Source organism: Saccopteryx leptura, chromosome 3 (assembly GCF_036850995.1).
Source record: "Saccopteryx leptura isolate mSacLep1 chromosome 3, mSacLep1_pri_phased_curated, whole genome shotgun sequence".
In the NCBI taxonomy this organism is placed as follows: domain Eukaryota; kingdom Metazoa; phylum Chordata; class Mammalia; order Chiroptera; family Emballonuridae; genus Saccopteryx; species Saccopteryx leptura.
Window position 1 is genome coordinate 224,758,726 of NC_089505.1, and position 60,415 is coordinate 224,819,140.

At 45.6% G+C, this 60,415-nt stretch overlaps 1 protein-coding gene across 3 annotated transcripts; it reads right to left on the bottom strand.

Annotated features, from left to right (window-relative positions):
• Window positions 1-14,201: 14,201 nt before the first annotated feature.
• Window positions 14,202-30,851, bottom strand: IL1RN (interleukin 1 receptor antagonist). Of its 3 annotated transcripts, XM_066377719.1 has the most exons (6): window positions 30,626-30,851; window positions 19,563-19,657; window positions 19,065-19,116; window positions 17,182-17,270; window positions 16,137-16,249; window positions 14,202-15,069 (listed from the first exon to the last, which is right to left on the bottom strand). In XM_066377719.1, exons 2-6 carry the CDS (start codon window positions 19,654-19,656, stop codon window positions 14,857-14,859), a joined length of 561 nt encoding a protein of 186 aa, XP_066233816.1. In that variant the 5' UTR covers window position 19,657; window positions 30,626-30,851; the 3' UTR covers window positions 14,202-14,856. The 3 variants fall into 3 exon arrangements, with proteins under 3 accessions (XP_066233816.1, XP_066233817.1, XP_066233818.1); XM_066377720.1 differs by lacking the exon at window positions 19,563-19,657 and having other exon boundaries at window positions 30,626-30,785; XM_066377721.1 differs by lacking the exons at window positions 19,563-19,657; window positions 30,626-30,851 and adding an exon at window positions 19,256-19,398.
• Window positions 30,852-60,415: the final 29,564 nt, after the last annotated feature.

A 60,415-nucleotide genomic window follows, 5' to 3' on the forward strand; every position in this document is an offset into this window, starting at 1 on the left:
ACTGGGGAAAGAAGGTTGAGAAGTGCGAGGGGATGTGGGAGGTTAAACAGTTCCTCAGCCTGCATTGCTGGGGCAGAGGGAGACCTCCCTCTCACAGAGTGGCTGGAGGAGAAGCCTCCAGCTCCAAGGCTAGAAGTCAGAACTTGGACTAATCCTTCGTCCTAATCTCATTGTGAACTTGGTATGGGTGGTTGGATGGAAAATTCAAAGCAGCAATTAATCTTGAACACTTGGAAAGGCATTTGAGATAGGTGGACCTCTTGTTCTGGTGGACATTTGATTATGCATTTGCAAAACAAAAACTATCCTCCCAAAAGGAGAGTTGCTCTGTGGATGGTGTGCACAGGAGGTGAGGGGCCGAATCTCCACACACAGCTTCCTGTGCTTCTTCTCTATATCGGGTGGGACTTCACAGTGCCCGTACCCTGTTGCTTCTGCTTGGAAACCTGTGTCTCATTGAAACAAGTGATCCCAGGCCGTTTTTTCACTGGGGTCGGAGGGTGGCATGGAGTGCCACCTAGTGGTTACAGAGCTAGTCTGTTGCTTTTTTGGAATCCACTTGGGCACCTGGAGAACTGGAGGCTCTGGGATTAACTGGGAAATCACTCTTAGTGCAAACGCTGATCAGTAAGGAGAGGAGAAAAATGGTGGAAGGTTCAGACAGACACTAGTTAAGGCCTCTCACTGGGTCACCCCAGAAATCCCAGACAGGGGTGGGACCACATCAGGACCAGGACACACGGATAGTGTGAACTGCTTTGCTTCCACAGGCTGAGACATATGGAAACAGTAGGTTAGAACATCACTAAAGCAGTATTTATAGAGCTTTTGTAAAGAGAGTATTTTCACATGTCAGTTGTCAGAACCCAGAAGTATGATGACCTTGGTTTTCTAAATGAGCTTCAGGCAAGTTCAAGCAGCTCATTTAAAATTGTCTATTAATGGTGGAGATGGACCTTATTCCTGGGCCTTCTGGCTTCAAATCAGACTTCTGTTTTCATTCCATCTCTTCCACCTGAAAGTGGACCTTTGAGACACCAGCTATCTCTGCTGTCGGCCCTCCTTGTCCTTGCTCAGGGCAGCGCACACCTTCTGAGGGCCTCAGGTGGTGGTAAAATGTACTTTCTCCAGGGGGGTTGCTCTGGTTTGCAAGGGTCAGAAGTTCTGCCCGAGAATATGATGCTAAAGACAACCGTGAACTTGAGAGCTCCGCCTTCCTAGAGCCCCCAGGTGCTCTGTCCCTTGGGATACACAGAGGTGAGCCTGGACCTACCTGGGTGGGGAAGTTGGAGATGAGAGGTCAGTCACAGGAGACACAACAGAAATGTGGGTTTGGGGGCTGGCAGCTGGAGAGCCACGGGCATGGCCTTCAGGGAAGCAGAGGGGCCAGGAACACGGCACTGGGCCAGGCCTTGGGATGCTGCCTTGTGGGTGGCAAGGCCACCAATGTTTAGGACAGTGGCATCTTGTTCTCAGTTCTAATTGTAGTTTGTGGTGTTTTTGCCATGACCCTCCATTCACTGTCTAAACTTCCCTTTTCTTTTCATTTATTCCTCCATACCCCCTGTTGAGATTTTTGTGGCTTTCATGACAAAGATACAGATACACTCGGTTTATGTTCTTGGACCCCCATATCCAACCCAGTAGAAGGAATCACTGTTTTCCCCATCCAACCCACAACACACAAGAAAGAAGACAAAAACCAGAAACAAAAATCAACTACGTAAAAACACTACAAAGGACGCCGTGCATTTGAACCATTCCACTCCTGACTAAGCTGGTTAGGAGGCCCTCTGTGTAGTATCTCCACAGCTGGATCTGACACAGAACAGGTGCACCATGAAGAAAGTTGTTGAGTTTGTGATGGGGCACTGGTGTGGGGAAACGTTCCTGCCATGATGTGGTAGGAAAATAGACACCAATAAGAAAACACAATGTATTTATATAACATAGCAGAAGTAATATTGCTAGGAAGAACAATAAAGCAAGATGGAGAGACAGCAAGTAGAAGAGATGCAGGTGGCTTTAGGGGTAGATGCTATCTTAGATGGGGTGGTCAAAAAATACCTCTCTGATACAGCACCATGTGTGTAGCCTCCTCAATGAGAGAGCGGAGATGGGTCTCCTTAGAGAATTCCTGGCAAAGCGAAGAGAATGGGAAATGTGCATGAAGGTAACGTACTTCAGAATGTGCATGAATGAGTTTCAATCCGTTTCAGGTAAGTGGCCAGATGCTCTGGAGTTTGCAAAATGCAAAATGCTTAGTGCCTACCTTAAGGATTCAAACATACACCCCTGGAAAGGCCTTGTCTGTATAGTGTAAATCAGGGTCTGGGCTCAGTGCTGGTGGGGGTTTCGAGACTGGGTTACTGAGGGCTGGCACCAGAGGTTCTCAGCATCCTCATAGGAAAAGTTTCCCCAAGAGCCTGAGTTTGAAGTTTGGGTAGGAAAAGGGTGGTGCAGAGGAGAGCATGCACTCCGCAGTGGGGAAGGGGGCGGTAATGGCTGAGGCTGCAGCGTGTCCAAGGCCTGTCCATGCCTTGCACACAGGCTGTATCCCTGACCATCGCTAGCTGGGCCCAGCAGGGTTTACTGCTGCTGACCTCGCCCTTGTTCCTGGGCTCCAGCCACAGGCCAGCAAGGAAACTCTCATGGCTAACCAGGGATGCTGCCAAGGAGAAAGAAGGTGCCAGAGTGACCCTCATCGTGGCCCAGGGAAGGGTGCCTTGACATTTGATATGGATAGTCCTGTCCCCTGGTAGGGAGACTCTTCGAGGGGAGGTGAAGTAATAAGGGCCTGCGGTTTGAAGTCACTGCCACCCAGATCATCCTCTGCTCTCACTCTAGTTATTTTTTGATCATCTGACTCCATGGAAGAGGACAGGCATGGCTGTTCCCCCTGGATCCAGTCCTCACTGTATCGAGTGTCTTGGTCTTTTTGTTTATGTCTTTTGTGAGCTCCATCCACCACCCACCAGCAAGACAGGTGCAGGTTTTCAGTGCAGGCATGGTGCTGGGCTCCTCTGCTGAGTCTGGGGAAGATGGGTATGTGTTCTCCCTGTGGGGCGTGGGAGAAGGTGGTGTGATTCCACATGTCAACCACTACGGTCCCAGGAAGCAGAGAGGAAAAGTCAGCATAGGGATTATCACCAGGAAAAGACTGACCTCTGGTGGACATTTCTTTTTTTTCAAAATTTTTTTTTTATTTTTCAGATATATTTGATGTTTGTTTATTTATTGATGATAGCCATTCTGACAAGTGTAAAGTGACTTTTATTTATTTATTTATTTATTTGGTGAGAGTAGGGGAGATAGTGAGGCAGTCTCCCTCATGCCCCTGACCAGGATCCACCCTAGAGTACAGAGCTATTTTTAGTGCCTGAGGCTGATGCACTCCAATGGAGTCATCCTCAGCACCCGGGGCCATGCTCAAACCATTGAGCCACTCGCTGAGGGAGGGGAAGAGAGGGAGAAGGAGGGGGATGGGGGGTGGGAGGGAACAGATGGTCTCTTCTCCTGTGTGCCCTGATGGAGAATTGAACCCAGGACATCCATATGCCTGGCCAGTTGCTCTATCCACTGAGCAACCAACCAGGGCCATGAAGTGATATTTTGTTTTGTTTTTGACTTGCATTCTCTGATGATCAGTGATGTTGAGCAACTTTTCATATATCTATTGGCCATCTGTATGTCCTCCTTGAAGAAGTGTCTATTCAGGTCTTCTGCCTACTTTTTATTTGGGTTGTTTTTCTTGTGTTGAGTGGTTAGAGTTCTTTATAAATTTTGGATATTAATCTCTTATTAAATATATCATCGGTGAATATGTTCTCCTACTTAGCAGGCTGTCTTTTCATTTTGTTGATGGTTTCCTTTGCTGTGCAAAAATGTTTTCATTCGATGTCTATTTGTTTATTTTTTCTTTTGTCTCCTTTGACAGAAGAGATATGTTAGAAAAAAATATGCTATGAGGAATATCTGAGATTTTACTGCTTGTTTTCTTCTAGAAGTTTTATGGTTTCAGATCTTATTTTTAAATTTTTTTTAAGATTTTTTTAAATTGATTTTACAGAGAGAGGAGGGGCAGGTGGAGTGAGAAGTATCAACTCATAGTTGCTTCATTTTAGTTGTTCATTACTTGCTTGTTACTGTAGTTTGTGCCTTGAACAGGCAAGCCCCAGGTTTTCAAACCAATGACCTGACCATTTCAGGTCAATGCTCTATCCACGGCACCACCACAGGACAGGCTTATATTTAAATCTTTAATCCATTTAAAATTTATTCTTGTAAATGGTGTAAGAAGGTGGTCTAGTTTCACTTTTCTGCATGTATCTGCCCAATTTTCCCAACACCTTTTATTGACTAGCCTATTTTAACCCCATTGTATGTTCTTTTTTGCCATAGAGGTGTTGTTTTATTTCAAGGCTCTCTATTTTATTTCATTGACTTAGGTGTCTGTTTTTATGCCAGTACCAGTTTTGATTACTATAGCCTTATAGTATAGTTTGTTATCACATAGTGTGATACCTTCCACTTCACTCTTCTTTTCTTTGTTTATTATTTTTATTTAAAAGTTTTTTTAATTGATTGATTTGAGAGAGAGAAGAAGGGGAAAGAAAGAAAGAAAGAAAGAAAGAAAGAAAGAAAGAAAGAAAGAAAGAAAGAAAGAAAGAAAGAAAGAAATTGATTAGTTGTTTCACTTATTTATGCATTCATTGTTTCCTTTATGTGCCCTGATCAGGGATCAAATCTGCAAACTTGGTGTATCGGGACGATGGTCTAACCATCTGAGTCACCTGGCCAGAGCCTGTTCTTCTTTCTCAAGGTTGATGTTGCTATTCAGGATCTTTTGAGTTTCCATACAAATTTTTGGACTATTTGTTCTAGTTATATGAAAAATGCCTTTGGTATTTTGATAGGAATTGTGTTGAATTTATAGATTGCTTTGGGTAGTATGGACAGTTCAATGATGTTAATTCTTCCTATCCATGCACATAGTATATGTTCCAATTATTACTATATTCTTTCTTTTTTCAATGTCTTATAATTTTTTTTAGTACAGGGTCTTTTACCTACTTAAATTTATTCCTCGGTATTCTTAGATGTTGTTTTATTAGTTTCTCTTTATGATAGCTCATTATTGGTATATAAAAATGGCACTGATTTTTTTAGTATTTATTTTGTGTCCTGTTACTTGACTGAATTAATTTATCAGTTCTAGTAGTTTTGTTTTTGTTTTGTTTTGGTTTTTTGGTGTTTTTTTTTTTTTGGTGGAATCTTTAGGGTTCTCTCTAAGTAGCATCATTTCATCTCCAAATAATGACAGGTTTACCTCTTCCTTTACAATTTGGACATCTTTTATTTCTTCTTCTTGTCTGATGGTGTGGCTAGAATTTTCAGTACTATGTTGAATAAGAATGGTGAGCGTGGAATTCCTGTCTTGTTTCCGATCTTAAGGGAAATGCTTTTAGTTTTTCCCCATTGAGTATGATGTCAGCTATGGGTTTGTCATATATGGCCTTTCTAATGTTGAGATATTTGCCCTCAATTCACACTTTGCTGAGTTTTTAATCATAAATAGGTGCTGGATTTTTTGTCAAATACTTTTTCTACAGCTATTGATATGATCATATGATTTTTTCTTTCATTTTGTTAATTGATTTGCAGATGTTGAACCATCCTTATATCTCAGGAATAAATCCCACTTGCTCATGGTGTATGATCTTTCTAATGTATTGCAGAATTTGGTTTGCTAGTATTTTGTTGAGGGTTTTTGCATCTATGTTCATTAAAGATATTGGTCTATAATTTTTTTTCTTTGCCATGTCTTTATATGGTTTTGTAATTAAAATAATGTTGGCCTCAAAAATGAGCTTGGGAGTCTTCCCTACTCTTGTATTTTTGGAATACTTTGAGAAATACAGGTGTTAGTTCTTTGACTGTTTGGTAAAATTCACCTGTGATGCCATCATTTTTGTTTGTTGGGAGTTTTTTAATTATTGCTTCAACTTCATTGGTTACAATTGGTTTATTCATATTTTCTGTTTCCCTTTGATTCAGTCTTAGAAGCTTGTATATTTCTAGGAATTTATACTTTTCTTCCAGGTTGTCCAATTTGTTGGCATATAATTGTTTGTAGTATTTTCTTATAATCCTTTGTATGTCTGTGGTGCCAGTTGTGATTTTATTATTTGGGTTCTCTTTTTCTTGAGTAGTCTGAAGAAACTAACCAGCTCTTAGTTTCACAGAATATTGGGTGCATAAATGTTTACAAGGGTTATTTCCTCTTGTCATTATATAATGACCTTCTTTGTTTCTTTTAAAAAAATTAGAGAGAGAGAAACATTTATTTGCTGTTCCACTTATGTATACATTCATTGGTTGCTTTTGTATGTGCCCTTACTAGGAATCAAACTCACAACCTTGGCATATCTGGATGATGCTCTAACCAATTGAAATGCTGGCCAGATCTTTTTGTCTCGTTATAGCTTTTTAATTAATTAGTCTATTTTTAGTCTGTTTTGTCTATATAAGTATTTCTACCCCAGTTTTTTTTTCCATTTCCACTTTCATGAAATATCTCTTTTCATCCCTTTACTTTAAGTCTGTGTATATATTTCATTCTGAAGGGGGTCTCTTGTATACAACTTATATATGGATCTTGTTTTCTTATCCATTCAGCTACCCTATGTCTTTTGATTAGAGAATTTAAGCCATTACATTTAAAGTGATTGTTGATAGGTGAGTATTTATTGCCATTTTATTCTTTATAATTATGCTCCTTTTGTAAAAAAAGGAATTCTTTAAAAAGTTCCTTTAACATTTCTTGTAATACTAGTGTTTGTTGGTGATGAACTCCTTTAGCTTTTCTTGCCTGAGAAGCTCTTTATTTTTCTTTCAATTTTAAATGACAGCCTTGTGAGTAGAGTAGTCTTGATTGTCAGTCCTTTCTTTTCATCCCTGTGAATATTTTGTGCCAGTCCCTTCTAACCCGAAAAGTTTCTTTTGAGAAATCAACTGACAGTCTTATGGGAGCTCTCTTGTAGGTAACTAGCTGCTTTTCTCTTGCTGCTTTAAAGATTCTTTCTGTCTTTAATCTTTGCCATTTTAATCATAACATGTCTTGGTATGGCTGTCTTTGAGTTCACCTTGTTTGGGACTCTCTGCACTTTTGTGGATTTTCCTTCACCAGGTTAGAAAATTTTTCAGTCATTATTTTTTCAAATAAGTTCTCAATCCCTTGCTGCCTCTCTTCTCCTGCTGGTACCCCTATGATGTAGATACTGTTATGCTTTATGTTGTCCTAGAGGTTCCTGAGAGTGTCCTCATTTCTAAAATTCTATTTTCTTTTTGCTGTTCTGGTTGGGTGTTTTCTGTTACCTTGTCCTCTAAATTGCTGATTTGACCTTCTGCTTTATTTAACTTGCTTTGGATTCCTTCTAGCGCATTTCTCATTTCAGTTATTGTATTCTTCATTTATGATTGGTTATTTTTTTATGGTTTCCATTGTCATTTTTATGCTTAATATCTCTTTAAGTTCTCACTGAGTTCATCCATTTCCCCCCTAAGTTCCATCAACACCCTTCCAACCATTGTTTTGAACTCTGCATCTGGTAGATTGCTTGCCTTCATTTCTTTTGGTTCTTTTGCTATGGATTTCTCCTATTCTTTCATTTGGGGTATGTTTGTCTTCCAATTTTGGTTGTCTCTCTGTATTTGTTTCTGTGTATTGGGTATATCTGCTATGTCTCCCAGTCTTTGTATGGTGGCCTAATGTAGTAGGTGTTTTGTTGGGCTTGATGGCACCATCTCCCTGATCACTGGAGTTAGGTGCTTCAGAAAAGTCTCCTGTGTGGGTTTTGTGAGCTTTCCTGTTGTAGCTGAATCTTGATTGCTGTTGGCCTGTCTGTGGGTGGGCTTGATCCTCAGGCTGACTGCTATGAAGATTGACCACTGGGTATGAGCTGCTGTGTGAGGCCTGACTCTATGAACCAAAATTTGCCCCAGTAGGGTCTTGTGTCTGCTGAGATCTCCCTTAGGGTGTGCCACTTGTGGAACTAATTGGGTCATGCTCTGATGTGTCCTAACCTCACCATTGGGTGTGTTGGTTCTGGGGCTTCTTGGAAGAAACTCTAGTGCAGATCAATGTCAAGTACTGCCTATAACTGACCTTGGGCTACCTGTTTGGAGCTACCAAACAATCTGCAGTTTGTGGCTGCTCCTGCTGGGCTGGGTTGCATGGGAGGGATTAAGCCACATACCAAGGCTGACTTGCACCAGATCTGGGCCCAGGGGAAGGTCAACAAAATATTCAAGACACCCAGAGACCTGCCTTTGCTTGCCAGCTGCCTTTTAGGTTCAGGCACTGGAAGAACCTGATGGTGTGTGAGTTGCATGAGATAAGTTCTCAGTGAGTCACCAGGTAGGGGCAAGTTGTGTTCACCAGGTTGATACAGATTTAAACTCAGTGTCAGTTCTGGGTCTGTAGCCACTCAGCAAAAATCTCAGGGTATACCATGGCCAGCCACCACCTACCTGGGACTTATGGACCTTTGTGATGGGACAGGGTCTCAAGGAGTCATCAAGATAAAGCCAGCAGAGTTCACCAGGTTGAAACGGACCACGATTTGGCTGTATGGTGTGAGGGCTTCTTACAGGAATGGAGACACCTCCCAGGCACAGGGGGAAATATAACCCTCCTCTACAGCCCTATTACTCAGTCTTGTTCTGTCTGACTTGATACTGTTTGAACCTCCTCAAGGTCTCAAGAGCTCAAGAGCTCCTCAATAAGATTTGCATTGCAGGCTCAGGCTGTAGTCTTCCAAAGACCTCTCCATTGGGAGCGATCCTGGCAGGTTAGGTCCTCTAAGAGTGGCTATTGTCACTCTCCAGGCTAATGTTGTATGGAGAGGAATGCTTAACCCAGGAAAGATGGCTTCTGTGGGCAGTATGGGAGAGAGATTCAGCACAGGAACACTGGATGTTGTCCCTCCAGCCCTCTACCCACAGCTACACTCCTCGATTTTTCACTTTATGACTCTGATCCACTCTGAGCCACCTTCCCTCTGCTAGAGCCCAAGATGAGTACTTCAACTGAGAACCTGTACACTAGCTCTTCAACAGAGCCATCTCCCTTCTCACCAGGGCAGGTGGAATCCCCGCTGATTTTCACAGCCAGATATTGTGTAGGCTTCTCTTCCTGGCTCTTGTGCTCTGGGCTAAGGACCCTGGCATGGGGCTCAGGTCCCTTGCTCCTCCAGGGTATCTTCCTCAGCTGAGATAATCTTCTGGATTCTCACCTGCTACCTGTGTGTACAGGGCCAGTACCTTTTACATCTGTGCTTTTTCTACCAATCTCTACACAGGTTTCTCTGTAAATCCTTGCTTACAAGACTTCTGCTCAGCTAGTCTTCAGATGGTTATTCAGGTTGATTGTTCTATACTTTAGGTACTACTCTGATGTGGTCCTGGGAGGAGGAGGTGAATATAACTTCCACCTGCTCTACTGCCATCTCATCCTGCTCTTGGCATTTATTGAACTGCCTTCCCCTCCCCCCTTACACACCTGATGCTGCAGGAGGACCAGAAACCACAGTTCTTCTGGAAGCTGACCATCCTTCTCACAAAAATTAGGGGATATTTCAAAATGAGTATGAAGCTATAAAAATCCCCTAATTTTTGTGAGCAGTATACTTAAGTGTTTTTAGTTTGAGGCTGAGAACCCCACAAATGTGTTTCACTATCTCTCCAAACATTTATGAGCACTGAGCTAATAATCAAATATGTTGAGATTTGCCACTATGACTTAGAGATCTCATAGTTATATGAAAAGAAAACATAGAATTACTTGGCTTTCCCAAGATTTGCAAGAATTTTACCACAACTTAACACCTGCTATTATAGCACAATTTATGCCAAAAAAGAAAAAAGGAAACTTGAAGTACCTTAACCAGCCTTGTGACTGAGAAAGTGAAAAATCTTCTTCTACCTTCAACCCAAATTAAAGTACAGTCAGGCCTGACCTGTGGCAACACAGTGGATAAAGAATGCTGAGATTGCCAGTTCAAAACTCTGGGCTTGTCCAGTCAAGGCACATATAAGAAGCAAGTTGATGCTTCCCACTCCTCATCCCCTCCTGCCTTTTTCTCTCTCTCTCTTTCCTCTCTCTAAAATCAATAAATAAAATCTTTATAGAAATACAGTCAGAATACACCATGACTTGGTAGAGCCTTTATATGTGGTAAAGGACCATCTCTCTCCTTTGCATTTTCAGAAGCTCCAGGAGAGGCCCATGCTAGGGAGAAGCTCAGGGTCCCTAAGTCAGGAGCCATCTGGTCTAGGGGTCTGGGCCCTGGCATGGTGCTATCCTGGCTTTATCACCCAGCCACTCCTAATCCAGTCCTCCTAATCCTGGGGACTGGGCACTGACATTTTTTTTTTTTAACTCTGTAGATGAGCCCAATGAGCACACAGATCTTCTCTAATCACCTCCTTTGTAAGTGAGAGGTTGAGATCTGGAAGAGGGAGGCTGCCTGACCAAGGTCACCTAGTTTGTTAGTGGGGAAGCCCTGACTAGATTTGTAAGCCTTAAAGACTAGAGTGCTATGTATGTAGCTTCAAACTTTTGTTTGGGCTGTTCTGTGATTCTGTGGCCTTGTTGTGTAGTCAGGCCTAGAAGTGGCAGGAAGGCCACATTCCTCTGAGATGCTTATCTACCTTCCCTCTCTGCTTTCTCTCCCCCACCTGAGACCCTACGCCCCACCCAGCCCGTCACCCTTGCACAATCCCTGCTAATTGTAGAGAATACTCACTGTAGCATGCTGCCTAGGCCTAGATTCCCAAGTCATGTCCTCCCAGGCCTTGAGTTATGTCAACGAGCAAAAGGTGGCCTCTGTATACTGACCCTGGGTGGTTAATTTCTTCACAGTGGGCTCAGTAGCCTACCCAATCTCAAACTCAAAAGCATCCACATCCAACTGTTTTAAACATAGCTCAAACAAGTAGATTTTCAGCCATTTAGAGCCTGCCTGCCTGTTTTGCATTCCCAACCAAACTATACCCAACATCTGCTAGCCATGGATAAACCCAGGCCACAGGCTGTGCTTTGGCGCTCTCTCATCTCAAGATCCCCACTGTGCTGTTGAGTGTATCACCCAGATACAGGAGCCCCCTTTCCCAGTCCCCTCCCTCAGCCCAGTTCCCTCCTCTCCTCTAAGCAGCCGTTGCCACTGAGTGGCTTCTGGACAAATTCCTATTGTGAGGGCCTCCCCAAAGTGGTCTGTCAAAGCACCACTCAGGAAACCCTAAATGAGCTGCTATTACCTCTGCTCATATTCTGTTCCTTGAAAGCTCAAACCCTGGGAATCTCTTACATCTGGGTTTTCTCTTTTTCCAGTCTTCTTTCAAAACTCTGCTAGCCCAAGTTTCCTGTCTTCTCAAATTTTCTGACCCAGATACTACATTAATTCCTATTGCTATATCAGTGACAAATTCACTTATTCACCAAATATTTACTAAAACACCAAGGACATACTGAGCATTGATTTGGGTACTTGGGGTGCATCACAGAAGAAAACATGGAAATCCCTGCATGTATGGAGCAGACGTCCTAAGATGACAACGGCTCACAGCTTTTCCTGTCCTGAAGAACACAGAGCACCTAGGCGAGAAAACGTGGGTAGGTCTGGGTGTCATCAGCAAGCTGGTGGGAGGCGCTGCGCTTTAAAGCCGAGCTTCTCCAGCGGTAGAGCGTCGGCCTAGCGTGCGGAGGACCCAGGTTCGATTCCCGGCCAGGGCACACAGGAGAGGCGCCCATTTGCTTCTCCACCCCTCCGCCGCGCTTTCCTCTCTGTCTCTCTCTTCCCCTCCCACAGCCAAGGCTCCATTGGAGCAAAGATGGCCCGGGCGCTGGGGATGGCTCTGTGGCCTCTGCCTCAGGCGCTAGAGTGGCTCTGGTCGCAACATGGCAACACCCAGGAGGGACAGAGCATCACCCCCTGGTGGGCAGAGCGTCGCCCCATGGTGGGCGTGCCGGGTGGATCCCGGTCGGGCGCATGTGGGAGTCTGTCTGACTTCTCTCCCTGTTTCCAGCTTCAGAAAAAAGAAAAAAAAAAAAAAGAAAAAGCCGAGCTTCTCAAACTTGAACCCATGTAGAATCACCTGGAGGCTGGTTAGGATTAAATCTTAAGTCAGCGAGTCCAGTGTGAGGTCTGGGTGCTGCGTTTTAACTTACAAACACCGCTGCTGTTGGCCTGTGGACCACACTTTGAGTGACAAGGCTTTAAAGAAGATTGCTTTGAGCACTGACTCTTCCAGGATCAATACTAGTAAAATTAATGTCAGTACCTACCGTGACAGTTATTGAAGATTAAATGAGGCAACTCAGTCCTTTGCATTACCTATCATCTGCTTTTAGCAATGACGAAACTGAGGCTCCCAGACCTTATCTCACCCAGGAGCACACAGGCAAACAGGAAGTGCCTCCCGAGCCTGGGGCTCAAGTGCGGGGCTCCTGCCCCGCCTCCGCGGAACTAACCTCATCATTTGAAGCGTCTGAAAGGCAGGATGGCTGCAGAAAAGCGGTTTCTGCCTTGAACTTCCTCCTTTTATCAGGACTGAAAAGAAGTCAAGCTCCTGCCCCATTATCGCACCTAGCACTTCGCCGGTGGCATCTCGTTTCATCCTGTGCGGTCCCTGTGGAGCCACCGTAGCCACTGCTACTTTACGCACAAGGAAAGGAAGCCGAGGTGGGCAACCTCCTTGACCTCACTGTCACCACAGGATTGGAGATCTAGACAAGATCGTGAAGGTTTTCTCCAATCGGTTGCCTTTTAACCTGCCGGGCAGTTTGTTCTTAGCAACAACATCTCAGATAAAGCTGGGCAGGAAGTCCTGTTGGTGAGCAGGGAGCAGAGCAGGTGAGGGGTAGTGACTGGCTGCTCGGCCTCCCTTTGTGGGGCTCCTTCCCTGGCAGCTGGGAGAAGGGCACAAGGAGCCCCCTTTGGAAACCAGATCTAAGTCAGCACTCCCCTGGAACAAGCTAGTGGCTCGTGGCCCAGCTGGGGCCTGACTGCAGGACTCTCGGAAGGAGGGAGGACAGCACTCCCTGCTCACCTAACTATTACCTGAGGAGCATCTGAGAAGCAGTCACTCTAAGGGTCTAGTGTACCCACCTCGTGGGGCCAAATGCAGTGCCCCCCTTCAGATCCCATTGTTTCCCACATGCCCCCTTACTCACATCCTGAGGGTTTTTTTTGTTGGACATTTCAAACTTGAAATACAGCACACATGCAGAAAACTACCTGGTCATGTCTGTGCCAGCAGTAGCATGTCACCTGGATCCTCACAGCTCTCAGAGTCACCACCATCGGTTTTCAAGGATACCATGATTTTATTGCATTGCCCCTTGCTTGCCTATACATCCCTCCACACAACTGCTCGATTTTGCTTGTTCTGAATGCTATGTAAATTGTGCTCTCTACCTATGTGATGCCTGTACCCACAGGGTGGTAAGGTTTGCCTTGCATGCTGCTGGCTGTGCCTTATCCAGGTCTTTGTTGTCAAGCTGGATTGTATGAGCTCACAGGATCTACTCTTCCGTGATGGCGGTTGGAGCTGCTTCTGGTTCGGAACTGTTGTGGAAAATGCTGCCACACACCTTCCTGCAGGAAGACTTGCTCTTGTGTGTCCAGGGAGAGCAAGCCCCAAAGAAGTAAGGACTCAGAGGAGAGGCAGCCATGCCTGGCCTGGGATGAGGAAGACCTTGGCCTCTCTGATTCCCAGCACTCTCTGCCCCAACCCTGGGGCCATGGACACAGCCAGCTAAGTTGATATGTTTTCAAAGTTTTATTGTAAAATAGAGCTTAAGTCACAGGGATTAGGAAACTTTGCACTTGACATATACGACACGTAAGGGCGAAGCACATGCTTGGCCCTGTGAGGACCTGAGACACATGTGTGTCCCTGACCCTGCTCCAGTCTGGACAGCATCTGGACGCACAAGCAACTCAGACCAATCCTCAGTGTTAGAAGTGCTGAAATGGTCAAGGAGTGATTCACTGCTCGGAAAGCCGAGAGCACAGGGGGAGCTATGCTGGTGCCACCCTGCCAGCAGCCATGAGAGTGGACACGGTGCTTAGGGCCTGGACAGTAGGGTCCAGACTTACAGGAACATTTCAGAAAGAAAAATTTAGGGACCAACGTGGTACATTAACTTCTCATTTTTACTGTTTAGGCAGGGTATTACAAAAATAAGAAAGAAAAATATAAAGGAGACTTCGTTTCACCATAATTTTTCACAAACACAAGGATATTTTGGCCTTCCACTCCCCTTTCAGGAAAGACATAATCTCCAAATAAAGCACTTTTTAAAAAGTTGAATAAAGTGGACTTTTAAAAAAAATACCATGAATTCCTTATTTTTCATTTTGCCACAGAACCTAAAAATGTTGCCATCTCAAGGTTGGCAAAACAGCATTTGGGAGCCACTTGATGGGAGGTGAGTGGCTTCAGGGCCCAGGCCATGGAGAGTGGGGCAGGAGAGGAGCTGGGGGAGGGCACAGAGGCATCCAGGCTGGCCCATGCCCGGGTATCGTTCTGAAAGCACAGGTGACACTGAAGGAAGGGCTTTAGGCTAGGCTGTGAATCAAGTTGCACTTTAGAAAGACCACTGTGGGGGCAGCATGAAGGATGTGTTAGCAGAACGGGCTGGAGGCAGTCCTGATACCAGGGCTTCTGTGGTTCCTTCTGAGGGTCCACCTGCCAGGGCTGCTCCTTGGAGCCCATGACAGCTGGGTCCACAAGCAAGGGAGTCTGGAGTCAGGGACGAGCTGGCAGTGGGGTGGGGGTGTGGCAGCACCACTAGTCCTGCTGGAAGTAGAACTTGGTGACTCTGACATCCTCCTTGGGCATGTTGGTGAGGCTGACGGGCTGGTCCGCCTCCAGCGCTGTACAGAGGAACCAGCCTGGGCAGGCGGCGGACTCAAAGCTGGAGGTCGGGCCATTGTCTGAGCGGATGAAGGTGAAGCGCTTGTTCTGCTCTTTGGTCTCATTCAGGTCAGTGATGTTGACCTCCTGGAAGCCAAAAAATTAGCAGGTAAGAGCTCCTATGCCACCTACCCCCTTGCCCCACCATAATGGGGCCCTAAGGCCACAGTAAGTGCCAGAGAAATGCTGACTTGGAGACCCTTGCAGGAGACCACACATCCCATTGTCACACCTTGGCTTGGAGAAATCTGGCCACTCTCGCCAGGGGTCAAAAAATTTAGTGAACACATGGCACCATCAGCAGAGGCCTGAGCCTGTGGAGGCTGAGCTCTGTCGAGATCTGTGCCTCTGAGGAGGAGGCAGTGCAGAAGGTGGGCAGAGGATCACTGTCCATTTGACATTATCCCTACGCCACCCAGAGCAGGCAGTCACTTTCAGAGTAAGTGCCCTGCCCACTAGTGGAGTGACGTGACAGTACCACCTATGGCCACTGTGGGTTAAAGTTCACATTTGGGTTAAGATTTGTTCCAACAATCTCCTGAGACAGGAGACATGCCGTCTTGCCTGCAGGCAGCCCGTTAACACCACATGGGACCAGAGGGTGCAGGGCCCTGAATGGGATGCCAGCCACGGGTCTGAGGAGAGGATTCAGAGAGAGGGGGCCTGGATGGGGCTTTACTGGGAGAGGCCAAGTCTAAGTGTGTTGGGGGCCTTCAGACAAGAGAGTGGCACACAGAGATTGAGGTCCCCAAATGAGCCTCCTGCTGGTGCTGACCCTCGTGTAGTCCTCTCCCCCACTGAGGGACTCAGCCACATCAAGGGCTTTGGCCAGACATTGGCAGTATGATGCAAGCAGACATCTAACAAGCACTTGTGTTTTTGGAACAATCCCTCTTGGAAGCCAGCAGTCATGCTGTAAGAAGCTGACCCTGAACACCAACTGGGTGACCACAGGGCAAGAGCCTGGGGGAGGACAAACCTTCCTGCTGCCCAGCCGGCTCCCTGCTGATACACAGCAGGAGTGGCCCCAGCGCCCCTCCCCACCCCATGGCTCAGCGATCTAGACCACACACAGAATCACGAGAAAGAACGCATACTGTGGTTGTTTTAAGCCACTGGGCTTGGGGTGGTGGTTATCTGGGGCAGGCCCTTACCTCCAGCTGGAGCTTGATCTCATCACCAGACTTGACACAGGACAGGCACAGCTTCCCACCGTGGATCCCCAGGAGCACAGTGTGGGGGTCAATGGGTACCACGTCTAGCTTCTCTGGGGAAGAGAAGAGGAGGTAGAAATGGAGAAGAGCCAGGGCTCTCCCTGGGGCTTTTCTGTCCCCCTAACTCAATCCAAAGTCATAAGGACTGTGAGGTCCCATCTTTCTGTTCTGCATCCAAATAGAAGAGCAAACCAGGAACAACCACATAACTACTCCTCAGGGGCCAGGTCACCTAGGTCCTGCTCCACAAGATTTCTGTCTTCCCCAGGTCCCCGGGATACCTACCCTCCTGGTCAACAGGAGTGCTGCTCAGGGGCAGGGAAAAGTGCACAGGAGGTTTTAAATGAAGCCCCAGGTCTTGGTGACTTTAAACCTGCTTCTCCCTTCAGTGGTCCCTGGGCCTGACTTAGCAGTAAAAGCCAAGTATTTCTGCCTTGGTGTGTTTATTAGGAGCAATACAGGACTGGAAAGGCAGGTTTTGTCTTCCTGCAGGGTGCAGATGGGAGAGACCATAGGAGGGAGTGGGGCAGAGAGATGGAGATTATAAACTGACGCTCTCACTGAAGAATGGACTAGGGGCAGCTGCCCGAGTTCATCTGGCTTATTTAGAACCTGGCCCAGAACTTGCTAAAAGTATGTCCACAAATAATGGACAAAGCCCAGCTTGTGTGTTATGTGTTCATTGTGGGAGAGAGTTAGAGTTTAAACACACAGGGTCACCAGGGCTGACTGGGAACAAGAGAAAGAGAAGGCTCCATCTTGCCTTCTGCCTTCCACCCCAGAGATGTGGCCCTGGGACCACTGTGCCTACAGGTAGTGGCTCTCTACTGGGCTCTTCCCCTTCCTGCCCTCCTGAGGCTAACCTCAAATGTGCCTTCTAGGGACCAGGCCTCCTTAGAGGAATCAGAATGTCACACAGAGGCCACATGCTGCAAACCACAGGCAAAATGAGGCAGCGCCCACATAACACTTGGCATCCGCTCACCTTCTAATTTAGTATTTGGTCCTTGCAAATATCCAGCAACTAGTTGGTTATTCCTCATGTAGAAGGTCTTCTGGTTAATATCCCAGATTCTGAAACACGAAAGGACCCACTGTACTGAACAACGTTGTGCCCTTCCCCGTGATCCTGCCTGTGTCCCCTGGAATTCACTGAGTCTGCACCCATCCTTCTGCCTGGGGAGTGATGTTTCACACTCCCACAGCATGAGGAGGCAGCTGAGGCCAACCCTGCTCAGGAGACAGGCCCACTCCTCGCCCTGCTCCTCATCCTCGGGTTCCCAGGTGAACACCTGGACTTCAGCCATGGAGCAGCACCTGTCAGAGGGCTTGCTGGGCTGCAGCATGTTCTGGCTGCTGTCCACATGGTAGCCACACGACTATTGAGCTGTTGTGGTGTGGGCCCTGGTTGGTAGTCTAAGTGGATAGAACGATGGCCCAGTGTGTGGAAGTCCTGGTTTTGATCCCCGGTCAGGGCACACATAAGAAGCGACCATCTGCTTCTTTTCCCCTCCCTGCCACCTTTCTCTCTCTCCTCCCCTCTCGCAAGCAGTGGCTCAGTTGGTCTGAGCATCAGCCCCAGGCACTGAGGATAGCTTGGTTGATTTGAGCATCAGCCCCAGGCACTGAAGATAGCTTGGGTGATTTGAGCATCAGCCCCAGAAGGAGGTTGCCGGGTGGATCTTGGTCCAGCACACGCGGGAGTCTGTCTGTCTCACTATCTCCCCTCCTTTCACTTAAAAAAAAAAAAAAAAGGAAAAGAAAAAATGATGTGGTGTGATTGAAGATCTGAATTTTTAAATTTTATTTTATTTTTACTAATTTAATTTTATTAAGTATTCATTTAAATGTAAACTTAAAGAATCATCTGAGACTAGTGACCACCACAGAACACTGTTAGAAGTTTCAATAGTAGCTAGTAGTAACCATGGGCATCTGTCCCAGAGCCTGTCCTCCACCCATCAGGGGTCCACTCTGGGTCTGTCAAGGGCAGATATCCCTGGAAGGGCTGACCTCCTGTCTAGCTCACCCATTAGCTTGTTTCTGGCTCTCAGTCTTTCTTGGTGCAGGGTGCCTTCACTCCCTACTGCCCACCAGCCCAGCTGTGGGCCCGTGCCTCATTTCCTGTCTTGTGAAATGTGGCTGACAGCACCACCATCAGGTGGCTCTAAGGAGCCCACCAGCTTGGTGAGGTAGTCAGGCAAACTGTAAAGTTCTTTACTGCAGCTATTCTTAGAGACTCAGCAGCTATTCTTAGAGACTCAGCACTGGAGGCTGAAGTCACCCAGACATGCCCAATCTGGGGTAACAGGCAGAGGGCACAAGTAGGCACATCATAGTCTGTCATTTTCACAATGATGGTGACATTTCACAAAACTCCTGACCCAATTTTTTTTTAAATCACATTAGCCCTTCATAGTCCCCTGAGCACTGTCACACTGTTATCTTCATAAGCACTCTGTTAGGCAGGAAGGGGTCATTGTAAACCCCGTGTCACAGACAGGTAAACTGAGGCTTCAAGGGCATGATTTCCCTACCGTGTCAGCAACAGACAGACATGGCTAACCATCATCTAGAACTTGGGGGGCCCTGCCCCTGGCACCCTCTCTACTTCTTTGCCCAGCACACTGAGCCCAAACTCCGGCTGAGCTCCTGGGCACATGTCCATCACTCGCTGAGTTGCCAGGGTCTCTGGGAAAGTCAGCCAGGCCTCCAAAGCCAGCCAAGCTTGAGCATCTGGGATTTTTTAAAATACAAGCTCTGAAGGGCCCACACATGGCAGCCGCTTTTTATAATAATGAACACCCCTTTCCAGCCCAGACATAGAGAGCTGTGACATGTCTACCCCACCTCCCTGGTCAACCTTACCTGAAAGCTTGCATCTTGCAGGGTCTCTTCCCTGAGGGGCAGCAGGCTATCTCTGAAGGAAAGAGGAAGAGGAGGAGAGAGATCAGGTGACTGGGGGGGCACCTGTGGATTTCCATCTTTTGGCACCACAGGCAACGGGGGCTGCCATTTCGGGCCCAGGGGAGCTGCTTATAAAGAAGATAGGCACTCACCCAAACCAGCTGTTGCCACCCTGTCCCCCTCTGAGAAACGGAAATGCCCTCATATTTCCAAAAAGAGAAACCCTTGCTGTTGTCACTGTCAGTCCTGCTGGATGTCGCAATGCAGTGTTGTAACCATTCCTCCCTTTTTCCCCTGTGTAATTTCCCCAAAGTAGAGATTCCATTTCTCTCCACCAAGTTCCTGGGCAGAAAGACACAACGAAAACCAAACACCCTCATCTGCCTGACAGGTGTCCAGGGATTGTTTGTTAACATAAAAGCGAAGCTGAACAGAAATGTCCCCTTTCCCAATACTGACTGGCAGGGCCCCAGCGCAAGGACGGTCTCATGTCATATGTGTTCTTTGAAAGAGGAACAGCCTTCTTGGACTCTGGACCAGGGACTGTGAACATTCTGTAAAAAGGACCAAATAGTAAATGCTTTAGGATTTGTGGGTCACACAGTCTCATGATTACTCAACTCAGTGTCAAAGCTTAGAAGCAGTAAAAAATTCTGTAAATAAACAAGATGGCTGAGGTCCATTTGACTTTATTTACAGAAGCAGGTGGCAGGTGGCAGCAGCTTAGCCTGAAGTTTTCTAGCTCCTTCCAGCTTCCTGGGAAGGGCTTCGATACTAGCTCTGTTCCTGTCATCCACATCTCTGAAGATATGGTCTTGGGACACTGGGGTGAACTCAGCACTGGGACAGAAATAGATCCAAATCACCACTGCCACTCCCCCATAGCCACCTGTCTGGCCTTCTACCAGTCACTTCACTGATTTGGTCCTCTGCCTCCTCATGCTCAGAATGAGGTCATTCATGTCTTCCTCACAGTGTGAGGAGGGAGGGAGGAAGGAAGGAAGGTAGGGAGGAGGAGAGAGGAGAGGAGAGGAGAGGAGAGGAGAGGAGAGGAGAGGAGAGGAGAGGAGAGGAGAGGAGAGGAGAGGAGAGGAGAGGAAAGGAAAGGAAAGGAGGTTGGAAGAGGGAAATTTCTGGCCCAGAGTGGACACTAATAAATGTTAACTTTCTTCCTTACTACATTCTAGGAAAAGGAAAGCACACTTGTATTTATGGATAGAAAAAAGACAAGAAAGGTTTCTACATGACCTATGTGATGGGAGTACATGTCCATGCAGAAACGGATGGTAGCGTTTCAGGGCTGGGTGGAAACTCAGCCACTCTCCTTTCTCCCCTGTCACTGTTTGGAGAAGACCCAGAAAGACTCAGGAAGGAGAGGAACCTGCCCAAGTCACACAGCTTGTTAATGGCACAGCCAAGGGCCATCCTCTTATAGCCAACGACATGATGAGTCTGACTTGATTTTCAACCAACAAATCAGAGTCTATGTCCAAATGAGTGTAAACCCTTCAAATAAGGTCACACTGTATATTTGACAATTGCTAAGAGAGTAAATCTTATAACTTCTCATCACAAGAAAAAAATATATAACCATGTATGGTAATGGGAAAATTATTATGTAAGACACCTGAGACATTAAAATAATAATATATAATATAATGCAATATGATACACCCCAATAGAAAAATGAAGAGGAAGGTTACAAAAGAATTACCCAAATTGTTAAAGAGCTCCTTATGAGAGCAAATAGAATATTTCTGCAAAAATTGTATCACTTCCTTGAGTGTTTGCTTGGGGGGACAAGTGGCTTGTATGTGTCCCTGCTCTATTATCACAGCCCTGTGACTTGATGGGAGTTGTCTACTCTCTGAAACACATTCAAGAAATAATACCTACCTTTGAGGGCCAGGGGGCATTTTATTTGTCTCTGTTGGTGTTTTTCTGGGGGGGCTGCCTGAAGGACGTGAAGTGTATGAGCCCACACTCAAGGTCCTGCCCATGGTTTGACTCCTGACAATGTTCCTCAGTCCCCAACCCAAAATGAGACAGATTTCTCCTGTAGAGGAGAAGCCATGGGTCCCCACCTTTCCGAGGTGTGCACTCCTTGCCTCCTCTGCCTAAGAAGTGTTCCACTTGGCTTGAAGTCAGGCAGTCTGGGCTGTGTTCGTCCATGTCATCTACAAACTGGGCCACCCAGGACATGTGCCCAAGCTCTCTTGGTCCAAATTTCATTATTCATTTGCAGGGGCAAATAACAGAAGCATTGCAGTGGAATGCTATCAAGACTGAGATACTGCACGTGTTGTACTTAGCCCTCATCCTGGAACACAGGGCATACTCAAACAATAGACTGTTACTGAGTGTGCTTTTCATTCCAGGTAACAGGGGTGAGGTCAGTCCCAATGCCAATGCCCTGGCCCAGTCAAACCCTGCCCTGTACCCTGGCCCTCACTCCTTGGGGTGGGGGAACAGGAAGTAGGGGGAGGAGAACCTCCTGCCCTCTCCTCATGCTTCTGGCCAAATTTCTTCTCTTGGTTCCGTTTTAAAACAGTTAGTGTTCCTATAATTTCTGCCCACAATAAATCTCTGACTAAACTTACTCTCAGTTCTGGTGCTGAGCTCCTCACTCTGCTTCCTGAATTAAGTTTAATGCCCACATCATATAGTGACCCTCTCAGACCCCTTGCTTTTCCCTCCCAGCTCCAGGAATCACAATTGTGTTTAATGCCTTCCATGGGCTGAGCCCTGCCCGAGTAGGCACTGAGGACAACAGAAAGTCCCATTACAGGGAGATGGGAAAACCAGGCTGTCCGTGTCCCAAGAGTGATGCTAGGCAGGTCTATAGGGACTGTAGGGTGAGCCCTAATTGTTGATGCTTAAACAGTGTTCAGCATAGCGACATGCACACAAATGCCATCTCTTTCTCAACTTCAGGCAGTATTGTCTTTCAGTTCTAGACTTTACATTTGGTTCCTTTTTTGTTTAGTTTCTAGTTCTTTGCCATAAGTTTCAATCTTGTCTTTTAAATCCTTAAACATTGTATTTGTGGTTCATGCAAAGGCTGCCCTGATAACTCCCGCATTTGAACCCCGTCTGGGTCTCCTATTTCCTGTTTTTCTTCTGTGCACAGATTGCACCGTCTGTCCCTGAGTTCTCTGCTGACTGCTGGCACTGCACAGCAAACACTGCTGGGATCACTTGAGGCTCTGGACGCAGCTGTCTTTATCCAGAGACGATTCACTTTGTCTTCCACTGGGCTGTGTGGCCAGGGTGCTGCAGTCCTCTCTGGATGAAAGGCACCTGGGCTGCAGCACCCTGGTCCGTTTCATCCAGACAGGGTTGCAGACGACTCAATAACTGTGTGGGCTGCTCCACTTCTGTTCACTCCTGAACCTCCAGAGTCTCACACAAACCTGGGGTGTTTCAGGGCCCTTCCTCAGGGGGAGATAAAGGTAAATGTTCTCTTCCTCATCCTCAAGCCCCATGAGTCTGTCCAACTGCAAATGCTTCCAGGGTAAAGGCCCCAGTGCTGAGCTATAACTCCCTGGGCCTTTGCAGTTTCTCAAAGCTTTGGCCAAAAGACTTGCAGTTAATAGTACTCAAATCCCCCCACAACCACATCAAAATTACAACTAAACTACAGAGCAACCATCATTAAGAACTGACTGAAGTGAAGCTGAACAGAAATCTTACAACTAAGGATATAAAGAAGAAGCCACATCAAGACTGGTAGGAAGGACAGAGATGCAGAATGCACTGGTCCCACACCCATGTATAGCAATTTACAATCAAAATCAGGAGGGATTTCTCAGCTGTGTAAGTCCCCCCTGAGGAATGAGCGGTCCCAGCCCCACACCAGGTCTCCCATCCCAGGGTTCCAGAGACAGGAGGAGAAGTCCTCATAAGTCTTGCTGTAGAAACAAGCAGGGATTGTGGCTGAGTGAGATGGAGAGCTACTGGAATCCCAGGTAGCTCCTCTTAAAGGGCCCGTGCATGGACTTACTCACACTCCATCTGAGCTCTAGCACTGGGACAGCAGCTTGAAAGGAACCAGAGGCATAGAGGGAGGAACTGAATTATCTGGCATCAAATGAGAGCTGGGGTGGGGGGCAGGTTTCTTCCAGACAGAAGTGCTAGCACAGGCCATTGTTTCTTTTCTGAGACCCCCTCTCAACAAAGCCCCAAGAGTCCCACACCAAAGCACAAGACAGTTAAAATGCAAAAGAATTTTAAAAGAAACAAGAAAAAAGCTGTTAGTTTACCTACAAGGGAGCTCCCATAAGATTGTCAACTGATTTCTCAACAGAAACTTTGCAGGCCAGAAGGAAGTGGCAAGAAATAGTCAGTCATGAAAAGCAAGGACCTACAACCAAGATTACTCTACCCAGAAAAGCTATCATTCAAAATCGAAAGATGTATAAAGAGCTTCCCGGACAAGAAAAAGCTCAAGGAGTTAGTTCAGCACCACTAAACAGTATTAAATAAAATGTTAAAGAATATTTTTAAAAAGAAGAAGACAAAAACGATGAAAAATATGAATGATAAAATGGCAATAAATGTATACCTATCAACAATTGATTATTTAAAAAATGGAATAAATGAATAAGTAGAACAGAACCAGACTCATATAGAGAACATTTAGATCAGCGGTTCTCAACCTGTAGGTCGCGACCCCGGCGGAGGTCGAATGACCAAAACACAGGGGTTTGGTTGTTCGACCTCTGCCAGGGTCACGACCCACAGGTTGAGAACCGCTGATTTAGATGATTGCCAGGTGGGAGGGCGATTGGCGAATGAGTGAAAAAGATTATAAGATTAAGAAATACACATTGAGAATAGTCATGGAGATGTAAAGTACAGCATAGGTCATATAGTCAACAACATTCTAGCCTGACCAGGCAGTGGCGCAGTGGATAGAGCATCGGACTGGGACAGGGAGGACTCAGGCTCGAAACTCTGAGGTTGCTGGCTTGAGCAAGGGCTCATTCGGCTTGTGCGAGGGCTCACCAACTTGAGCGTGGGGTCACTGGCTTGAGCATGGGATCACTAGCTCTGCTGCAGCGCCCCCCCCCCCCCAGTCAAGGCACATATGAGAAAGCAAATCAATGAACAACTAAGGAGACTAAGGAGCCGCAACAAAGAACTGATGCTTCTCACCTCTCTCCCTTCCTGCCTGTCTGTCCCTATGTGTCCCTATCTTTGTCTTTCTCTCTGTTTTGGTCACCAAAAAAAAAAAAAAAAAAAAAACCCAAACCAGTAATATTTTAATAACTGTATAGTGTCAGATGGGTGTGAAAATTATTGAGATGATCACTTTGTAAGTTATGTAATGTCTAATCCCTGGGTGTACATCTGACACTAATATAATATTGTATGTTGACTTTAATTGAAAAATAAAAAAATATTTTTAAAAAAGCCTTGGCCATTCTTTGATAACCTCAGATATTTTTGAAATATGCTTTTTCTAGCTTTACTAGTTATCCCAGCAGGAAGCTTTTCCTAAACAACTCAGATCACAGGTGGGACCTAACACTGTCTCTTTTTTAAATCTTGTTATTCACAACGCTGAAGTGTAAGCAGCATTTGAGGCAGGTGAGTGTTTAAGGTTGGGCGAAAACCAGAAACGAAAGGGATTTTATCCCCACACCAAGGAGCAAGAAACTTATGTTAAAAAAAAAAAAAAAAAAAAAAAGGTTTACCAGAGGGTAACATTGTCAGGTTCATTTTAAGGTCATGTGGGCACAGTGGACAGGTTGATGTGACTTGGACTGTGGTTTGCGGGGACTGAGCCTGAAGGCAGGATGGTGGTATGCTGGCAAATGTTGGACAGCTAGACCTCAAAAACAAGAAGTGCTGCTTTGTCACAATTGCTGATTTCCCTGCTCTAAGTGCTTTCACAGTGGATGGTTTGAGGCCACCAATATGACAGCACTGAGTGCAGAGTGGCAAAGGGACATGCACAGTCAGACCTTGTGACTCCAGCCCCCCACGGAGACAGGGAGATTTGGCTGTTCTGCAATCTTTCTAAAGAGAAAACATCCCATTTCCCAACTCCAATCCTCCTCCTCCTCAGCCTAATGACTCCCTTGAAGGTCCTGTACCCTTGCAGAAAACAATTCCTGTTGATAAATCCAGTTTCTCAAGAAAACTTAATGAATCTCAGTGCAAATATTTGTAACTGTGCATCTATGTCCCCCAATCACTATTAGTACAAGTTTAAGCAGCTGACTTTGGGTGGATAGGTGTGCACGTTAAAGTACACTGGCTAGGTGTATCTCATACTTAGATTCTTCAGCCAACGCTCGAGTGCCTCTGAATTATATAGCACATGGCACCTAATACAGGAATATTATTGTCCAAACTGTCAATTTTTACTAAGATAATGGTGCAAAGATGCTAGTTACTCTTTCCAAGACATGGGTAAGTACATCAGTCCACAGAGGAGGAAGAGGGACAATACAATACAATCTGTCATCCTGTCTGGCAGGCTCTACCTACCCAGCCCAGCTGTGTAGCCAAGTCAGTGGTGGGAATGAGCCTACTCACACCATTTGGCAGAACCAATACCTACGTAATTTTTTGATGAAGTTTGGCAAACCGCTTGTTAAAATGGCACTTGTAATCAGGGTTCTCTCTAAGGTGGGTGCCTGGGCAGACACTCATTGTAGAAATCACAAATTTACATTCCTTATTCTTATTTAATGTTCATCTGTGCAACAGCATATTCTAAGTGTCCATAGTAATGTTCATTCCATTCATAAAGGAATGGGATCCTACTCCTACAGTGAAAAGATGGTTAAGGATAAATCATACAGCCAATGATGCTCGGATAAAAGAAAGAAAATTGCAAGTGAGGATGCCAACAAGAAGAAATATGGAAATATCTTAAATAACAGTTTTATTGTTTTTTGTCAGGTATTATTTAATATTTTTTCATTAATATTTAAAACTTCTTAAAACATAATCTAGTTTTTTATATCTCTTCTATCTTTCTTATTTATGTATTAAGTGCATGAAATGATAAACTACTTTTCGGTATATCTTTTTTTATACTTAAAACTGTCATTAGGGCAGAGAACTAACTGGTTGTTAAATTATTTGAATCCCACCACTGAGCCAAGTCCATTTTAACCAAATCAGCAGCTTCTTGGAAGCTCCCTACAGTAGCAGGTCAGCTTTGGAGACATTCTCCTAGGCATCTCTGCCTACCAAGCTGCAGCATTAGGGTGACAATATCTGCCATCCAGCGACGAAGAGCAGTCAGGAGAGCATGTATAAAGCTACCTGTTACAATCGCTGCTTTAAAAGAAGCCTGCTTTCCTTCCAAGACTAACTGGTCACCTGACAGTGAGTCTCTACTCTGCTTCCTTCAAAATGGTTTTGGTCCAGCAGTTTCTGGGTTTGATATGGATCTGCACTGTAAGCCATTTTCTTTTTATCTAATTATCTTGTGTTTCCAGAGGTACATGACTGCTCTTGCCAACTTGGCTCTGAAGATAAGCTTCACAAGGCAGCCTCTCCACGGGCAGAAGGAGAGGGACAGGAACTTGGGGAGGGGACAGCTGTGTGTCTTACCTGCTGTGCTCAGGCTGTGTGTTCTTCTCTCTCATATAGATCTCACATGGTCCTCATAACATAATAACAAGTTAGGCAAGGTGGGCACACTAACTCCCACTTTTGTGAGGGGTAAAGGGTAAATACATATAGTCACTCTCTAGACTAAGAAATCAAGGCTCAGAGAGATGAAGTCACTTGCCTAATACTGGCAGAGGCAGGATTTGAACCCAGGTCCTGTATCCTTTCCCCCTCTACATCCTGCGAGAGTGGCAACTGCTTTTCTTCTCTGCTTTCTGTCCTACTTCGCAGAAGCAAGGCTTACGTTTGTTTGTGTGTTGTTCCTTTAGGCTGCAACCTCATTTCTTACAAAGCAATAATTTACTCCATAATTGCTTTGAAATTTTAGTGGCTTTTTTTGTTTTGTTTTTGTTTTTGTGTTTGTTCTTTGAGGTAAGGAAAGAATAAAAAAGATGATTCTATACCTTGGCTGATTGGCTCAATGGTATAGTGTCAGCCCAGCATGTTAATGTCCTGGGTTCGATTTCCTATCAGGGCACATAGAAGGAGCACCATCTGCTTCTCAACCCCTCCCCCTCTCCTTTCTCTCTTCTCCTCCTGTAGCCATGGCTCGGTTGAAGCAACTTGGCCTCACCTCAGGCACTAAGATAGCTCAGTTGCCGAGCAACACAGCAATGACCCCAGAGAGGCAGAGCATTGTCCCATAGGGGTCTTGCCAGGTAGATCCTGGTCAAGGCACAGATGGGAGTCTGTCTCTCTGCCTCCTCGTTTCTCACTTAAGAAGACAAAAATTGAAAAAAGAAAGAAAAGGATGATTCTAAAACAAAGAGAAAGCTCTTTACCTGATTGCAGACTAGGGTGGCCAGTTGCCCTGGTCTTTCCAGGACTTTCCCAGTTTTAGTACTGAAAATCCCACACTTTGGGAACACCCCAGTCCCTGAAAAACTTATATGGTCACCATATTATATAAACCCTTAAAAAGTGTTGACCATCTGGTAGCTGGTGCCCCAAGAACAAGTATTGGACCTGGCCTGGTCAGCATGTTTTTAATAGCAGAGATGTGGTCCATTTTATTAGACAAGTAGGCAGATAGATAGAGGACACAAGACTGACCCCGAAATCTAAGTCTTCCCCTCAATAAAGGAAACCATAGTAGATACAATAGTGATAAATTAATTTTTAATTTAGCCATTTATATTTACCATAATTGCCTGCAACTGTATAATCACTTTATGGTCAACATCCAAAGCTTAAAGTTGTTCTCAAACTTGGATCCTAAAAAGGATTTATCCTGATGTCAGTGGTGTAGGGAGAACACAGAGATCCAGTGAGGCTGGTGACCTGCCCAAGGAATACACTGGGTGGCCCATCTTCATCCTGCTCCTCTGTCCTCGCTCTCTGGCTCTTCAGTCACACCGTGAGTTTCTGTGTCCTGTCCTCTCAGAGTCCTGCTCTCTGCTTGGCAGCAGTGGCATCACCCAGACCCCGTCCTTCAATGGAGAAGATGATCCCTCCTCCCAGGAAACATGGTGTCCTCCCTGGGTTCACACGCACTGTCTCCTGAATCTGATCCAATTCAAGTGTCTATACATTTATTTAGCCCCTATGTGCCAGTTTAAAATACCTTGGAAGGAACCATTTTTAAGTGTGGTGATTTTTTTCACCTTACCTCACTGATTCTGGGAGTGGTTCCGGCATCCTCCTTGACACATTTGAAAAATGAACAGGACCACAGGTAGACATATGAATATATTGCACTAGAGACTGCTGCACCCACTTGGGGATGGCAGAAGGCTTGCTGCTTTTGGTATAGCTGCCCACGGTTTGCAGAGTGCTTATTCCTCCATAATCTCATTCAGTCCCTGTGCCCCTGTGGTACAGTCCAGTGGGAGACAGGCTTTGTGACAGCAAGCCTGACTCCTTCCCTTAGAGCGACTGTCTGGCCTTGGGCAAATTACTTAAGCTCTCTATGCCCTAGTCTCCTCTTCTGAAAGTGGGAACAATTATAGTCCTTCCTCACACGGTTGTTGTGAGGATTAAATGAGAAAACTTGCTTGCGAAGAGTTTAGCAGAGCAGCCGGCTTGCTATGAGCAGGGTGGACGTGTTTGCTCTTACAGGCATACCTTGGAGGTTTCGTTCCAGATCACAGCAATGAAGTGAGCACCGCAATAACATTGAGTCACCCTCAATTTTTAGGCTTTCATTGCATGTAACAGTTATGTTTCTACTGTAGTCCATGTAGGGTGCAATAGCATTATGACTAAAAACAATAAACCTACTTTAATTTAAAATACTTCACTGCTGAAAATGCTAACCATCATCTGAGTCTTAAGGGAGTCAATCTTTTTTGCTGATGGAGAGTCTTGCTTCAGTGTTGATGGCTGCTGACTGACCAGTGTGGTGGTTCCTGAAGGCTGAACAGCTGTCCAGTTTCTTAAAATAGGACAGCAACGAGGTCTGCTACACCAACCAGCTCTTCCTTTCACAAACGATCTCCCTGTAGCATGTGATGCTGTTTGATAGCACTTCACCCACAGCAGAACTTTTTCCAGAGTTGGAGTCAGTCCTCTCACACCCTGCTGCTGATTTTTCAGCTAAGTTAATGTAATATTCTAAATCTTTTTTTATTAGTTTTAGTGGGGTGACATTAATAAATCAGGGTACATATGTTCAAAGAAAACATCTCCAGGTTATCTTGTCATTCAATTATGTTTCTTACCCGTCACCCAAAGTCAAATGAATATTCTAAATCTTTTCTTGAACAATCATCACAGCATCTTCGCCAGAAAGAGATATATAACTCTTCCTTTCACTTGAACACTTGGAGGCAATTGTAGGGTTATTAATTAACCTGATTACAATATTGTTGTTTCTCAGGGAACAGAAAGGCCTGAGCAGAGGGAAAGAGGCAAGGGAACAAGCTGGTCAGTGGGGCAGTGATAACACTCACAATATTTATTGACCTTGATGTTTTATATGAGTACGGTTTGTGGTGCCAAAAACAATTACAATAGTAACATCAAACATCGCTGGTCACAGGCCACCATAACAAATATAATAAAAAGTTTGAAATACCACAATACCAAAATGTGACACAGAGACATGAAGTGAGCAAATCTGTTGGGAAAATGACACTAGGAGATTTGCTCAACACACACAGGGTTGCCACAAACCTTCAATTTGTAAAAAATGCAGAATCTACAAAGTGCAATGAAGTAAAGCATCATAAAGCAAGGTGTGCCTGCACTGTGCCCATGAAACCTGGGGGTTTGCTAACTGCTCTTGACATGGAGGAAAGACCCAGGAGGAAATATAGTTTATCCATTAGAGTCCAACTTAGCATTGTAAACTAGGTCTTCAGACTGCCAATCTTAAGATCATTTCTGTGCCCCACACAGATCTTACCCAGAGGTTGCAAACCAGTAGCTCATAGACTATTTGATCACTTTATTGTTTTATTTAATCAAAAATAATACACATACCAAAATCAGAATATCTTACTCTTGAAGAAAAAAGTCTGGCCACCTGGGCACGCATCTTATGGGACAAGCATCTGCTGGAACTAACTAATGACAGCCACCACCCTCCCCATTACCCATCAGATCTGTGGCCAGTACCACGTTCTATCCATGTTTCTCAGTGAATTTACACTGTCCCTTCTGTCTTTTTACAGAAATATCTCTCCAAGTCCCATGTCTGTGTCAACAGTGGAAGTGTCTCATGGCTGACCTCCTCTGCTCACCTGCTGGCCCAGCCCCCGACTGCGTGGTCTCCCTGTGGCGGGCTGTTGCCTCCACAAGGCCCAGGTCTCCCGGACAAGCTGGGAGCTCCACATTTCCCTAGAGACTTGCTCTTCAGAGTCTGAAAACATTTGGTAAACACCAATGGTGGACATTTCCTCCCCATTTTTCAAATTTAAAAAAAAAAAAGAGTGGAAGGAACTTACCTGAAGCCATGGGGAGGACCTGATAGAATACAAAGTCTCCGAGGTCTTCCAGCCCCTGGCTCCAGACCGAGCTGCTGCAGAGGAAGGAGGACACTGGGCAGGCAGTACCTGTGCCGCCAGCGCCTCGCAGGGAGCTGTGCTTCCTCCTGACTACCTGTGGAGAGGAGGCCGGAGAGCAGTGCCGCCTTCCCACACACCCACGTAGGGCTGGTCGGGCCCTGCTGCCAGAAGGGTGACTCAGGCCGACAGAAGCCAAACTGGTTTTTAACCTGCATAAAATTGGAGATCACATGTGAGGAAATGAGTTTGACCAGTGAGGCTGAACCTTTGTGCCCACCCTACCCCCACTGCTACCACCAGTTCACGCATGGCTTTATATATCCAGACAATACGGATGGGCTGAATCCTGTGTGCCAGGCACTCCCCAGGCATTGGGAAAAGAACAGACAAGGTCTCTGATACTATTGGAGGAAGGCAGACAGAAAACTGGTAAGCAAATAAAAAAACTGTATATGACGGTAAGTGCTACAAGGGAAATCAAAGCACGATGGCTCTGAGGGATGCAGAGGTGGGTACATGTTGTAGGTACATGTAAGGAAAGGCCACCAGAAAGGTGTGGGCTGAGACCTGAGTGAGGGCAAGAAACGGAGGATCGCTATTCCCCCTCAACAGACCTTAACTCGCCTCTGGTAACTGGGAGCAGGATGGTCATGGGACACAAAGATAGTCACGCAGGTCTGCCCGTTAGAGACCACTGCCATCTCCTATCTGCACCTCTGCTCTGTTCTGAACTACATCTGTGTGGTCCTGAGGACATCTGTGAAATGAGGATCAGACAACTGACCACCTCGTGGAGCCGTTGTAGGACTGAGACAGCAAACGTGAAGTGTTTGGAACACAGAAAACATTAAGTCTGAACCTCCAGGCACCTGACCTGCCTCACAGAATGGCCCTCCTGTTGTGATAACAAATAGGCACCTCATGGCGACAAGACAGGCCTCACTGGCAGGTGTCCCAATGCTCAACTTTCCAGGTTTACAAAATATAGTTCCTGATTTGGACAGGCATTTCTCTACAGAAGCTGCTTCAGAAGTTCCCAGCCCTGGCTCAGAGGCCTTTGTTCTTGCTGGTAAGCCCAAGCCGAAGAGCAGGAAGTGAAGGCCATGGGAAATCCCCGTGGTCAGAGCACCCAGGACAGTGCCCTAGCCAGCTCCCTGAACCTCCCAAGCCAGACTTCAGGGCCTGTGGCCCTGGGTGTGAGTCCAGGCCCCAGAGACAAGGTTAGGAGAACATGAAGGGCGCCAACAAACTCCTTTGGACATGTTTACAAAGAAGGAATCCTTCTACAAGTGAGAGCAGCCTGTTCTTCCCCAACAGAAGAGACAGACTTGAAGGCAGCCATCCAGGCGGCCACGAGGCCTGCCTGCCTCTTCCCCTCCTTCCCCACACCCTGAGGCGTTGGCAGAAGCAAGGCCCTATGTCAGTGCACAAAGTGCTTTACAGTTCACCTGTCATTCCTCCTGCAGCCTGCCCCTGAGCTACGGAGTGTCAGCCGTTTAGCAGCCTGTAGAGCAGAAGGGACAGGGCCAGACTGCAGACCAGGGATAGCGCCCAGGACTTCCATTCTGCCGAAAGAGCCCCTGCCTCTATTTCTGCTGTGTCAATCCAGATGGTTTTAAGAATCCTGAGTTGTCTCCCCTTGATGGCAAGATCCGGGATCATGATGCCGCCGAAGAGTGGTTCTGAATGTCCAAGACGAGAAGGTTCAGAACATAGGGTCTTCCACAGAAGGTGGGGAGAGAGTGGGCCTTGAGGACAGTGTGTGGCGGCACCCGGGGGGTGGAGCCTGAGGTTAACAGGAAAAGGCATGGACAGCCTGTTGCTCCCTAAGCCATGCTCCAGCCACACTGGCCTCTCTGCAGAAGTGGATTAAGGTTGGTTGAGGCCCTGGGTGCAGAAGGAAATATTGGGCCCCTTAAAAAAAAGAGAGAGAAACAGGGAAAATAAAAATATATGTTAACCATATTTTTAAATAAATAAAAATATTATGTACTATTAATGTTAAAGTTACACATATGGAACCAAACTTGGTATCCTTAGAAAAAAAAATGTGTAAAGTTGGAGTTTGCGGAGCCCTTCAGAAGTCAAGGCCCAGGGCGCGCACCGGTATGCCCACCATTAAATCCGCCTCTGCCAGTTCCAGTTGTTCCTGAGATCCGGCTGCACTTTCTGTCACCATATCCTGTCTCATAACCTCCAGCCAAACCTCAAGCATGTCTGTTTCCTGCAACCAGAGCCATCCATGAAATAAACTCATAAAAGCCAACAAGTGATACACACGGGAGCTGAGAAGTCTGACAGGTGAGAATGAGAATGCAGAGATGGACCCCAGGCACAGGGGGACAAATGGGCACAGCAGCTCCTGCATCTGAGGGCACACTCCCACCACGGAGCTCCACAGCACCCATCTGTCTGCCGGCACGCTGCCATGCACTGGGGACCAGCTCCTTCTTTTCTCTCTCCCACCACCTCCCTGTCCTTAGACAGTGCATCAGGCGCAGAGCACTGGCCGGCCCTCCTGGTTCCTTGGAGCAGAGGCTGAAGGGAAAGGGGCAGTTCCTCTTGCTTTTGCAGCAGCCAGTGGCAGAGTTGTCAGCTGCAACAACAACCAACAATCACAACAGAACCGAATGTGCGCTGGTCCCTACACATTCTGCTGGTGCTATATGAGACCCTGAGAAGGCAGAAGTGAGCATGGTGGGCATGTCCCAGTCCTCTGGGACTCAAACTTCACACCTCCGGAAGTGCATTACAGGGTGATACGTGAGTACATGGATACAAGAAGCACAGATTTGTGGGAGCACAGAGCAGGGACACCCTGCCCTGCTGGGGCTTGGGGCGGGGTCAGGGAGGGGGTGGCACAAGGAGGGCAGGGGCGTGTCAGAGGAGCATGGCTGGGGTTCAGGCAGGTGTAAGTCATCAGAGCTAAGTGCAGTCGTCAGGGGACAGAGCATGTGAGGAACCACAGGCTGAGGGGCCTGGCCGGTGACCCCTTCAAGGACCCTGGACTTGGGGCAGAACTGGAGTGCCAGGACTTCCAACACAGGAGACATGGGAGAAAGTCTAGGAACTCTTCAGTTTGCATTTTCCCTCTTCTCTGGAGGAACTGATGGTAATTCTGGCATCTTACCCCCCTAAAAAAAACAACTTGAGCTAACGTGTATCTGTCGGTTGGTTCATGTCACAGGATGGATGAGCCATGGGAAGAGCTGACTCAGATGAACATCACCTGAGAACACTTCTTTTATGAGGTCAGGGACTTTCGTGGCAAAAGTAGAAACAGTCCCACCACAGGGGCCTTGCGACGCATCAGAATTCCTGGAGAGACAGCTACAAGCCTCTCTGTGTTGGGTAACAGGAACACACGATGTGGTGTGCTGCACAGGGTTGCATCACTGGGGAAAGGAGGCTGTGCCCAGGAACAGAACAGCCCAGGAGTGAGGCTTGCCCAGGCCTGGAGGCAGCCCCAGCCACTGGGTCCCAGCTCTGGGGCCAGGTCATGGACTTAGATCACAGGAGGGTTTACCATCTTGGTCTGTGCAAGAACACAGATGCATATCCAACCCAGGCCAGCCTCTCTGCTTTCCCTGGGAGGGGGCTCTGCACTACGCTTCCGTGAAAACTCACCGCCCTTTGTGGTTCATGACCAACTAGCAGAGGATGGTTCTCATGCGTGCACAAGCCTCACATGCAATGGGGATTAGCACGCAGGGCCTTTACTGAAAAATAATTTCAGGATGTGAAGAAGTAAGGACAAAGCAGAGAGCGAAAGTGGACTGTAATATAGTCACAACACAGGCCTCCACCTATCTGGAGGGAGGGTGGCCCTGGCAAGGTAGTCAGTCAGGCCTTTCTATCCTCACACTGACTGGTCACTGGATGCAGGCTTCCCTTGGAGAAGAGCTGTGACCTCCTCTGCAGTGGGCCATTCTCATGGGCAGGGAGGAAGTCTGGGCAGCACACTTAGCGTCTACAGTAACAATGACCATAACCACTGTCGTGTTAGCACACAGACACTGTCACTGAATTGCGTTATTGAAATCTTCAGACACATTTCTACTATCTCTATTTTGCAGATAGGGAAACTGAGGCACAGAGCTGTTTGACTCAGAGCCCAGGTCACCACCATGATGCCTCCTCCAGATCAAAGCCCTGGCAGTCAGGAAACCTAATCTTCCCAGTTACCCACAGACTATGTCCCAGACAAGTCCTTATTCTGGCATTCAATTTCCCAAGCTCAAAAATGGGGATCATAACACTTGACCTGTCTTTTATTTCTCTTATAGGATCATTGTCAAGACCAAATACAAGAGGATTATGAATGTGGGATTGTTTGGAATTCTTATTACACATGAAGGACAGCACATGATATCAGGGGTGGCAGCATAGGACCACCCCAAACCTCTGGGGATGGCCCGGCTCCTAAACCTTTCGGATGCTCCAACTGGCAGAGGCTAAATGCAAATGGCTCCATTTGGCAAATGTAGAGATGGTGGCAAGTGACAAGGAAGTCTGTAGACAGAACTTAAGTTAAAAATCAGTTCCCAAAACCCATGTCCAACATGGCCTTAGGAATGGCTCGAATTTTAGTCACATTGGAAATAAGAACAGCCATCTGAGAGCAAACGGACCTCCCATGCAAGGTAGGCAGGAAGTAACATTTATTAAATGCCTACCTGTGCTTAGCACCCTGCCAAGTCTTTTATACGTTATATTTGCATCTCTTCAATGGCCAAAGGCACCTGTCAACCAGCAAATCAGAGGTTCGAAAGTGGAAGGTGAGGTAGTGAGAGCACGGAGCCAGGAAGGGGCAGCGCCTGACCATCTTCAGCACACCTGACTGCCACCTGCCAGGCAGAGGATGGTCCTCCTATGTGCACAAGCCCAGCAAGCCATTGTTTCAATGCTGTGTTGAGGGGATGTTGGGAGCCTTATAGGGTGGCCAGCATGTGAACCTGTTTCTATCCAGAAGTCCAAGCTTCCCCTTTTGCAGCAAGGCCTGTTCTTTAAGTTTGGGATTGGTCTGAGGCCCTTTCTGGGGTAATGTGCAGGGGGCCTGGTGTCGCTGATCAGAGAAAGTTGCAGGCTGCAGAAGTCAGGACTCCAGCCTCCAGCTCAGGAAGAAGCCTCTGGGGGAGGACAGGGGCACAGAGAAGAGGCTTTCCTATGGCCCTAGCATGGCAGCGGTTTCCTTAAAGAGCTTCAAAGAGGGCCTTGGATCTGAGTGTTGGCACCACCCTCAGGCCCAGAGAGGGCTGTCTGTGTGCACGTGCACGTGTACTTGTGTGCATGTGCTGACTGACCTGGGGCCAGGTGTCCCAGGGGCCTCTTTATTCATTTGCTACCAGAGAAGCCTCCAGTATGTAAACATGTTTGAGGGTGACTGTGGCCCTTTGGTAAAGGCACAGCACCCCTCACAGTGGTGGATGACGCAGAGTCTTCCAGGTGAGGTGTGGGCTCAGTGAGGACGGAGTAGAGCCCAGAAGAAACCTAGGTCTAACCCCAGTCTCACCCCTTCTGCCATGGGGTAGGCTTCCCATCACTAACGTGGGAATCATAATAGCACTTTGATGAACCCACAAAGTTTTTAGGAGAGTGACACGAACATAGTAAGCACCCGTCAGCTGATGGCCATCACTCCTCCAAAAGTCTATATATATATTGAAGTTTTGGGGTGTTTTATTTTATTTACAGTTGTACAAGTTCAGAGTGCCATCTATTTGTGGTGAATTTAATACTTGGTCACAATGTGGTAGCCATCCCCTTCCTGTTCTCTAAGTAATTTTGCTTTGAATGAACAGACTGGCCCAGCTCTCTGCTAAATTAGTGCTTGACAATGTTCTTTTACTTTTTACACTTGGAATTTTTCTGTGTAATATTTTGAGCATGTCTCTTGTAAACAGCATTCAGCAGATTTTAAAATCCAATCTGATACTCTATCAACTAGGAATCTTAGTTCATGTTCACTTTTTATAAAAATCTTTAATATATTTGAACTTACTTTACTACTGACATTTTTATTTTTTATTTTAACCCTTTTTAATGCTTTTTATTTCTCCTTTCTTGTCTTTGGGTTTGTTTGTTTTTTTAGTTCCCCCTCTCTTACTGGTTTAGAAGTTACATAATCTGTTTCTGCTCTTTTAGTGGTTACCATTAAAATTTTACCATATTTTGAAAAAAAATTTTTTAGCATATTTTGCTTTCATATTACTAAAGGCAATAAATAAACTTCCTTCCCCAAATATACATGGATCTATGAGCATTTTTAATTTTAGTTGTCTCTCCTTCTCCCTCTATATGGCATCACTGATGGCAATTTAGGTCTTTTTTCTAACTTTACATTTAGATTTCTTTTTTACAGATAATGAAATTTGTTTAGATTTTCCTATATGTTTACTGGTTTCTTGGCTCATCATTCTTACTTACAACCCAGATCACGTGAGATGAGCAGTAAGTGGCCTCCAAAGCCATCTTCATCCTAATCCCTAGACGTGTGAATGTGTTCAGTTACATGGAAAAGGGGGAATTAAGGTTATAGATGGAGTGAAGTTTGCAATCAGCTGACTCTTAAACAGGGAGATTATGCTGGGTCATCTGGATGGGCCCAGTGGAATCATAGGGTTCTTCAAAGTGGAGAAGGAGGAGAGAAGAGGAGTCGGGTGATGTGAGGGGAGAGGACCCAGGCACAGCTGCCTACTTTGAAGACAGAGGAAGGGCCTCAGCAATAATGCAGAAAGCCACCAGGTGCTAAAAAATGCCGGGAGGCAGATTCTCCCCAAAGCCCCAGCAGACCTGCTGACACCCTGATTCCAGCCTGGGAAACTGTCAGGATTGTGACCCGCGGAGAAGAAGGAAGATGATAATTTTGTGTTGTTCTGTGCCACTAAGTTTGTGCCAATTTGTGATAGCTGCTAATATATATATACATATGGAAGAATTTATAATATATAAAATATATATACTTTCATTCTAGAATCATTTTTCTTCTTTTAAGGAAACCCTTTAGAAAGTCTTTTAATGAAAGTTTTAGTGTTACACTCATTTATTATTTATCTGGAAATATATTATGTCCTTCCTCTTGACAGATAGTTTTGATAGGTACATAATTCTGCATTTATTTTATTATTTTATTTTATTTTATTTTATATTTTGAGAGAGAGAGAGACAGATAGGAAAGGAGAGAGAAGGTGAGAAGCATCAACTTGTAGTTGTACATTGAACTTCTCATGCGTGCTTTGATCTGGGCTGTGCCAGTGCTCCCTTGCTTAAGCCAACAAGCTTGAACTTTTCATGCCAGTGACCATGGGCTTTTCATGCCAGCAACCTTGGGCTTCTTATGCCAGCGATCTCTGAGCTCAAGTTGGTGAGCTTTAGGATCACATAGATGATTCACTTGCTCAAACCATGACCCCATGCTGACAAACTTGTGCTCAGAGCCAGCAACCTTGGGGTTTCAAACTGGCAATCTCAGCATTCCGAGTTGGTGCTTTATCCACTGTACCACCACTGGTCAGGCTCACAATTCTGTATTAACAGTTAATTTTCTCAGAACTTTGAAGATGGCATTCAACTGTTTCTTGCTTCCATTTCTATTGTGAAGTCAGCTGTTAGTCTACTTGTAGAATAATCTCTTTACCTTTGTTTACAGATTCATTACAATGTATCTATGTACAAATTTCTCTTTATCTTTCTTTGGATGAGCTGTGCTTCCTAGATCTGTGAATTCCTTTATTTATTTGTTCTAGAATATTCTAAGATATTAACTCTTTGCACATTGTTTTCTCTTTGCTCTCTATTTCCATCTTAGTTAAGAGACTGTAGTTAGCTCTGTGTTAGGCCTTCTCACTCCATCTTCACAGTGTCTTAATATGTCTTTCACACATTGAATTTTTCTGTTTCTTTGTTCTGCGTTCTGTGTAATTTTTCAGGACTCTTTCAGAGCAACAATTCTTCTTCTTTTCTTTTCTTTTTTTTTCTTTTATTTTTTTACAGAGACAGAGAGAGAGTCAGAGAGAGGGATAAATAGGAACAGATAGACAGGAACAGAGAGAGATGAGAAGCATCAATCATCAGTTTTTCGTTGCAACACCTTAGTTGTTCATTGATTGCTTTCTCATATGTGCCTTGACCATGGGACTACAGCAGACCGAGTAACCCCTTGCTCAAGCCAGCGACCTGGGTCCAAGCTGGTGAGCTTTGCTCAAACCAAATGAGCCTGCGCTCAAGCTGGCGGACCTTGGGGTCTCGAACCTGGGTCCTCAGCATCCCAGTCCAATGCTCTATCCACTGCGCCACCGCCTGGTCAGGTGCAATAATTCTTTTTAAATAATTCATTCCTTCTACTGTTGAAACCCATTCACTGAGCTTTTATTTCAAAAACTAAAGAACATTTTTCAATACTGGTGAGGTTGTAGTGAAACTTAGTGCCAGTAACAGGTCTCAGTTCCAGCTTTTCAGAAGATGAGTGTGTGACATGTGTCCAAACCCATAAAAATATGATGAATCTTTAATCCACTGATCCCATTTAGGGAAGCTTTCAACAGAAGATGACATAAAGGATAAAAAACACAATTGTTTCAGCAAAGATAAAAACAGAAAAATATTAAGAGAAACTTCAACATTCAAAAAATAAAAAATAATTAATAATGTCACAGTGTTAGACAATTATGCAGCTCTTTGAAATGTTTAATTTTGAGACTGGGTAGCAAACATGAAAATTGCCTATAACACCCTGTGTCTTCTCATCCCCTGAGGCTCCGAAGGGGGAGGGAGATCCTTAGGTGCTCAGTTCTCAGAAGAGAAGGACTGAAGCTACAAATTTTCCTCCATTTAGAAAAAGTTCTGAGCAGATGGTTGTGCCTCATGATCAACAACCATATTGTATGAGTAACAAACCAAGAAGCCTGTGACTGCACGGATAGACTTTACAATTCTGAACAAAACAAATCCCACCAAAAATACTCCCCTGACACATACTTAATGAGCAACATCATAGTCACAGAACAGAATGCCAAGTTGCCCAAATGTTCACCTTCTTGGTTCTGATGAAGGCTCATTGGGAAGAATTAAGGTTTCCTTTCACAAGATCTTCAGTCATTGTCATGTTGACAGTGGCCCCTGATGTCATGAGCTTTTGACTCATTGTGGTGATTGCCAATCTACTCACTCTTCCCAAACACCTACACTATCTTCATGCCTTTGCACATTCCTCCCTTTACTCAGAAAACCCCTCTTCCAGCCAGAAGCTCCTTTACCCTGAACTCTAAGGCCACCCACTCAGAGAGTCATACCCTCTCATTCCTCCTCAGTGTGAGAGCTTCCCCAGGGCTTCTGTGCCCTTCTCCTTATTTCCACATAGTTGTGGTGTGCTAGGGTACATGGAGACTTCATCTGTTTCCTCTCTATTACTTGGAATTTCTTGAAATCAGAACTGTGCTTAATCCATAGAAAAATGTGTCAAATATGAGATCTCAAGTTAGATAAACCTGGATTTAAACTTTGGCACACCACCATTGATTGACTATCTATGTGACCTTAGACAAGTAATTGAGCTTCCTTGAGCTTCTGTTTCTTTATTAGTAGCAGAGGGGTCAAAGCAAACCTATTAGCATATGCTCAGTGCCCAGTGCGTGTCAGCTGTGCACTCAGGTTTCTGAAGCAGTGGAGTGGACCAAGACCAGAGCCTTTGCCCCAGCTCAATGTCACACCATGTGGGTTGGGGAAGCATATGAAGGACAGCACACCCCAACTCCTTGAGGCAACAAGTGTCCAACTCTGAGTCTGCCAATTAGCAGTTGCTTCTTCTGTCCCCTTGGAGCCCTCAGACAAGGTTGAAATCTCTTCAAACACTTCCTCCTGCACCCACGCAGCAGAGGCCCAGGAATAGATCCCTGCGAGGACAGGAGCATTGAGGTCCACTGGCCACTACCCAGCCTCCTGCCCCTTCCCCCTTCTGGCACAACAGACGGTGAGTCACTGCTGATATCACCATGACACCCACTGGTCTAGGAGCCTGTGATCTCATAATGTGAAGAAACTTTTCTTCTGAGAAGCATCTCCTCCAGGTTACCAAGGACTTGTCTTCTCTCCTACTGCCACTGCTGACCTTACTAACCTCTGACTTCCTGAAGTGACCCCTTACCCATGACATTAACTATTGCAGACCTCATCTGTGTTACTGAGAAGAATCAGGACATCTGTCAGAACCTGCCTAGACTTCCTTCCTCAGAACTACAGTAGAACCATACTACCTTTAAATGACAAAAGTAAATCATAGTCTAAAATTAGATTGGACCAAGATCTGAGCCTAATCTCTGTCTGTTATTAGCTGAGTAATCTTAAGCACGTCTCCTGATCCCTGGCCACTTATCTGGGCCACTTGCCTGTGAAAATCAGGTTGTTTCACTGAAGGGCTGAATTCTGAGCTGAGCCCCAAAGTATGACTTCTAACCAGGAGCAGCAGGACCAACACTGAGCTTGTGAGAAAGCACAGAGTCCTGGGGAACCTGCAAGAGATTCACTGTGGTTGTGTCTGCAGGAAGTCATGAGGGCAACTGAGAGACATGTTGGGGGTTGGCAGGGCCCAAAATATGAGGCATATGGTCTGCCAAAAGCATATGAGAACCATGGAAGACGAAGAAAAGGCAGAGGATCACCCCAATGTAACAGTGGACCACGGTTTAAAATAAGGCAAATGCGGTAAGGAGATTGTTTGCGAGGTTGCCAAGGTAACCAACAGATGAGAAGACAAGGTCTGAACTATAGAGATGACCATCAGGATGGCAGAAGGCCCTAGAAATATTTAAGAGGTAAATTCAACAGGATTTAGTGACAACTGAAGATGTTGATAAGGTGTCAAGGAACTGCAGAACTGTTGATACTGGTATTTCAGAAAGAAGAGCCAGGCCCCCCTTATCCCTCCTTTTTGAGGAGGAAAAAAACCCAAGAGAAAGAGATTACAGGGGCAAAGTTAGTTAGTAGTTAATCATAGTTTAACTATAGTTCTCTGGAAGGACTGAGGCCACTTGCTAGACAGAGCAAAGAAGGTAGAGCTTATCAGAAAACTTCCTATTCCCCTTCCTTAAGAGCCTTTAGGAGACAATGTTTACATATCTTAATTAAAAATTCCTACTCTGATTCTATCTAACTCTTCCTCTGCTCCTGGAGTCCTGAGAGTGACATATACTTCTAGACAAAGGGATCATGAGCCCACGCACCTTGCTTGAAAAACCTGTATTCTGTAACATTTTATGTGCTTTCTAAGAATCATCCCTTTTGAACACTCTTAACAGAAGTAATTTTATTTAGCTTCTTTCCTTATCCTAGACGAAACGTTTCATTTCCCACTACTGTGGAGACAAGGATAGATTGTAAACCCTAGAAGATTTGGGAATGTCTTTGATATGTAAAACAACATTTATCCCTACTGTGTTGATATGTAAAATATTTATCACTACTGTGTTATCTTGTGGTCTTGATGTGTAGGAATGTTTTTCCTTTTAATAGATCCTATAGATCAGGGGTCCCCAAATTTTTACACAGGGGGCCAGTTCACTGTCCCTCAGACCGTTGGAGGGCCGGACTATAAAAAAACTATGAACAAATCCCTATGCACACTGCACATATCTTATTTTAAAGTAAAAAACAAACAAACAAACAAACAAAAAACAGGAACAAATACAATATTTAAAATAAAGAACAAGTAAATTTAAATCAACAAACTGACCAGTATTTCAATAGGAACTATGCTCCTCTCACTGATCACCAATGAAAGAGGTGCCCCTTCCAGAAGTGTGGCGGGGGCCGGATAAATGACCTCAGGGGGCCACATGCAGCCTGCGGGCCATAGTTTGGGGACCCCTGCTATAGATAAATGTTGTAAGCTTATCAGTAAATGACTTTTGTACCATGCTCGCCCTCCTTTTCCTTATCCAGTATGTGATTTTGTCTCTATAAAAGCAGCATCAGGATTATGATCTGGGTTGCACGATTTGGGTTAACTATACCCCATGTATGTCGCCAGCTTAACAATAATAAAACTCCTTCTAAAATTTCTTCTGTAACCTACCTTGGTGTCTCTATGTAACCCGTGGATTACACTACTTTATAACAGATGGAGATCATGGATACTCTTGATCATGTATTAGGTAAGTGAAGGATATCAGCATTGCTTATTGAGAAAGCAGATGCAAGGAGAAAGACGAGCTTGTTCTGAGGACAGTGGAGGGAGACAGTAAATTCAGTTTAAGTCATGTGATGTTTGAGATGTGGATGGGACACCCAGTCCAGGTGGCCACCAAACTTATACACCTGGAATTTAGAAGAGAACATGGCACTGAAGATAAAAGATCTGTAAGTGATGGTTGAGGCCTGAGAGAGAGAGAGAGTAGAGTGAAGGACAGGTGACATTATTTTGTAATGTCATTTATAAAACCATCTGTTCACCCCACTGGATTATGAACTATCACATAAAGTAAGAGCTTAGAAAATTAGAATAAATAATAAATAATGAATTAGTTTAGTCATTTTAAAAGAAAAGGGTTTCACTTTCATTTAAAAGGAAAGAGCTTTCATTTTAAAGGGAAAGATACAAACTATATCTTTCTCATGATCTCAAGAAATAGCCCAGGTGAGGAGAGAATAGGAAATAGGACTGCAAGATTCCAGATACAGGAGAATCAGGTTGGGGTCACTGATCTGGGCCTGAGTGGCGTCTCTGATACCTTGATCATCAGGGCACCAGACAGCATCACAGGAGCCCAAAATGCTGCTCTCAGGCCACCCAGAGGGAGGACCTTCCCAAAGTCTCCAGTTTTTATTACCAGTCATTTGCAGTTCTATCTATAGTATTATCCCTGGTTTCCCACTAACCTTATCTAGAGATCTACTAAGAGCATAAATTTCTTATACTAACCACTGGTAAAGTAAAACTTCCTTTTCTGAGCCTTAAGACAGTCTCCTTTAAGCCCCAAGAAGTGTCATGTCTGAAGTGCTAACCACTTCCCTTTGCTCAACTTTAAGAACACCACTACTTCCTGAGCTGCATGCAAACTGACCACCCTCAAGACAGCCAACTCTCCTCTTCTCTCAAGTGATTCGGGGCCTATGGGCAGGTTGCAAATGTCTTTAGGTCAAGGAAGTAGTGCACATCACATACTGGCTACAGCTTCCCTGGAGGCCACACTGGGAAAGAACTGCACTGAAAATCCTGGCAGTTATTTCACAAAATCACCCATCCTACCCACAATGATGGCTTGCAACCCCCACTGTGCTTTCCTCCATCTGCTTCAAGCAGGACTGTCTATTCCAGAAAACTTTCATCCAACAAAGTCTATCTAGGCTTACTGTCAACACAGGTCCCACTGCATCCTCCATTCCCTCTAGGGGACACCATCCATCACAAACAAAACTTCACTTCCTCCATACACACTTTGCTCTCTGTCTGATAGCCCCATGTATTTTTTCTTCACAGTCTGTCTCACCATCCAAAACTATATTGCACATGTATTTACCTGGGTGTTTATTCTTTGTCTCTTCCACTAGAACACCAATTCCTTTAATCTGTCTTAGTTACAGATACACTCAAAACCCAAAACAGTATCACATCTAGCTCTCCATTCCCTTTTCCAAATATCCCATGATTCTTGCCCTGGCTGGCTCCTAGTCTCCTCTGGGGACCAGCGTATCCCTGCATCTTTCTCAGGGAGAAAGAACTCATGCCCAGACATTTCAGGCCAGGAAGTCGGGGCCAATATTGGGTCACTTCTCCACTGACATCAGACTGTGACTTCCATAAAAATGAACAACCCATCAAAACAAACAAGCAGAAGTCCCAGTCCTTTGAAATTTATACCTCTCTCTGAAGCTTTTAGCTCTTGACCTCCTGTCATTTCCCTCCATGTATTAATATTTGGTAACCGGAACCACATTCTCCTCTGTCTTAGACACCGAGGAATGTCTTAGTCCCTTGTCTTCTCACCTCCAGTGACTTCCACTCTTACGTTCTATTGTTAGATTCAGGGAGATGTGCTGTGGCTGGCTGCCAGAGTGTAACTATTGAAGGAGCAGGAACAGGGAGTGCTGGCAGGAACAGGGAGTGCTGATAGGGCCCCTGTGAGGCTGAGAACAAAGAAGTTTATGTTTGAAATTCGCCACTAAGCTAAACCTGGCCCCTGTTGCTATGCCAGCCCCTGTTGCTATGCTGCGTGCGACCTCCCTAGCAAATAGCTAACTGCCACATCTGCTTCTGTAAAATGCTTGCTCACTTAGGATATATAAGGACCTAGCTGTAAGCACCAGGCACAACTCCCATTTGCAGCTCCTTGTGAGCATTGTGTCTCCGGACATCTTGGGAGTTCGCCCCTGTGCAGGTTAAACTGGCCAATAAAGTAACATCTGAACTCCTGAAAGTCTCTGACATTTGTTCTCGTACCCAGTGGATGCAACATCTATCAAACTTCTCTTGCTCTAAGAAGTTCAAAACCCTACTTTCTGATGGCAACAGACCATCTGTATGGTTTGTTTCTCCCTCCATACTCTCTCTCTCCCTCTGTTCCTCACTCTTTCTGCACTTTCCCCATTTTGTCTATCTCCTTCACCACCACGGACCTAATCCCTTGACCTACTCAACTCTGCTCTATCATCTCTTTTTGTCTTCACTTCCCTCCATCCCCTCACTTGGGCCATTCTTTTATCAATATTCCCACTGCCTGGTTCTTCACTCTACCAGGCAAAGCTCTGGATCGTCTAGTGTCTGGAACCCACACCAAAGTCACTTAGCACACTGGATTCCGATAATACCCCAAAGCAACTGGCCTTCATGGTCACTTAGTAACCCTTTCATGCATCTTTGATTTGCTGGTTGTTTGCCACGGACCAGCGTGGCTCCTAATAACGGTGCGGAATTAAGGAAACACACTTATCAAAACAAAAACGATGAGACCGGGAGGACTCTTCAAAATGCCTGGCAGTATCCGAGTGCCCCATATCCCCAGTTTGCTTTATTATATAGACATATGCAAATCAAAGACCCTGATACAAAGTTGCACATCCAAGGCTAAGACAGGAACTCTCCCAAGGCATAAAACAGGATGCATTAGTGAAATCTACCAACATCCGAAAACAAACAAAGAGTCAGAGGAAGGGCATGTATATTGCTTCCAGCAACCCAAGGAAACAAGTGAAGTGGGTGCAAATACTCAGCATCATAGCCAATATGGAGGTGGAGGGGGGAGAACTTAGCCTTTTGCTAAGCCTCGAATCTAAAATGGCTTTTTTCCATTTTTGGTCCACACAGTTGTCCCATCCCCACAGATAATATTTCAAATGTTCCCCACTTTGTTCAGTCCCCTGCCCTCCCTCCTCTTCCCTCAATTACAGCAAAATCACAGAACTAGTGGAAGGAGACTTTCTCAACTCCCCATCGGCTCACACTGAAATCTAGTGGACATTTTCTACCTTACCTCTCATACAACAGAAGTTCTAATCCAAGGTGCTACCTCGCTCAGCCAGATGTGAGAAGTCGAGGCTCTCACATCATCGGTTGTTCCTAGTTCTTAGTGAGCAGCCTGCATGCCTGCCTCACTCAGAGCTCCACTAGCATCACTCCCACAGGGCTCCCCGGAGCGCTGCGATGTGATGAATGCTGCCGGCACCCACACTCTACCTGCCCCTGTTTACACACGGTGGGAGGACATGCTCTCTGCTCCTTAGTCCACGATTGCAAAATAAAATGTTATTTCAGACTTCTCCCATTTTTGCAGGTAAAATTAAGTGCAAAAGCCAGCTGTTTGATTATCGTACACATAATATTGGCTATAGTGCTAGTCTCCATAGCGACAGACAAGAAAGTCTTAGCGATGCAGGAGGCGTTCCCCCTTCCTCTCGGCTCCAGCAGGAGAGAGATGGTTCTGCTCATAAACTAGTTCAAAGATCCGTTTTGAGAAGCAATAAATTAAGAATGACCACAAGACTATTGTTTTTTTTTCCTGTGCATTGTGAAAACTTGTTTTCATTACTATTACCAGCTTTTCTATTGTTAGTTAAAATAAATATATCTTTGCAAGTATGACTTGAACAGAAAGTCTTAGACAGTATTGAAGGCTTCAGGAGTTGCTATGTCTTATAAAATAACCCTGAAAAAAACCCCTGTAATTTAATTTATTTTGTCTTCATTAGCAATATATTGCTATTGTGGTTTTAAAACAAGCTCACGCATTCTTTGAGTCTCTTTCATTAAGAGGTGGAGTCTGATTTCTCTCCTTTTGAATATGGGTGACATTAGTAACACAATTCTAATAAATGGGGTAAGGAGAAGGCAATGCTGAATTACTTCTAAAGTAAGGTCATCAAAATTTATACAGCTTCTACCTAAAGACACACAGTCTTGGAACCCAGTCACCAAGCTCTGGGGAAGCCAAGTTTCCTGTAGAGCAGTGGTCCCCAACCCCCAGGCCACAGACCAGTACCGGTCCATGGGCCATTTGGTACCGGTCTGCAGAGAAAGATTAAGTAACTTACATTATTTCCGTTTTATTTATATTTAAGTCTGAACGATGTTTTATTTCTAAAAAATGACCAGATTCCCTCTGTTATATCTGTCTAAGACTCACTCTTGATGCTTGTCTTGTAAGTTCGACAATTATATTTTAAAATAACACAGTTTTTATGCCAGTCGCATAATTTTATTTTGTGCGTTTATCTGTCCCACCCTAAAGGCTGGTCTGTGAAAATATTTTCTGACATTAAACCGGTCCGTGGCCCAAAAAAGGTTGGGACCACTGCTGTAGAGGACAAGTGACGGTGTTGTGACCCACAGCACAAATGAGGTCCCAGGGGAGAGCCAGTATCTCCAGACCTGTGAGTCAGTGAGCCGTCAGATGACTCCAGCTCCCACCCTAGAGCCCTCTAGCTGATACTGGGTGGATGGGAGACAAGGTGAACCCACTGAGCCTTGGTTAATGGCAGAATTATAAACAAAATATGTCCTCTTCTTTTTTATAAAGTCGCTAAGTTTCAGGGTGGTTTATTTCACAGTAATAGATAAATGAAATAGTTGCCTTGGAAATAATGTTGAAAAAGCACTTTTAGATCATTAAATGGTCTTGGCACTTGTTAAGTCTGAGGAAGGTCATTGGCACTGTTTTGGCCAGGTGACTCAGAAAGAGACAAGTTTATGACTCTGCTACCTCTATAATTCTAAAGGTAATTAGAATGAGCCTATTTCATTCTGTTACTCAGATAAGAAAAGGCAGAGTAGAAATTTAAGCTCAGATAAATTATCTCCACAGCCTATGCACTTACCTCGAACCCCAGTGCACTTCCATTTTCCCCAACTTGCTCCTTCCCATCAAATTTGCACGTGTTTAAACCTGTCACATGTTGAAAAATTCTTCCCTAGTGTTGGGCAGATAAAATATATTATGCTCACTTTGTTAAAGATGGCGCTGCCCACACAGAGGCCATTGCCCAGGTGATATTAATGTGTGTCTCTGTGGGCTGTGGGCAGGCAGAATCCTTGTAGCCTGGGGCTTGGTTTTGGGATTAAGCCTTTCCCACCCTTTTTGATGTGGGGTGGTACAATCCCATCATGTCTCTGATAAGTGACTTTGTATTAGAGACTTCCCTATTTTGTATATTGCATTAAAGGTTTGGATTTCTACACTATAAAATAGGAGCAGAACAGGAGCTTGTCCCCTTGGTTCCTGAGATTAACTTTAGAGGAGAGAGCAGAGAGGAGAGCAGAAAGAGGCCATGTGGCCAGGAGAAGCAGCCAAGATGGTGGAGTGTTGAGTGAGAAGCCAGTTAGTGCAGAGTTTGTGCAGAGAGAAGGAAGAAGATGGGGAACAGAGGTGAATAAGTCTGGTGAGCTAGAAACCTTTGATTCTAGAAAACTCGGATAAGTCAGTAGCTTTGTGAGCACTGAATGTGAGTGGGTTTTGGAGCCCAGTGTGTGTTTTTACTTGCCCGCCGGGTGCAAGCTAGGATTAAAGACTATGGCCCATCAGTTTTTGGCTCCGTTGTTTTTTTACCAACTGTCTGAATCCAATGTGAATCTGCATGAGCCGGGCTGCTGTGATAGTGGCAGCCCTGGCTACTGGCTTTACACCTAGCCTCACATCTCTCTGTAGCTATACCCATGTCTCTTTCCCCCCTCACAATCATTTTTTTTTAAGTATCTAGGCTTACTGTCGCCATGTCCTCACCTTCCAATCACTCCTGAAGACCTTTCCTTTAACTATTGCTCAGCAGTTAAAGGGTCTCTCACTACTAGATCAATGGACACCCTTTTGACTTTGCCAGATTTAATGCCCTGTCGGTGTTCACATGGCTGACTCACTTTGAACTCTCTCCTCTCCAGACATCCACACTCCACTTCTCCTGGTCATCCTTCCACCCTTTGCCTTTAAGCTTCCACTTGAAGGCTCAGCATCCTCTGCCTGATTCTCAAATACCTCACTGGCCTGGGCCATCTTCTCTTTTAAAAGAATCTCTCACCCCATTGCATTCATCCTACAAGTTCAATTATCCTCTTTATGCTGAAAACTCCAAAATTTAAATCTCTACTCCAGACGCTCCTCTTGAACTCCAGTTCTACGTCAATAATGACCCACTGCTCACCTCAACATTCAGCACAGTCAGAAGCAGAGCTTATCTCTTCCCCCAAACTGCTACCTGCTCCTTCTTTCTTCCTCTGTCAGTGACTACACTCACCACCAGGAGTAGAAACACCCATCAATAGACACTGAAACTAGAACTCTGGTTATCAACTTCATCTGCATATAATCACCAAAGTCTGCCAGCTCTGCCTTCCTACCGCCTTACATCACTCACTCCTCCCAGATCCCCTACAACAGCCACGGGACACTCAGCCTAACAGGCTGGCGGCAGGCAAATGGGAGCAGGGGTAACATACCCCTGTGGGACCTGCCATTCCCCTGCTTGAAACACCCGTGGGGACCCCGTGTCGCCCTCCTGTTAAGGACCAGGCTTCTAGCACGCTGAAATCCTCCTCAGAGCCACACCTCTCCCTCACCCCACTTCCTGTTCACTCTGCTCCAATGACCTGTGGCCCCTTGGAGTGAACTACAAAAGGCTTCATTTCCTAACTTCATTCTTATTGGCTAGAAAGTCATTAGAAATACTGATGTTTGTTTGTTTTAGTACAGGACACTTTATTGCCAACTGTCATAACACTGTCATAACAAATACTCAATTCTATGAATCAAAATGTGGATGGCACCCTCAGAATCATGCAGTAAGACCTGCATGTTCATACGTGGTGATCCCGGAGGCTCTGTGCTCATCTGCGAGCACGCAGAAATAAAATGCTATCTCTGCCCCCATAGCTCACAGCCAGAAATAAGACATTGATGAAAGACCAGGGTCTGCTTTCTGCTGACAGAGTGTCTGAGAGAGCAAGAACGGGCTTTGCCACACCTGTGTTCTCTTGTCAGAGTTCCTTTAGAGCAGCAGCTCCCATCCCTACAGTTAAGTAATTGACCAGCCTGGGAGACCCCAACCTCCAGAACAGGACAGAGATAACATCATCCAAAAGCCATGCCTCTGCCCCCACCAGCCAGCTCTGGGCAAAGCACCTCCCGCCCACTGCAGTCTGCTGTAGGGAATTCTCAGAGTCAGCTTCTCTGAACTTCCATGCAGTGGGTGACCCTGTGCCCTTCCCTCGGGGGTGTGGGGAGGTACTCACTGACGAGCAGGCTCTGATGAGGGTGATTTTCCGTGATCTTCTGTGACTAACAAGCCCAACAGAGAGTAACATGTTGGTCACATTTGGGGCACGTGTTTTTTGTAAGAGAGTTATGTTTTGATTGTCAGCTTCCTGTTTTAGTGATTCTCTTTTTGTCATGGAAACATGCATCCCAGCCTCACTGACTGGGGTCTAATTTCTGTCAGCTGACCCTGGAAGAGAGCAGGTCAGTACACAATGGGGATCCCCAGAGTCCTCCCAAGAATCACCTGGGAGCTTTCTAGAAATTCAGGTTCCTGGGATCAGACCCACAATTTTGAATCAGCCAGTTGGGGAGGGGACAAAAATCTTTACTTTTAACCAGATGATCCTCATATAAGTGGTCAAGAAAATCTGAGATGCTCTGGTGCTCTGAGGGTGAATTGTCAGTTAATGTAATAAACATAAAAGTCTACAGTGTCCATAGGGTGAACGGCATTCTCGGAGTTGTACAATATAGAGGGGAGACAGTCCTGAGTGAAGGTCAGGCTGCTTTGAGAATATGTGAAAATGTTCTCTGGTCTTCCTCTCAGTTTGCATCTGCTTTGTAGAGCCACTCAAAGCCATTGAATTAGCTTGTGCCAACACCAAATTTGGGTCTTTGAAAGAAAGACCCAAAGAAAGAAATATGAGGACAATTCTTGAGCTCAAGAAGCCTAGCAAGTCAAAAATCACACATATCTCCCAGCAAACAATCTAAAGTAGGGTTCACCAGATACTCATGGAAGGGAGGGAAGAAAGCATTAGAAGAACAGCACAGGTCCCTTTAGTATAATAAAGTTGCAGGGACACCAGAGGTAAGCTGCTCAAAGGCAGAAGGTAATGCTCTACTTCAGATCCCATTCTTTGGGCCATAAACCTTTTGTTCTCTGATGTTATGCTTCCAAATTGCTTGGGTTTGTGCTTCTCAAGCCATAGCTCCTGCCCTCATTTCTACCAGCTGTCCTCCCCTAGACAAGGGCCCTAGTGGACTTCACTTACCTCTGGTCTCCAAGGCTTGGCCTCTTCCTTGGGTTTCCAGTTAACAAGATGAAGAACATCCAAGATGACCTGAACAAGGTTGACCTTCCTATCTTCCTGAGGAGCACCAAGTGGGTCCTACTTATTTTGTATGAGTTGCTATGGTGCTCAGCAACATTTGATACAGAATGAATGAATGAATGAATGAATGGAGAAGTTATTGATCTATCTACACAGCCCATGTCAGAGTTTTTTGTGAAGGCAGGGTAACATGAAGTCAGGAGGATGCATTCAGGAATCACTCTGCCTGGTCTTAACCCCTTCCACATCCTCACAGTGACTATGAGCACAGATTCCTACAGGCACTCCCTGTCCAGGGGTACAGTTTATTTTCCCACATATGTCCCTTTGAATCCTGCTGTCCCTGTGACTTTCTTTGACCAATAGGTTATGGAGGAAGTAATTATGGGAGCCCTGGAGCCCAGACTCATGAGGACTTGCAGCTTCAACCTTTCCCCCTGGAACAGCTGCCCTAAGATTCAGAAAGAAATCACTTGAGCCTCCTGGAGGATGAGAAGACACATAAAGAAGAGCCAAGGCCCCAACCAACAGTCAACACTGACCCTGGATGTGTAGGTGAGACCATCCTGGATCTTCTACCCCAGCTCACCCTTAACTGATTGTGTGCAAACCCAGGAAATACCAGCAAAGAAATCCCTGGTCAACACAAACAATCATGAAAAATAATACATTAGTGTTGTTTTAAATCATTAAATTTCAGATTTGTTATTACATACCAATAGATGAGTGAGGCACATGCAAAGTACTTCAGGCATTGGCTGGGAGCCACTGCTCCCACCACTATCCTTCCTGACAACAGGTGTCCTGGTGCATTCTCAGTAGTGGGATTTAGCCTGTTCGCACCGGTTAGGCAAAACTGATACCTAATTTTTTGTTGAGTTTGGCGAACCAGTTGTTAAAATGGCACTTGTAATCAGGGTTCTCTCTAAGGTGGGTGCCTGGGCAGCTGCCCAATGTGGAAATCACAAATTTACATTCTTTATTCTTCTTTAATGTTCATCTGCACAATAGCGTATTCTAAGCACTCATAGTAGTGTTCATTCCATCCATAGGTGAAAAAAACTGCAAGTGAGGACACCAATCAAGAAGCAATATGGGTTTGACCTGGTGGTGGTGCAGTGGACAGAGCGTCCGAATGGGATGCAGAGGACCCAGGTTTGAGACCCCAAGGTCAACAGCTTGAGTATGGGCTCATAGACACGACCCCATGGTCCCTGGCTTGAGCCCTGTAGCCGTACCCCCATCCCACCCTTCACCTCATCAAAGCACATATGAGAAAGCAATCAGTGAACAACTAGGAGCTGCAACCAAGAATTGATACTTCTCTTCTCTCCCCCTTCCTGTCTGTCCCTATCTGTCTCTTTCTCTCTCTCACACACACACAAAGAAAGAAGCAATATGAAAACATCTTAAATAACAGTTTTATTATTTTTTGTCAGGTATTATTTAATACTTTTTCATTAATATTTTAAAACTCTTATAATCTAGTTTTGTGTACCTCTTTTATTATTTTTATTTAAGTATTACATGCATGAAATGATAAACTACCTTTTGGTATATCTTCTTTTTATGCTTAAGAAGCTCATTAGGGCAGAGAACTGGTTATTAAATGATTTGAATCCCACCACTGTGCGTTTTCCACAGGGCATGACCTCTAAACTAGACGATTTCGGAAATCCTACTTCAGTTTCCTGGGACTGAGCTCCATGGTGACCTGACTATCCAATATCCTCCAACTTACATGTTCATCTAGTCTTATATTCATTCAGTAATTGTGGCTGACTGCCTGGCATATGTCATAAAAACATGTGTGTGTGTGCTCATGATACAGAAATAAACAAAACAGATAAAACCTCTGCCCTGTGGAACTTGTATTCTAAAGGAGAAAGAAGAAAAGAAGTACAATGAATAAAAACTAAATCACAGAGTGTGCTAGTGTTGTAGGAGACCAAAAGCTACAAAATTAATATTAATATTTTAGGAAGCCAGAAGAACATTTTATTAATTTGGGCTAGGCATGCAGAGATCTTGTAAATCAGTGGTCCCCAACCTTTTTTGGGCCACGGACCAGTTTAATGTCAGAAAATATTTTCATGGACCGGCCTTTAGGGTGGGACGGATAAATGTATCACATGACCGAGACAAGCGTCAAGAGTGAGTCTTAGATGGATGTAACAGAGGGACTCTGGTCATTTTTAAAAAATAAAACATCATTCAGACCTAAATATAAATAAAATGGAAATAATGTAAGTTATTTATTCTTTCTCTGTGGACCGGTACCAAATGGCCCATGGACCGGTACTGGTCCACAGCCCAGGGGTTGGGGACCACTGTTGTAAATGATCTTTGTACTTGTGTGATTAGCATAAAACCAAGATGGCCAATGGCATTGTGTTGTAAATGCAAAGGGGAAGGAGAGTTGGATTCTCTGAACTTCCACCATACCTGTGGGGAAATGGGTGAATAGCTAGCCAGGTGCAGGTGGAGAAAGATTAAATTAAACCTTTTCTTGTATTAATGGGCCATTTACAGGCATTTGTCCCCATGGAAACTACCTCTCCCCTCCTGAAAGCATGTAGTAAATGTATGTATCTCTGGACAAAGGAATAGCAAATGAACACTAGAAAGTATAGGAATGTCTTTTAATATGTAAAGTGACATTTTTACCATTGTGTTACCTTGTAAGTTTTAATGTGAAGAAATGGCTTTTTATGAACCCTATAGGCAGATGTTATAAACTTGCTAATGAATTGTGTCCCATCCCCCGTTCATCCTTTTCCCAAACCTGTGTAGGTGAAAACAAAGGTTGTAAGCTTATGCCGTGATGTCAGGCTCTTTTCCCCACCCGTGTATAATTAAGAGTATATAACCAGCCCCTAGACTATTATAGAGGCACACGATTTGCGACTGCCCCATGTAAACTATATGCGGCTGGCTGATTTAATATATTTCCTCCTTTAAGAAAACTCTTCAAAAACTCATTTGGACTTGGTGTCCCTTTGAAAACCCGCAGAATTGTGGATTGGGTACTTTATAACACTAGAATGTGATAGTGCCATAGGGGACTCAGGACTACAGAGATTCAGGGATGGGAGATGTGGCGATTTTAAGGGAAGTGATCAGAGTGGCCCTCATTGAGAAAGTGAGACTTCCAAACAGAAGGCTGATGTGAAGCCCTGGGGTAACACTGTAGATGAAAAAGGGGGCCACACACTGAACCTGACAAGCTCAGAGAAAGCCCGCAGGGGTCCTCACAGACTCAGAGACCTACAGTAACCACACAGGATGGTCTGAAATTAAAACTTTCTAACTAAAAGCAGTTCGTGGTGGGTACTCATGTCCTAGCAAGTATTTTTCTCTAACAAAGGTCAATGCTTATTTTAATGCTTACTTTAATCGAGCTTGTCTGCTGTTGTCTTTTGCATCTACAGTAATGTACCTGATGACATGCCTTTGAAATGTAAGGGTAATCTTTTTTCCTGTAGCCTTCAGGGCAGGCATCCCACCAAAGTGGGAACCTACAAACGCCCTCATTGTTATTATCATGTTAATGAACTGTTAACTATCTTTTTCCTGCCCATGTAAAAGAAGTTCCAACATATGCATTTTTACTTTTTATCCAATCCCAGAGATCCCTCCTTGCTTTCTCCTGACTCCCTGATCTATCACCAATCAATTTTATGTAATCCCCTTAAGTCTTTCCCTTTGATTCTAATGTATAAAATAAGTGGTAAAGCTGCCATTTTCCAGATCATTTTCTCAATCTGTTGAGACTTTGCTTCTGGGCAATTGTCAACAGTTTGGCTCAAATAAACTCACAAGAAATTCTTACAGGTTTGGAAGTTTCTTGCGTTGACAGCAGCACACCTGCAGTCTCTGGAGAATAGCAAGGAGCCTGGTGTGGCTGCCACACAGTCAATAGACATGATGTAGTAACCCCGGAGGGGCAGAGCATCGCCCCCTGGTGGGCGTGCCGGGTGGATCCTGGTCTGGCACATGCGGGAGTCTGTCTGACTGTCTCTCCCGGTTTCCAGCTTCAGAGAAATACAAAAAAAGACATGATGTAGTAAGGTAGCAAAAAGCTGCAAAATTAATATTGATATTCAAGGAGGAAAGGTCAGGTTTTCCTGTTCCGTCCTTCCTTTGGGGCGGGTAGGGAGAAGAATGTAGAAGTTTCTGGCTTGCAAGGACAATGGGTCATTTAGTTTTAAAACTAAAATAAAGGTTAACTGAGAAAATTCTTCTTTTTCAATGGGAAACAATTTACATACCACCCTACATTGATTGTAATTCCTCCCCCTCTTCCTGGAATCCTGTGAGTAACATACCTCTAGGCCAGCGGTTCTCAACCTGTGGGTTGCCACCGGGGGTCGAATGACCAAAACACAGGGGTAGCCTAAAGCCATCGGAAATTGCACGATTTGGGATTACAGATGCCCTGTGTCAGCCATATGTGGCCATCCCCGCCGAGAAGGAAGGAAGAGGGCCGGAGCCGCAAAGTGTGGAATAAGTAAACAGCTTTATTGAGTACAGAGCGCACACCCCGCCCGGCAAGGTTCCCTGGCCCCGAGGAAAGAAACATGGAGGCTAGGGAAGTTGCAAAGATTAAACCATGTGGCAGATATTTGAAGGGTCCCTCGCCCTGGCCGGTTGGCTCAGCGGTAGAGCATTGGCCTGGCGTGCGGGGGACCCGGGTTCGATTCCCGGCCAGGGCACATAGGAGAAGTGCCCATTTGCTTCTCCACCCCCAGCCCCTCCTTCCTCTCTGTCTCGCTCTTCCCCTCCCGCAGCCAAGGCTCCATTGGAGCAAAGATGGCCCGGGGCGCTGGGGATGGTTCCTTGGCCTCTGCCCCAGGCGCTGGAGTGGCTCTGGTCGTGGCAGAGCGACGCCCCAGAGGGGCAGAGCATCGCCCCCTGGTGGGCAGAGCATCGCCCCTGGTGGGCGTGCTGGGTGAATCCTGGTCGGGCGCATGCGGGAGTCTGTCTGACTGTCTCTCCCCTGTTCCAGCTTCAGAAAAGTACAAAAAAAAAAAAAAAAAAAAAAAAAAAGGGTCCCTCTAGGGAAGTGGAGCTACTATGACGTGGTAAAATTTCACTGGCTGGCAGATGATCGCTTCTTTCCAAATGGTTCCTGGGAAGGTTCCTTTGGCGGGCTTGATTGTGGGCGGTCCTAGCCAAAGTGGGAGGGTCTGAGTTCTCCAGGTGAACATGCCTCTATCCACCGACCTTACATTCTGACCTTTTGTGTTAAATAGAAAAAGGGTCGCAGTTTATTTATCTGGCTACTTCCTGCTGAATAGGGGCATTGTGGGGAGGGGGAGATCAGAATGTGGTGGCTTTGAGGGGTGTTAAGAGGAACATCTGTGTGGCTGTGACTGGAGAAACTTCACAGATGCGGTCCTGTAAGGATTTAAAAAAAAGAGAGGCGTAATAGGGGAATTTGCAGGGTCCAGCCTTTTGGTGAGCTGGAGATAGATGGAGTCCAGTGGTTCCGACTGCCAGAGGTCCTATAAGGAGGCAAGCTTGAGGCAAAACTGCATGTCAGGAGTGGCGTAAAAAGGGGAAAAGAAGGGGTCCCATCCATTCCCATAACCGAAACCTGTGAGGGAACTAGAGGTCCAGAGTGTGATGGTAAAAACAGAGAAGGCAGCCCCCATGTCCACAAGAAATGAGATGGACTGACTTACCCACTTGTTGCAGAACCCTGGGTTCTCCGAGTCCAGGCCGTGTCCTAGGAGTTCGAGTGATGCACCTACCTGGCTGGATTGGCCATCCATTTGGGCGGCTTGTCCTCCATGTAGAGGCGCTGAGGACAAAGCCTGTTGCCCAAAGAGGCAATCTCTCTGCCAGTGACTGGGCTGCTTGCAGTCAGGGCAGGGCTCAGTGGGCAGCCGCTGCAGGGGCCCTGCCGGGACCGGTGGACCTACTTGCCACACTTAAAGCAAGCTGCTGGTGGCTCTGCTGGTCTCAGGGTTGCCACAAAAGTTTGGGTTTGGAGCGTTACCTTCTGCTGCATGGGGGCCTGGCGAACAGGCCTGTTTCTACTAGTTGGGACTGTTAAAAACTTTAAATGCTGTGTTCACAGGTTCCGGATAGGGGCTTGGGGGTTTGGAAATAAGAGGAGGGGGGCTCGTGCGGAGCCCGGCACCCAGATCCTGCAGGAAAAACGTTGGAGCCAAAGGCAAGACAGGGCAGGAACTTCCTGTAAGAAAATTGGGGTTGGACGTCCTGAAAACCGGTGTAAGAGCCAATGCCAGGCTGAGAAAGGCCTGACGGAGGCGGGACTAGAGAACACAGTGAAGGGAGGGGCCCCTGGCCAGCAGGGGAGGAGAAAGAGATGGTAGTAGATGGCGAATAAGAAACAGGTTTTTGTGAAGGGAGGGGAGAGAGAGTTTGGAGTCCGCGGAGAAGGAAAGATTAGGAATAGAGGTTTTAGGTAAGGTTTCTCTGGCCAGAAAAAGGCCTGCGTGGTGGAACAGGCAGCACAGAGATTAAGGACGGTTGCGCAAATAATTACAAGCCATGAATGTAAGAGATCTCCAATCAGTTCCCAGCTTTTTTGGCGATAGTTAAATTGGTGAGGGTGTTAAAACCGAAAGTCCCTTCAGGAGGCTAATTGAGTGGGTTCTGTGGCCTGGCCACAGCGGAGAAGAAGAACAGTTTCTTCTTCCTTAGGGAGGGAAATTCCTGTGCCCCAACAGCCGCACTCAGTTCTCGGAGTGGTCAGACCTGAGCATTAGCGTCCTAAAAACTCAATGTCCAGCCACGGATGAAAGTGGATGTGCTTGGGGAGGTCTCCACAAGCACACACACTCAGATGGACGGAAAAGACTTCCCTGACGTAGCTACGGTTTCGGACAGGGAGTCTCGGAGGAAAGAACTGAGAGGAAAGCTGGAGGCAGGGGACTTACCGCACCATGCGCCGAAGTGGGTTGGAGATCGGAGATCCTGGTTCTTTCTCAGAGGGGAGGAGAAAGGAGTGGTCCTTGCGGACTTCTAACTCCTTCCGGGTTTTCGGCACCAAAAATGTAAGGTATTTTTCCCCGCCGAGAAGGAAGGAAGAGGGCCGGAGCCGCAAAGTGTGAAATAATAAACGGCTTTATTGAGTACAGAGTGCACACCCCGCCCGGCAAGTTTCCCTGGCCCCGAGGAAAGAAACATGGAGGCTAGGAAAGTTGCAAAGATTAAACCGTGTGGCAGATATTTAAAGGGTCCTTCTAGGGAAGTGGAGCTACTATGACGTGGTAAAATTTCACTGGCTGGCAGACTATCGCTTCTTTCCAAATGGTTCCTGGGAAGCTTCCTTTGGCGGGCTTGATTGTGGGCGGTCCTAGCCAAAGTGGGCGGGTCTGAGTTCTCCAGGTGAACATGCCTCTATCCACCGACCTTACATCCTCCTCTAATAAAACTCTTCAAAATTTATCTGGACTGGGTGTCTCTACGTGAACTTGATGAAATGAAGTACAGTGCCTTTCAGAATCTGGGGTGCAGTACTTTATAACAAAGTGAGGTATGGTACTTTTCAGCATCTGGGGTACAGTTACTTTACAACAATGAGGGACCTCCCAAGAAACAGAACCAGTTGTGTGAGTGTGTGTGTACGTACAGATAGTATAGACAGACAGATGATAAGAACTTGCTCACAATTATGAAATTATGGAAGCCAGAAGTCCCACAGTCTGCTGTCTGAAAGCTGAAGGACCAGAGAAGCTGGTGGTAACATTCAGTCTGAGTCTGAATGCTCTAGAACTAGGGGTTTTGCTGGCTGGGGATGGGAGAAGATGGACATTCCAGCTCACAAAGAGAGATCAAACTCACCCTTTCTCTGACTTTTTGTTCTATTGGGGCCCTCAGAGGATTGGATGGTGCCCACTGTACAGCCAGTAGTCGCCATCATCATTGTCACGGCCATTCACATACAGGTTCCCATTAGATTTAGACAGATGGTAAAGAAACAGTGGAGCCAAAAAATGGTGGGCTGTTCTTTTATTCAAGACTTGCACTGGCCGATGAGCAAACACACAAGGCTTCCAAAGCCACTGACACGTTCTCCAGTTCCACAACCAGGAGAATCTTCTCTGGTTTCTCCTAGAATCAAAGGCCCCCGCCAGTCTAAGCAGAGTTGCAAAAGCCTCTCACCTCTGTTCCCCATCTCCTTCTTCAAACTTTCTGCAGAAACTGGTTTCTCTCTCTCTGCCTCCCCTCTAGCAAACATTAGCAAGACAATAGCACTTCCCAAGCAGGAAAGTAATTTGCAATTTCACAGATCACATACCTGGTGCTGCCCAGTGCCATTTTTTAACACTAAAAGTGAGCAAATGCAAAAAATACAAATTTTACAAACTCATTTGCCCAACACCCACCCACACTGGGGAAAGGTCTGCTTTACTCAGTCACTGATGCAAATGTAATCTCTTCTAAGGACGCCCTCACAGACACATCACTTAGCCCAGTAAAGTTGACACATAAAATTAATCATCACAATGATCCATTTTCCCCATAAACTCATGAACATTGCCTAGAACAGTGTTCTCTGGAACCAGCACGGAAAGCACTTGACTCGGAGAGATTGAATCTTCAGCCCTCCAAGGACACAGGCCACATGATCAGTGCTATTCTTTGTCTCTCTGGAAAACATTATGGTAAAGTTCCAGTGAAGAACCTTGTGTGGCCAGTGGCTGCTGCTGTCATGGACATGCAGGTTCTCATTGGATTCAGACAGACGGTAAAGAAACAGTAGAGCCAAAAATAGTGGCCATTTTGTTTATTAAAGTCTCTTACCCGTGGACAAGCAGTCAGGGACGACCACTTCCCTCTCATTCAGGGCTCCCAAAGCCCTGACGCATTCTCTGGTTCCACAACCTGAAAAACCTTCTCTGGTTCCTCCTGGAATCAAAGGCCCCACCAGTCTCAGAGGAACTCCCAAAGCCCCTCAGCTTTGGTTC

Bases quoted from the DNA above. Each gene is read 5' to 3' on its own strand.
- IL1RN (XM_066377719.1), bottom strand. From the start codon at position 19,656: ATGTTCACAGTCCCTGGTCCAGAGTCCAAGAAGGCTGTTCCTCTTTCA. The intron at 16,250-17,181 runs GTGAGCGGATGC...TCTCTTCCCCAG, and splicing joins ACCAAATACTAAATTAGAAG to AGAAGCTAGACGTGGTACCC. The intron at 15,070-16,136 runs GTAAGGGCCTGC...TTTGGCTTCCAG, and splicing joins AGATCAAGCTCCAGCTGGAG to GAGGTCAACATCACTGACCT.